The 53,826-nt window shown below is 56.3% G+C and overlaps 3 protein-coding genes across 13 annotated transcripts; 1 reads left to right on the top strand and 2 right to left on the bottom strand.

Annotated features, from left to right (window-relative positions):
- Positions 1 to 15,791: 15,791 nt before the first annotated feature.
- On the bottom strand, positions 15,792 to 32,172 carry LOC100668771 (aquaporin-12A). Of its 2 annotated transcripts, XR_010322196.1 has the most exons (5): positions 30,797 to 32,172; positions 22,228 to 23,193; positions 21,045 to 21,161; positions 20,492 to 20,617; positions 20,165 to 20,273 (listed from the first exon to the last, which is right to left on the bottom strand). XR_010322196.1 is itself a non-coding variant. In XM_064286400.1 (4 exons), exons 2-4 carry the CDS (start codon positions 22,832 to 22,834, stop codon positions 20,071 to 20,073), a joined length of 927 nt encoding a protein of 308 aa, XP_064142470.1. In that variant the 5' UTR covers positions 22,835 to 23,193; positions 30,797 to 32,172; the 3' UTR covers positions 15,792 to 20,070. The 2 variants fall into 2 exon arrangements, 1 of the variants encoding a protein (XP_064142470.1); XM_064286400.1 differs by lacking the exon at positions 20,492 to 20,617 and having other exon boundaries at positions 15,792 to 20,273.
- Positions 32,173 to 32,206: 34 nt separating this feature from the next.
- Positions 32,207 to 43,976, top strand: LOC111748320 (ubiquitin carboxyl-terminal hydrolase 47-like). Of its 8 annotated transcripts, none has more exons than XM_064286390.1 (12): positions 32,207 to 32,456; positions 32,741 to 32,894; positions 33,364 to 33,456; positions 33,875 to 33,996; positions 34,377 to 34,456; positions 35,523 to 35,651; positions 36,099 to 36,194; positions 37,109 to 37,234; positions 39,965 to 40,096; positions 40,998 to 41,023; positions 41,414 to 41,461; positions 43,084 to 43,968. In XM_064286390.1, exons 1-12 carry the CDS (start codon positions 32,207 to 32,209, stop codon positions 43,562 to 43,564), a joined length of 1,737 nt encoding a protein of 578 aa, XP_064142460.1. In that variant the 3' UTR covers positions 43,565 to 43,968. The 8 variants fall into 8 exon arrangements, with proteins under 8 accessions (XP_064142460.1, XP_023396050.2, XP_064142465.1 ...); XM_023540282.2 differs by having other exon boundaries at positions 32,798 to 32,894; positions 43,084 to 43,966; XM_064286395.1 differs by lacking the exon at positions 43,084 to 43,968 and adding an exon at positions 42,067 to 42,202.
- A 285-nt stretch (positions 43,977 to 44,261) lies between these two features.
- On the bottom strand, positions 44,262 to 52,561 carry LOC111748323 (E3 ubiquitin-protein ligase RNF144B-like). 3 transcript variants are annotated; one of them, XM_064286399.1, is made up of 8 exons: positions 52,246 to 52,561; positions 50,760 to 50,878; positions 49,523 to 49,620; positions 48,928 to 49,095; positions 46,141 to 48,755; positions 45,522 to 45,729; positions 45,020 to 45,343; positions 44,262 to 44,456 (listed from the first exon to the last, which is right to left on the bottom strand). In XM_064286399.1, exons 2-5 carry the CDS (start codon positions 50,833 to 50,835, stop codon positions 48,234 to 48,236), a joined length of 864 nt encoding a protein of 287 aa, XP_064142469.1. In that variant the 5' UTR covers positions 50,836 to 50,878; positions 52,246 to 52,561; the 3' UTR covers positions 44,262 to 44,456; positions 45,020 to 45,343; positions 45,522 to 45,729; positions 46,141 to 48,233. The 3 variants fall into 3 exon arrangements, with proteins under 3 accessions (XP_064142469.1, XP_064142466.1, XP_064142468.1); XM_064286396.1 differs by lacking the exon at positions 52,246 to 52,561 and having other exon boundaries at positions 50,760 to 51,759; XM_064286398.1 differs by lacking the exons at positions 48,928 to 49,095; positions 52,246 to 52,561 and having other exon boundaries at positions 50,760 to 51,761.
- Between the last annotated feature and the right edge of the window lie 1,265 nt (positions 52,562 to 53,826).

Genomic DNA, 53,826 nt, shown 5'->3' with positions numbered 1-53,826 from the left:
GAGGACACCCGGTGCCATGTGCTGCAGAGCTTCTACTACGTCAACACCTACATGAGCACCAGCCTCATCGTCGCCATCGCCGCGGACCGCTATGCCGCCCTGCGCTTCCCCTTGTGCGCCCGGGCCTGGCACTGCCCCCGGCAGGCGGCCATCACCTGTGTGGCCCTCTGGCTGCTGGTCATGGGGGCTGTGGCTCTGTCGGCAACCTGGCTGCGCAGCGGGGAGAACTTCTGCTTCGGGGGGGCCAGACACGCGATCCCCGGAGCCTGGTCTTCTCGCTGTTCCTCTTCTTCCTCCCGCTGCTTGTCCTGAGCTTCTGCTCCGTCCAAGTGCTCCAGCACCTGCTCCGCGAGTGGACGCGCGCTCAGCCCCAGGCTGCTGCCACCATCCGCAAAGCCATCTGCGTGGTGGCCGCCAACCTGGCCACCTTTGTGCTCTGCTTTCTACCGCTGCACGTGGCCTTGCTGGCCAAGCTGGTGGCCCAGTGGGTGGACACAACCTGTCACACAATGCAGATGGTGACCACCTGGGTGAAGGTGGCATCCCGGATCGCCAATGCCAACTGCCACCTGGACGCTGTTGGGTACTACTTTGTGGCCAGCGAGTTCCAGGAAGAGGTGGGGGCTGTCCTCACCCTGCCCTGGCCTTTCCAGGGATGGAGCCATGGCAGCTCCCAGGGGCAGCCGGCTGAGGAGAGCCAGGCAGGAAGGGGCTCACCCCAGCCCCTGGAGGAGACTATCCTGTGCACTCCAGGCCTCCCTGGAGGCTTCCTTCCTTCCTTCCTTTCTCCTCACCCAGCAAAGCTGAGCACAGGGCAGGTTTGTGCTTTTGCAGGTGGCTGCTGGGTCCTGGAGACGGGCCGCCTCTCTCAAAGCAGAACATAACCAAACAGTAAAGGATTGCCACCACTGGGAACTCTTTCTCCACGGTCTCTTCTCTGCTGCCATTTCCCTTTGTTGGTGCCCAAGCCCCCAGTCCTCAAGCTCAGGGGCCACCCCCCCTCCATAATGCATCCCCCACCTATTATGATGCTCAGAAAGGGAAGGAGACCACAGTGCCACCCCCTTGGCAAGTACTGGGGCGGGGCATTAAACACCTCATTTTATCCTGTCACCTACAGAATAGGATTAGAAACTGTGATGGTTAAGGTTGTGTGTCAACTTGGCTGGGCCAGATTCTCAGTGGTTTGGCAGTTATGTAATGATGCAGTCATCCTCCATGATACGATCTGATGTGATCAGCCAATCAGTTGAAAGGGAAGCTTCCTCAGGGGCGTGGCCTGCATTCAATAGCTATATGGACATCTGGCAGAAGCCATTTGCTTGCTCTGGGTCCTGCATCCAGCTCACCACCACCTGACCTCCAGTTCTTGGGCCTAGAGCCAGTGGCTTGCATATTACCTGCCGATCTTGGGATTTGACAGCCCTGCAGCCTGTGAACCGTCAGCCAGCCACCTTACCTGCCGATGCTGGGTTCGTCAGCCCCTGAAGCTACGTGAGTCAGGAGAAGCCTCCAGCCTGATGCCTGACCCATGGACTTGGGACTTGCGAGCCTCTACATTCACGCGAGCCATTCCCTTGAGATAAGTCTCTCTCGCAGCACTGGTTTTGCTTCTCTAGAGAACCCAGTCTAAGGCAGAAACCAGTAACTACTGGCAGTTTCAGGGCCTCTGCTCAGGCCTCTGGCGTGCTGGGTGGTGCAAATGGATAAGTGTTCAGCTGCAGACCAAAAGGTTGGAGGTTCAAGTTCACCCAGAGGTGCCTTGGAAGAAAGGCCTGGCGATCTACTTCAGAAAAATCAGCCCTTGGTATCAAACGCTGCCGGGTTCCAGGCACTGGCCTAGGCTCTGGGGACACAGCAGTGAACAAGACAAAATCTGTGCATCAGTGTAAATAGGAGCTTACTGTGGAAAACAATAATAATATAATTTGTGGGATTTTTAACAATAGAAATAAAAACATGACCACAAGACGTGATTAATCTGAGGCAGGAAAGCCAAAAACCAAAAACAGTGCCCGTCAAGCTGCTTCTGACTAGAAGGAGTTAAAATGCTCCCAAGTTCTTGCAATATCCTGAGGAAGCGTAAGTATGTGAAAGAAATTCAGACTTTGATAAGTAGGCGTGTTGTAATTACTAGGATAATGCCTGAAACAATTGAAGGAGAGTGTACAACTTATAAACCTTTACAGAGAAAAAAATAGAATGACTCAATGGCAACAGATAATCCTAAAGAGGGCAAAAAGGAGAGAAAAGGAAGTGAAAAAACAGTAGAACAGATAGCATATTTTCAAATCTTATGTAGTAGTAATTACATTAAATGTAACTGGGCTAAATATTCCAGCTAAAAGACAAAGACTGTCAGATTATTAAAAAAAGAAAAGAAAACCATAGACTGCTACAAGAGAAGATGTAAAGATAGGGTTACAAAATGGTCAGCAGTAAAAGAATAAAAAATATCTGCCATGACACACTACCCCAAGAAACTGGAGAACTTGTGTCAAGCAAAGTGGCCTTTAAGGGAAAGCATACGAGAGAGAAAGCTGTTCATATTTACAAAAGGCTCACTTCCAAGGATATATAACAGTATTAAATTCACACACCCCAAATAACAAGGCTCAAAATATATAAATCCAATAAAGTAAAATAACTAGAAGAAGAAAGAGATAAATCCACAATTGTGGGGGAAATATTTTAATATCATTTTCTAAGAAAATCATAGAACAAGCAGGAAAACCTAGAAAGGACATAAATTTGAACAATAAGAGTAATAAAAATATGCTGCACATATAGTACCCAGTACCCACCAGCTGCGTAATTCGTGTTATTTTTCAAGCACAGAAAAAAATGCACAGAAATAGAGCACATGCTGTTTCACAAAGCAAATCTCCATAAATTTCAAAGGATTGAAATCAGAGCATATTTGCTTAACACAATGCAACTGTGAAAGGTATCAGTAAAAAAATATAGCTAGAATATCTCATATGTTTGGAAATTAAGAAATTCACTTCCAAAGAATCCAGAAGTTAAAACGAGAAGCTATAACGGAAATTATACAATATTTTGAATGGAGTGATGAAGTCAGTATCAAAAAGTGCAGGGTTTGGCTAAAGTAATATATAAGAGGGGAGCTATGGCCTCAAGGTCTTATTTAGTAGAGAAAAAAAAAAGGCTGATAATTATTGGAGTATCCGTATCATAACAAAAAAAGAATAGCAAAATACAGTAAAAAAAAAAAAAAGTAGAAGAAGTGAATCCTGCAGCCCATTTGTGGCTATTATCCTGTTGCCAAAAATTCAAGCTGGTTTCAGAAGAGGACGTGGAACCAGGGATATCATTGCTGATGTCAGATGGATCCTGGCTGAAAGCAGAGAATACCAGAAGGATGTTTCCTTGTGTTTTATTGACTGTGCAAAGGCATTCGACTGTGTGGACCATAACAAATTATGGATAACATTGTGAAGAATGGGAATCCCAGAACACTTAACTGTGCTCATGAGGAACCTGTACATAGATCAAGAGGCAGTTGTTCGGACAGAACAAGGGGATATTGATTGGTTTAAAGTCAGGAAAGGTGTGAGTCAGGGTTGTATACTTTCACCATACCTATTTAATCTGTATGCTGAACAAATAATCTGAGAAGCTGGACTATATGAAGAAGAATGGGGCATCAGGATTGGACGGAGACTCATTAACAACCTGTATTATGCATATAACACAACCTTGCTTGCTGAAAGTGAAGAGGACTTGAAGCACTTACTAATGAAGATCAAAGACCATATCCTTCAGTATGGATTGCACCTCAACATAAAGAAAACAAAAATCTCACAACTGGACCAATAAGCAACATCACAATAAATGGAGAAAAGAACTGAAGTTGTCAAGAATTTCATTTTACTTGGATCCACAATCAACACTCATGGAAGCAGCAGTCAAGAAATCAAAAGATGATCAGATTGGGCCAATCTACTGCAGAAGACCTCTTTAAAGTGCCCCTAGAGCCCTCCCAGGGAGGGCGTGTGGGCCTGTCTTTGTCTGTCCCTGTGTGTCTGTGTGTCCCTGTATGGGTGGGGTCTGCATTGGTCTGGGTTGAGCCTCTGTGCCCTGGCTACCTGTGTCAGCCCACCCCTGGGTATGAGCCCATCATGTGTGCCAGGGTGATGCAAGTGGCAGGGGGAACAGTGCCCACAGGTCTGGAGATGGAGCTGGAGGTAGATGCAGAGAAGCCCCTCCTCACTGCTGAGACCCCAGTTGTGCTCCCAGGAATCCATCTTGTCAGGAAGCCTCCTGTGCTTGGCGCCTCCCCTCCCCACCATTTGCTCTCACCCACGGGTAGGAGCTACAGGACATGAGCCCGCCTTCATTTAGCCCCTGTCTTTCTCAGGGCACCCCAGAATCACCCCCATACCACTCCTCACGGGGTTCCCTCCCCTTGTCTTCCCCATGTGCCTGCAATCCTGGTTCCAAGGCAGGACTCTTCACAGGCTCTGCCCTTGGTAGAACCAAAGACAACACAGCGTCTTCCTCTTCTGCAGCCTCCCAGATACACAGACACATGCATGCACACACCATGGCAGGAGGTGGGAGGGGCAGGACTAGGGGAAGAGCCAGCACTGGAGGCTGGTTCCACCTGGTGGCCTGAGTGTGGAGCAGGCTGGGTCCACCTTGTGCTCTGAGCAGCTGATGAGCAGAATGGGAACTGAGGACAGGCTGTCTCGCATGTTCTCCCAGACTCTGCGGGCACCTGGCCGAGGACAGCAGAGGTTATGAGAACAAGGCAGAGTCCAGGACCACTGTGTCCTCATGTGTCTGGGTGTGGGTGTTTCACTGATGTACTCCCTGTGGGTCCACAGGCTACCCCGTGTTCCTCAAAGCACCCCTACCCCACCACAGCCCAGGACCTCCCGCTGGGAGCTAGCCCGACCTTGTGAAGGTTTGCTGTGTCCTACACCGTCTTCACAACCGCTGTGTGCTTGAGTCCACTGTGTACGAGTGCCTTCCAGCCTAGAGGTTCATCTTCCAGAACTTAGTGGACGATGTTCTGTGGATTCATAGGGCTTTCACTGACTGGTTTTCAGAAATAGATTTCTGGGCCTTTTTCTCCTAGTCTGTCTCAGTCTGGAAGCTCTGCTGAAACCTGTCCACCATGAGTAGCCCTGCTAGTGTGTGAGATACCAGTGGTATTGCTTCCAGCATCACAGCAACACGCAAGCACCACAGTACCACAGACTGACGGACGGGGGTGGAGAGGGAGTTCCAGGGGCTTCTTAGAGGATCTGGACCTGTCTGTGTTTGGTGACAGGGCAGGTTGGAGGCGGCCATGCTCTGGATGCGGCTTGGCAGGAAGTGGGGCAGTCGGCTGGAGGCACCTACTCATCCTTATCTGGAAAATGGGTGGAGCGAAGCAGGCCCAGCATTGCCCCCAGAGCAGCTTGGGGTAAGATTGGTCGGGAGGGGTGACGTGGGAGCATAGTTGCCGACAGAGGTCTTTGTTGTTACCTCCACTCAGGCGTGGTTACGATGGAGTCTACTTTTTCCCTTGTTTCATCACAGGCATGAGGGACACTTGGTGAAACGGTTTACAGCTGGTGGGGAGGAGTGGAGACACCTGCGGGAGGCACCCCTGTAGCCCAGGGCAGGTGAGCACGGTATGGATCGCACATCCCAGAGGGGCAGCTGGGAATGCCGTCTGTGGTTGGACTAGAGTGAGTTCCCCTGTTCCTTCCATTGCATGCTGAGCTGCTGAACCATTCACCCAGACACCTGCAAGACACGAAATGACAGTCAGTCCTGTGTCAGGCCTTGGAGTCAGAGGTCCGATCAGGGGTCTGCAACATTTTTCTACAAAGACCCGGAACTTAAACATTTTCAGCTCTGTGGGCTGTATGGTCCCTTTGCAACTAGTCAACTCCACCACTGCATCGTGAAAGCTGCCACAGACGGCGTGTGAACAAATGGGCAGTGGAGCTGTGTCCTAATAAAACTTTATTTACAAAAACTGGTGGTGGCTGCATTTGGCCGTGGTTTTCTGGCTCCTGGTCCACATGTCCACACCAGCTGCTTCTGCCCTGGAGACTCAGGTGCCTTTTTTTTCTTTTCTTTTTTGTCTGTTCATGGACTGTTCCAATTGGCTCCGGTGCTTATGAAAGTGTAGCAAGGATTTTTTGCTGTGGCGATACTCCCCGCTGGCTAGCTAAGAGGACAGCAGCAGCTATGTGCTGTCCACCGCAGCTCCGGCCAGGGAGTCTGGTCTGGTGTGTTGGGGTCCAGAGCAGATGTAGCAGCCTCTTAGGCAGCAGCACTCCCTCCCCCCGCCCCAGGGGCACCACCTCCATCTCTCTCAAGGACACCCCTGCGTGGAGGATGTGACCCTGTCTCAGTCACCCCTCCACTCACCCTGCTGTGAGCTCCGCAGCCAGGAGCCCTCCAAATGCCATCCCTGGTGCCTTCCCAAGGATTTACTAGAGCTATTTTTTTTTTTTTATTGTGTTCACGTGGAGCCGAGTCCAACTTCTGCAAGGTGGAAGGCTCGAGTGAAAAAACGAGGGAGATTTAAGTACCCAGAACGACGTGATGAAGCATTAATCGTGATCAGCAGGTTCCAGGTACAATCCAAGGCAAGCTCGTAACAGAGCCAGGCGGAGAAGGGAACAGCAAGTGACAGACAGACAGTAACCAGTGTCCTGGTGGAAGCCACCCAGAGGGGACCTGTAGGTGGGTCACTGGGATAGACTGGGGCTGGAGCAGGGTCTTCGGCCTCTGTGCTTGGGGAGTTCTGGGCCCACATGTGTGAGTGACTCCACCAGGGCTTTGGAGCTCGCCTCCTTGCTGGGGGCGACCAAAGCAAGAGAGTTCAGCTTCAAGTCTAGCATGACACAGAGGATAGGGAACCTTGAGCTGTGCTCTCTCACGATCTCATTTATGGTTTTTAAAAGGCTGGTCTGGCTGTGCTGCCCTAAAGGTGAGACAGGGCAGAAGGTAGCAGAACACACGCCAAATGGAACAAGAAGCAGAGGGACTCGGGCAGGACTCTGCCACAGGCGCTGCTGGACTTTACACGGGTGTGGGTCCGGCACCCACGAGCCAGCCTGTTGTGGCTGGTGCATGCTTGCAACACAGGAAAGGAGACACAGACGCAGAGACAGGTGCAGGTGTGAGAGAGGACAGTGGTGGTAAGGGTGCGAGGGAGCCGAGAGGCCCCAGACAGCCCCTGACCCCCATCAGACTCTGCTTCCTCCACAGGGGCTGGCGAGGCCCGCGTCCCCCTCGCTCTCCTGAGCCTCTTTGAGAGCTTACTTGCTCTCAAACCCAGCGACCCCCGGCTCACTCTGCACTCATGCAAGCAGCTCGGCCCTGTGGCGGCGCTGGGCCCCTGGACTCTCACACCTACTGCCACCGCTGCCTCTGCAGGAGGACAGAAGTCAGCCTGCAGTGGCTCTCTGGGCCCAGAGGCGCTGACATCACCACGTGCTGGGGCACAGAACTCCGGGGCGCCTTCTGGGAGTGGAGAACATGCAACGACGTCCTGCTGGAATTTCCTTCTGAGCTTCTGGTGTGAGGCCACAGAGAAGGGGTGGCCACTAGGAGGGCCGTCCGCTGCACGCCAGAACAGGTCTGGTTCCGATCAGATGCAAAGTGTCCCTTTTCATGAGCAGTGCCTTGGGGACCCCCTCCAGGAGGGCTGTGTGTCTCCTTGTGAGCAGGGCGTTGGGGCCCCCTCCAGGAGGTCCGGGTGAAGGCTCACAGGCAGGGCAGCCATATCTTCCAATGCAGAGATCTGCTGCCTGTCCTAGGACCCCTGAGGCGGGTCCTGCGTGCTGCCTGGTGCCCTGGGCCACGTCCCGTAACTGATGAGCTGACCTCACCACCTTAGGCGGCAGTGCTAAGTATCCCTGAATTACAGATGGAGGAAGCCCACATCCCACCTCATTCAGAGGCAACGATGCTGGTAGGATTGTCCAGGTCTCTGGGAGGGCACCCTCCATTCCCCCAGGTGGTGTGGGCTTTTGTCTCTGCTGGGGACGCCCTGACCTGCTCAGACAGAGCTTGATGGAGTCAGGGGGAGCTGGACCTCACAGGCTGTTTAAGTCTTGTGGTCCCCTGCCACAAAGAGAGGAAGCTGAGCCCAACAGAAGTGGTCTTTCCTGGTGCCCCTGCCCGGAAGGAAGACAGAGTTCTAAACCGCCCACGTCATCAGCTCCAACTGTCACTGGCAGTGGCTGGGAGGGGGGTGTCTCCTAGGGAGGGGGCGGTGGTGACAGCTTGGCCTCTGAGGTCCTTTCAGACCCCAAGACCAGACTTGGGAAGAGGAGTGTGTGAAGGACACAGAATCACAGAGGAAGAGGCTCAGGAGTCAGGGGCCCTGAAAAGCCTTTGTCACTGTCACAATTGTGCCCTGGGCAGGACTGGCTTTGACTTGTGAGCTGTGTTCAGGGCCTACCTGGGGCTCCTTCTGGCTTAAGTCAGGTTGTTTCCCCCACAGGATGCCCCAGGGAGACTAGAGACTGTAAAACAAGCTACAGACTGGGAGAAAATACTAGCAAATCATATATCTAACAACTTGTATACAAAATACACAAAAAATTCTTCAAACCCAGCAATAAGGAAGCAATTCAATTATGCAATGGGCAAAAGACCCAAATAGACACCTCCCAACGAAGACGTGCAGAGGGCAAAAACGCAGAGGAGAAGGTGCTCAGCTTGTCACTGTCGTTCGCAGTGGAGTCCATTCTGGCAGAACAGAACTGCCCCACAGGGTTTCCAAGGCTGTAAATCTTTACAGGAGCTGACTGCCACGTCTTTCTCCCCCTGAGCAGGTAGCTGGTGGGTTCCAACCTCGGGCCTTTCAGCTAGTAACCGAGCGCTTAACCACTGTGCCACCAGGGCCCCTTACACATCTACTAAAATGGCTAAACTCCAAAACCCGGACAGCACCAAATGCTGGAGACACATGGAGCTACAGACGTCTCACCCGAGGCTGATGGGAACGCACGGGGTGCAGCCACTGAGGAAGACAGCTCCCCAGTTTCCTAAACAAGGAAATCTCTTACCCTGAAATCCAGCATCAGACTCACAGTTTTTATCCAGCGGATTTGAAAACTCCCCAGGGCCAGGGAGTGGGGGATGGAGCTGGCGGGGGGGGCGGCAAAGAAGCTTGGGGTTGGGGTGGGAGGGGCTGTGGGTGTAGAGCAGGGCTGGGGGCTGTGGAGGGGTCAGAGGGTTTGGGTTTGGGAGTCAGGAGAGGGAAGTGAGGGTGAAGGGTCAGGGTGGGAAGCGTGTAGGGGGCAGAGTGGCCAGGTTTGGGGGTCTGGGGGGTTGAGGGGTGGATTGGAGGACTAGGGGTGCTGGGATCAGGGTCGGGGGAGGTAGCTGCCAGGGCTGGCAGGGGAGGGGGTAGGTCTTCAGGGAAACAGGAGACCGTGGGAGGTCTACTCTGGCCCATAGAGGCAGGGGGCAGAGAGGACGGAACTCTGTGCGATGAGGGGAGCCTGAGGTGGAATGCTTCTAGGAAAGAGTTCTGAAATCTCTGCACCCTCCTAGTCCCCTCAGCCTGGCTCAGGGCCAGGGGTGGGGCGCGCGGGGGGTGGGGGGTGCACAGTGGGGGGAGTCAGCAGACAAAGCAGTTGGCGGGAACAGCCAGTTGAACAAATCTGGGCCTGCTGCGAAGGAGAGCAGCAATGGCGTGCCCAGGTGAGTGGGGGCCATCCCTCTCCCCACGCACCCCCAGTGACTTCACCCTCCCTCCCATCCCTGCGCCCCCAGCTTGGCCCCTGACTGCTGAGGGACGTGAGGCATGGCACCGCCTCTCAGTGCCCCCCTCCTGTTAGGAGATGGCAGAGAAGGTTCCAACGCTGTGCCTGGGAGCCTCAGGAGAGCCCATGTTCCTCCCCAGTTCTGTGAACTCTGCCCTGGGCCCTGCGGCCAGGCTTTGGGTCACCCCTCCCCAGCAGGGCCTCCTATCCTGCAGCCCACCACAGGGGGCCCAGGAGGAGCAGGAGGACTCCTGACATGGTCTTCCATTCAACCCTGCGGCTCTCTGAGGCCTCAGTGTCTCCAGCACTTTCTCATTGCTCTGGTCTCCCAACACAGTTGCCAGAAGAAGAAACTGAGTCTGGAGGACTGGTCAGTGTCCTCAGGAGGAGGCAGAGCCCACGGTCTCAGAGTGACCATTATCATGAAAGCCTCACCTGAGCAGGCAGGTCTCTCCCCGGATGGAGAGCCTAAAGAAGTCCACACCGCAACATTTGCCCAGGTCAGCCAAGCGCTATTTTCCACTTCAAAGCTCAGGCTGGAGATTTCAGGAGGTGGGGAGCCTGTGGGTGGGCATTTTATCTGCCCCCCGACCCCTACCCCGCAGCACTGTGTTAGCTCTCCTGGAGGCCAGCCGGGTCTTGAAGGCACTTGCCCTGTAAATCTCTTTCCCCATCCGTGGTTCTACCATTCAGGATTCGCTCCTTTGACTAGATTACGGATCTCCAAGAGCCCTGGAAAAGATTACACTTTAAGGCGCTGACGCTGGGCAGGTGTGGGCCCCACTGGGGAGGGACAGCCTGCCCAGGTGAGGCTGATACCAAGCTGGGGCCCAGGCTGGGGAGGGACACATCATCAGACTTGGGCTCTGACTTAACATGGGGCTGGACAGGAAGGGACAAAACTGCGGTGGGGGGGCGGCCAATTAGGAGGGTACAGTAATGTGGGGGTGGGGAGGCCTGGGATAGGGACTTGGGAGCAGGATGGTGAGAAGGGACGGGGTGTGGGGGTAGGCAGTGACCTGGAGGATGGAGAGGTGTAATTCTAGGAATGAGAGACTTGGGGTCATGAGGGAGCCAGAGTGCCATCAGGCATCTGGCCTGGGTGCCAGGATGGGGTCCCCTTAGCCGGGCATTAGAGACTTGGGCTGGTGGGCGGCACATGGGGGTCCTGGGCTCAGTTGGGGGATACAGTGTTGGGCCCTGAAACGACAGCCATGGCATGTTAAGGGGGTAGCTGAACATGGGTTCTGGGGCACCGGAGGAATACTAGAGGAACTACGGTGGCTGGCGGAGGTGGGAGCGGGGTGGGGTGAGCCCCCTTGGTCAGTGAGCAGAGAAAGACAGGCAGGGGCACGGGTGCTGCCCAGGCGGGGTGGAGAGGGGGAGTCTGAGCAGTGAGGAGGTGCAACCAGAGGTGGCAGGGGCAGGAATGAGAGGGGCCGGGCAGGGTGGAGTCAACAAGAGGGCCTGCATAGGGCATGGTCAGCAGGGCCTGACTGAGGGCCAGAAGTGGGGTGCACCCATTGCAGCTTCCCAGAGGGTCAGTGGGTGCCTGAGTGGGGCAGTTTCAGGCCCCGTTTCCCAGACTCCCCAAGTTCCCCTTAGTTATTCCTGCACATGGCCTCCTTCCCTTTTGGGACCCCACGGGAGGCCATGCCCTCCAGCCTACCCAGAACACCCCACCCAGAGCCTGTCAAGGCAAACACAGGACCCAGGCTCATGGCAGTGGTGGGGTGGGTGGGGGTCCTCACTCCCATGGCCACCTGCCTTACCTGGCCAAACCTGCCTTCAGCCTTAACAGGGAGGACAGATGGGGCTGCTGGGAGCCGCTCCCGCCCCACTCGGTGCAGGTTCAGGATCCCCCTCCTGTGGGCAGGCCCAGGACTCCCCCTCCTGGGTGTAGGCCCAGGGCCACCCCCCGATCCCAGCTACATGGTCTCCAGAACTTCTCCCCAGGGTCTTGCTTCAAGAATCCCAGCCCCCCAGCTAAGACCAGCAGCTGTTTTAGGTGGTCTAAGGGGGCAGCTGACTGGGTTGGTTTGGACTCTGGGAGCAGGCCAGGTTCCCGGGCTTCCACCTCGGCCCCTCCTGGCCCTTGAGTCCAGGGAAAACACAGCTGTGTTGTTGATCTGCGTGGATGGAGATGACCCCACACTGTGGCTCCATGGAGACAGGCCAGGTCCTTCTGAGCTGCCAGCCAGAGCATGAGGGTGTGTGTGTGCCTGTCGTGGGGGATGTCCTCTCCACGGGGCAGAAGGAGGGCCACCAAGGTCTGGAGGAGGGTGACAGAGAAATGGGAGGGGTGGGGAGGGTGGGTAGGGGTAGAGGGCTGTCCTCTTCAAGGGGTAGAAGGAGGGCCACCCAGGTGTGAGGAGGGCATGTCCTCTCCAAGGGGCAGATGGACAGCTGCCTGGGTGGCAGCTCAGCCAGCACAGGGCTGGAGGGCAGGGGGTGCTGCCTGGGAGCCCAGCCCCTTTCACTGTCTCCACCCCAGTGGGTGGGAGATAGAGGTCCCTGATCTGGGCCTGGCGGCTGAGGGTCTCAGCTCTGGGTGGAAAGATTTGAGGTCTCAGGCACTCTCTCTCCCCTGAAGGGTGTGGCTGGGGCCCCAGCACCCCCTGAGCTGAGTGTGGCTTCTGCCCTCCATGGTCAGCACCCTCTTTGCCACCCTCCAGCTGGTTGGGAACAGCCTCCCCTGGAGGTAGGAGCCTCTTCTGATGCACTTGTTGCCAGGCAGCCCTGGGAGGAAGGCCTGCGGAGGTCAGTCCCAGGAAGGAACTGGTCAGAAACCACCATGTCTGATGCCCGTCCTCTTCACAGAGACCCCAGCTTCTTGGACCAGAGGCTTGGCCCTGGGAAGGCTAGCCTCCTGCTCCTTTGTGTCTCACTTGGGGCATTCCCAGGTCTCAGGAGTTCCTCAAGGGCTCCCCGTCCTCAGGGGAGTTGATGGCTCACCAACACCCCCGGCCCAGGCCTGAGCTGGGCGAGAGAACTGAGGGACAGACACAGCCGGACACTGCCCTTGGGTGCACACACGGTCAGGCTGCGGGCTGGGGGTGCTGTCAGGGCACCAGGCACAAGGGGCAGGCATGGGCACCCAGGGAGGCTTGAGGCTGGAGTAAGGCTTGTCGACTTCAACGCCCGTTTTTACTTAACACTAAGGTGAGCACCTGCATTGAGAGTTTTTATTTCCTTTTTCCGCGTTCTGCACAGCTTTGCGCCTCTGTAAACTTAATTAGGTCAATAACCACACTCAGAGTTTGTTCCTTTTACACTGGACGCACACTCCGGGGCCCTGGGGGTAACATCTGTCCTGTAGCCTCCTCACCTGGCTGTGCCTCAATCCCGGACTCGCGCTTTTTCTTCCAGTTTCTTGAAAACATTGCTCCACTGCTGTCTTGGGTCACCATGGCGTCTGAACCACTTGCTTTTCTCTTCATGAGACCCGGTCTTTAGCCCAGAGGCCCAAAGCAGTCCGTCATCTGTGTCTTACCAGTTTCACTGTTGCTGTGGTGGTGGTGCTTAGACCCCACCCATGAGTGGCTTCAAACCGCCAACCCTAAAGTGGAACACAAACTGTTTGCACCTCCCAGGCTCCTCAGCAGTTTCCCTGGGACAGTTTACCTCTCTCTGTCTCTCTGGGTGTGTCTACCTGGACTTGGGGCTCAGAAGCGGTGGGACAGGCCCCAGCGCAGACACTTCTCAAGTCCGAGCAGGGCCAGCGTGGTGGGCAGGGGAGGCGGCAGTGGCAGCCCAGGGCCATGGGAGGGACCTGAGGGAGGACACCAGAACTAGATTCCCGGACTAACTGCGCCCCCCGCCCCTCCACTAAGGACCAATAAGACAGGTGCTGCCTCATACCCCCTGCAGACACATAGCCCTCCACAGCCCCCTTGGATGCCGGGCCACCCCCCCTGCCCAGATGGTCATGGTCCTACAGGAGGGCCGACTTCTGAGTAGCCCTAGTTTCCTGAGGCTTCAGGAGCTGGTGTGCGGCTGCCCACCTAGGGGAAGGGAAGGAAAGGAAGCCCCTGGTGTTGAGCCCACCTCCGCCTGATCCCAGGTGCAGTGGGTCATGCCCAGGGAAACCTTCCATTTCACCTTCCTTTGCCACCCGGTGCCTCCTCGGGTCAGCCTTCTCTCCTACAAGGCCACGTCACCCTTTGCCACTTCCTGGACCACACTAGCACTTTCTTCAGCCCACTACAGCCTCACAGCCACTATGGCCAGAATCTCATGGCCTTTGACCTGGGCTTCGAGCACCACACACGGCCCATGTGCCGGCTCGTGGCCCAGATGGTGCAAGCCACGGCCACAAGCTTCAACCTGGTCCTTGGTGCTGCTAAGAAACCTACTGTGCTGAGAGCTGGACAATATGGTGGCCTTCTCTGCCAGCCAGTGTGCAGTCTACACCCAAGAGCCTCTGGCCCCTGGCTCCCAGAGCAGGGCCTGTGCCTGGAACAGGCTGGACTGGGCACTCTACCAGCACTTCAGCTGCACCTTGTTGATATGGCTGGGTGCTCTGGGAATGGCGGGAAGCGGTGCTGTGGTGGAGAGGGAGCAGCGGGCTCACACCTGCTTCCCGCAACCAGGGGGCTCCATGTTGGGAACTGGGTCTGACCCACAGCTGGCACTCCTGGACCACGGCCTGGCACCCATCCTGGGCTATGAGCTGAAGCCTAGCCTGGACCTGGCCATGGAGTGTACCTGTTGTGGCCTGGCCACCCATAAGCTGCAATTCGGCCAGCCCCTCTACCTGCACCAGTTCCGAGAAAGCCCTGTGGTTCTCCAGGACTTGGGAGATGACCCCGCAGGAGCAAAGCCCCCGCAGGGGGCAAATGCGTAGTCCTCAGGGTCTAACGCAAGATGGAAACACCTTGTTCAAAAAAGCAGGAAAGGCGCCACTCAAGATACTAGAACAGGAAGCTTTGTCCTTTGAAGATATTTTACGGCTAAGAAAACATACTGGGATGATGAAGATAGAAAAATAACAACACAAACTTAGAAATCACAAAAAAAGATACCATGTCAGGTGTGATAATTTCACAGAATACAATTAACAATAATACTTTGTTAATGATATAACTTGACAAATCAATTTTTGGGCTGCCTTTTCTGCAAAATCATTTACTAGACGTTCAAAATGTATACTTTCAGCAATTAACTTTTGAACCAATGTAATTGAAAGCAATATTGGCTGCTGTTGGCAAATGCGAGATTACAAATAACTTTAAACAACTTTTTTAGCTTTGAGAAGGATCTTTCTGTTGACGCAAGCACGGCTGGAGCTGTTGAGAGTATTTCATAGGCTGTGACGGTGTTCGTATACGTTTCTGATAAATTATTTCAAAGCTTAAGTTTTGGTACAATAGAGCTCGTTATTCTTTTGAAACGATTTTTCTGAAAAGATTGAACTCTTGATATCGATCAGTTTTGTGTTGTTGTTGCTAGGTGCCACTGAGTGGGCTCCGACTCATACTGGCCCTGTGTACGACAAAAACACTGCCTTGTCCTGCATCGCAAGCGTTGTCATGCTTGAGCCCATTGTTGCAGCCTCTGAGTCAGTCCATCTTGTTGAGGGCCTTCCACTTTTTCACTGACCGTGTACTTTACCGAGCATGATGTCCTTCTCCAAGGACTGAGCACACCGGGTAACATGTCTAAAGTATGTGAGACGTAGTCTTGCCACCCTTGCTTCTAAGGAGCGTTCTGGCTCTACTTCTTCCAAAACAGACAATGTCCCGCAGCTATTCAGTTCTGTGTACGTCTGAGTTTAGTTTTAAGTGTAAATTTAATTAAACGTAAATGTAAACTTTAATGTTTCCTCTGACATCCGTTGTACATAGGGTTGCTATGATTCGAAACTGACTCGACGGCACCTAACAATACCAACATCTCCTGTAACTTGTGGAGGTCAGCCACACGAGAAGCTGAAAGAGCCTTCACGACTTGTACATAAGCCAAAACATCTCTTCATACACTTCATTGCGGTATCTTCAACAAGGAAAAATTATTTTTAAATTTGTCTTCCACATTAACAATTGGCTCATTCAAAGCTTCATATTAAAATTGTTTTCCTTTTCTTTGAATGTGACGATTTTGAAATTTAATTTCTGTGGCAAACCTTGTGGATATTTGCTTTGCAGTTTTGCAGCAGTTTTCAAAAGTAGGGATTCTGAACTCTTCGAATTATCCTAGTAACTTCCTGAAATGCTTCAATGCAACATCCATGTGTTTGCTTCTGTTTGGTCGTCACTCACTGATGAAAGTTACTGTCTGAACCTATAAGCTCCTGTCCTGGTGCTCAGGCTGGGGGGCTCCTATCTGTACAGCTGCTGCAGGGATAGGCCATGGGGCTGGATGGGCCAGCTGGCCTCCCACCCTGAGTGCTGACGCTGCCACTGCCCCTGTAACCAAACTAGGGTTCTTGTCCTGTCCTATTAGCTGATCAAAATAAGACAGATGCCACACCACCGGTTGCAAGGGAAAAGCAGAAAGTGGCAATTTGTTGTTTGCACAAACAAGGTGGGGCCTAGCAGCCAAAAGACCATGCGTTCCCCGCTCCAGGGGAGCCTGGAGCTTTTATGCCCTCCAGCCCCCAAGGGGCAGGGACTGGTGCCCAAAACCTGACACCCCAGTCCCTCCCATGTCCATATTTGGAGATCCAGGTGCTGAGTCATGTTGCAAAGGAAGAGATATTTCGCTCTGAAAATGGGCTCAGGTGCAGCTGTGTGCCGGAGAACATCTTTCTCTCTGGCAAAGTTCAGGTCTGGGGTCCAGTTCGGGGCCACAGCTCTTCAGGTCCCACACATGCGTCAAGATCCTGGTTTGTGCATGCGTGGGATTCCGGAGCCAAATGCAAATTGTGGCTAGGGCGGCAGCGTAGTTGGGCCAAGCTATAGTTAGAAACAGTGGCTTGGCAGGCTATGAAGGAGGGGAAACTGCAGTGGACCAGGGAAGCCTCAGCGGTGGCTTCACCCCCTTTGCCACTGCCAATCTGGGCTCTTGATCCCAGTGTCCTACTGTGTGACTAGGGTCACTGCCCATGAAGCCAGCCCTGCCCCTCCTGAAGCATGGGCAAGGGCAGACCCCATAAGCCCTGCCCAGCCCTCCCCCACTCCTCCAGCTCCGAAGTCCTATAGGCCACCAGGGCAGCCTGAGCAGTGGCCCTGACCCGCACCTCGGGGTCACTCAGCTCATTGGGCTCAGGCTCAGCTGCTCATCCGGTCCTTTTCCTGGCCCAGCCCAGCGCCTGTCACTCCTCCAGGCCTGTCCTCACACCCCACCCCCACCGTGCGGCTCTTCACTCTAACACCCTTCCTGGTCCCTCCTTCCCTCTGCCCTCATGAATCTATTCATCCAGCCTTAGAACCTTCCACATCCAGTCCCATTTGCCTCCTTGCAGAGTTCATGCCCACACATCCCTCAAAGGCCACCTCCCCCAGGAAGCCCTCCTGGATGCCCAGGCCAGAACAGTGTCCCCCACAGCCCTCATGGTTCCCGGCTGTGGTCCATGCTCCCTCAGTCCCAGGAAAAATCCAAGGACAACAGCTGTTCACGGTGCTCCTGTGCCATCCTGGGTCTGCAGAGGGAGGGAAGGAGGTGGCTGCTGGGCTCTGCTGTGCCCCCCGAGCCACGTGGAGGGGGTGCTGAGGACCTGAATGAGCGAGTGACCACAAAGAAAGAGCAGGGGCTGCAGAGCCAAGCACCCCTCCCCTCCCGAGGAGGGGGCTTGGCAAGTGTGGCCCTTGGCATCCCAACCCCTCGCCCCAAGGGAGGTTTAGCCCCCGGGGTGGTCAGGCCAAGGAAAAGGGGAGACCAGGGCTCCAGACAAGGCAGCTCCATGCCAGGCTGATGGAGGCTTCTGAGGGGTGGGGGCAGCTACAGGGTTGGGAACAGGAGCTCTTCTCTCTCCCACCAGGGAAGCCGGTGCACGAAGATGTGCCCTGGGCCGGTGCATCCAGGGAGAAGCCCACCAGGGCCTCTCCTCAGCTTTCTCCCCCTCCACCCTATCCCTCGGGGCATCCGGGCCCAGGAGCTGCTCTCAGCCGAGGACTGGGGTGAGGGCCTTGGCGTCAGCCAACCTGCTTCAGGAGACACCAGCTCAGGCGCCTGGGTCCTCTTGGGATGAAGGATTCCAGGTCAGCCTGGTCTCAGGGGAGATGGCTGGGAGACCCGGGTGTGAAGTCAAGCCCCAGCTTTGAGGGAGGTTTACCTGGCTTGCTGGGCCACCTGGGCCCTCTGGAGGGTCAGTGCTGGGGATGGCAGGATTTGGGCCCTGTGCTGCCGTGCCCCCTCACACACACCGACACCACCAGTTCCCCAGTGAGACCTCCTGGGCTGTGGGCACTGAAGCGGGTCCTGTGTCTGCTGTGGCCCTGACCAGGGCAGCCAGGTGCTGCCACAGAACCTTCTAGTACCAGGTGGACTCACCTTGGTCCTTTTCCTCTTTCCTACCATAAGCAAAAAAATCAAACTCTTTGCCAGACGAGTCGATTCTGGCTCATAACAACCTTCTAGGACCGAGCAGAATCGCCCCATAGGGTTTCTGAAGGAAGAAGCCCAAGCTGCACTGAAGGCATTGGTGAAAAACAAGGCTCCAGGAATTGACAGAATACCAACTGGGATGTTTCAACAAATGGATGCAGCGCTGGAAGTATTCACTCGTCTATGCCAAGAAACTTGGAAGACAGCTACCTGGCCAACCGACTTGAAGAATTTCATATTTATGCCTATTCCCAAGAAAGGTGATCCAACCGAATGCGGAAAGTATCAAACCAGATCATTAACATCACACACAAGTAAAATTTTGCTGAAGACCGTTCAAAAGTGGCTACAGCAGTATATCAACCGTAAACTTCCAGAAATTCAGGTAGGATTCGGAAGAGGACGTGGAACCAGGGATATCATTGCTGATGTCAGATGGATCCTGGCTGAAAGCAGAGAATACCAGAAGGATGTTTACCTGTGTTTTATTGACTATGCAAAGCCATTTGACTGTGTGGATCATAACGAATTATGGATAACACTGCAAAAAAGGGGAATTCCAGAACACTTAATTGTGCTCATGAGGAACCTTTACATAGATCAAGAGGCAGTCGTTTGAAGAGAAGGAGAGGATACTGTGTGGTTTAAAGTCAGGAAGGGTGTGTGTCAGGGTTGTCTTCTTTCACCATACCTATTCAATCTGTATGCTGAGCAATAATCCGAGAAGCTGGACTATATGAAGAAGAACGGGGCATCAGGATTGGAGGAAGGCTCATTAACAACCTGCGTTATGCAGATGATACAACCTTCGTTGCTGAAAGTGAAGAGGACTTGAAGCACTTACTAATGAAGATCAAAGACCATATCCTTCAGTATGGACTACACCTCAACATAAAGAAAACAAAAATCTTCACAATTGGACCAATGAGCAACATCATGATAAGCGGAGAAAAGATTGAAGTTGTCAAGGATTTCATTTTACTTGGATCCACAGTCAACACCCATGGGAGCAGCAGTTGAGAAATCAAAAAATGCATTGCATTGGGCAAATCTGCTGCAAAAAAATGAATGAAATGAATAAGGAAGACCAAAGAAGAATTGACACCTTTGAATCGTGGTGTTGGAGAAGAATATTGAATATACCATGGACTGCCTGAAGAACAAACACGTCTGTCTTGGAGGAAGTACAACCGGAATGCTCCTCAGGAGCAAGGATGGTGAGACTACATCTCACATACTTTGGACGTGTTACCAGGAGGGACCAGTTCCTGGAGAAGGACATCATTCTTGGTAAAGTAGAGGGTCAGCGAAAAAGAAGAAGACCCTCAATGAGATGGATTGACACAGGGGCTGCAACGATGGGCTCAAGCACAACAATGATTGTGAGGTTGGCGCAGGACTAGGCAGTGTTTCATTCTGTTGTACACAGGGTAGCTATGAGTCGAAACTGACTGGATGGCACCTAACGACGGCAAAATAGGGTTTCCAAGGAGCAGCTTGTGGATTTGAACTTCGGACGCTTTGGTTAGCAACCGAGCTCTTAACCACTGTGCCACCAGGGCTCCATTCCTCCTAGGTTATATGTTTTATTCTTATTCTCTAAATAAGAGGCCAGAACGAGTCCTGTGGGAAGGAGGAGGGCCCCACCTTGCCTGCCCTTCCCTTGCCCTTATAGAGGCTTCTATGAGGCCCAGGGAGACGGGTGGGTCTTGAAAATGGCTTATTGACAAGTGGTTTATTGACAAAGGGTGTTTGGGGAGAGGGGTCAGTGCCCCCTTGGCACCAGGGTCTCAGGGCCCCAGGTAATGCCCACGTGGTGCCCACAGGCCAGGGGTCAGTTGGGACATAGTGCCTGGCCTGTCCTGCTCTGCCCAGGGTCCCCGCCGCTCCTTCCTTTTGCAGGGGTCTGGAGGTACCCAGGCCCTGGGGCTGGCTTCCCTCTGGGGGTCCGATACTTGCTCTTCTGGCTGTAGAACAGGTTCCTCTGGAAAAGCCGGGGGAGGTTGCCCTGATACAGCAGGACAGCCAGGATCATCCCTGCGAGAGACGGGGTCCCTGAGCTGGCACCGCCGCCCCCACCTAAGCTCTGTCGCCATGAACACAGCCCTCCCGGGTCAGTGGGGCCGCAGACCTGGGCACGGCCTGCCTGACCCTGTCTGGGTATCCCAGCCACGCCTCCCAGGATCTCATCTCAGTGCCAGGGGACTCGCCAGGGGTGGGGGGGACAACCAGGGGGACCCCTGCCTGCTCCTCACCTGCCCTGGGGACGGGTTCCGGGCCCCTGTGCAGACGGTCTGCCCATTCCCGGAGTTAGGGTGGACCTCTCCCAGGCCGCCCCCAGAGGCTGAGGTACCAGCCCAGGGTAGGGGGCTGTGTGCGGGCTGTAGGGGCAGAGGAGAAGGGTGGGTGGGGGCTGGACCTGCTGACCCTCCCCCCCAGCTTGTACCCAGAACTGCAGGAGGCGAGGCCCTGACAGCAGCCTGGTCCTGGGGGCAGCGGGGGACTTGCAGGTGGGCAGGAGAGCCCCTGTTCTCCAGGTTTGGTGGGATCTTTGAGGACCTAATGTGGGATGGGGCCGTGATGGAGGGAATGATCTCTGGTTTAGGAAGCACCAGGGAGTAGCCGTGCTGTCCTCATGGCAATGAACCGGCTTGTTTGGGCAGGGATGGGGGAGGGTGGGCTGAGACTGCATGACGTCTGAGTGGACCCAGGAGCTCTTGCTGGGACCCACCCTGACCCCTCTAGGCCCCCAAGTGGGGACCATCCAGAGGAGTTCTGTGGAGGAACCCCAGAACCTCGCTGTGTTACCTGTCAGAGGACCCAGCCAGTACACCTGGGCATACTCCAGCAAGGTGTGCCCTGAGCAGTGGAAGGTGACTGCAGAGGCCAGCGCAGGGTTGAAGAAGGCACACGATAAGGGCCCAGCTGCAGGGGGAGGCAGGACAGGCCCCATGTAGCACCGCCTTTCAAAACCAGAAACCCGCCCTGCATGCTGCTACGTGGGCCTGGGCTCAGCTCTTGGCGCAGGGCCTGGTCTGCCACCTCCATCCCTGCCTCACTGATGGAGACGTGAAGCCAAGGCAGGTCAGCCAAGGCCAAAGGTCGCAGGGTCTGGGAGCAGCAGGGACAGCATCTCACCAAAGACGCCCGACGCCCATCTTGACCTCTCACCTCCAGGCTGGACTCAGCCCCTACTCAGCCCCTTCTTTTCTCCCAGGCCCCCCCCCCAGGTGGGAGCCTAGGCAGTCTGGCCATGCCCCTGCAAGCTTTGGCCCCCCCTGCCTCAGTTTCCGCATCTGCACAGGGCTCCAGAGACACTCCCTGTGGCCTCTGTGGTCCAGCTGGTCACCACTGTGGCTCACTCAGGGGGCTATGGGGCTGGTTTTCTCTCCCTATTGGCTGAGCCCCTGGCCCACCCCAGAATGAAAGAAGCTTCTAGAAGTCCCGAGCCTCCTTAGCTCCCTTCTTGCTGTATCTCAGCATCTGGGCACATGTGAAGGCTGTACCCCAATGTCTGGCACACATGAGCGCTGTACCCCAGTGTCTGAGCACACGTGAACGCTCCATAATTAGTCCACATCCTCCTAGGAGGTCTGTCCCCAGGGCGCTGGCCAGTGAAGGCTCCACGTCTCTCCCTCCGCAGGGAGACCCTCCTGGTGACACTGTTCTGCCGCCCCATCTGGGAGCAGGAGGAGGCGGGGTACCCAGACCCCAGCAGTCCCCGAAGAAGACACCTGGCACCCACCTGGCCACCTGCCCAGGTAAGAGGTCTCCTTGGAAGGATGGGAGCAGCTCAGAGCTGTGAGGGCACAGCCAGGAAGGATGGTCTGGGCAGGGGCCTTGGCCTCCCTCTATGCCGAGTCCTGCCTGCTGACCCCATCCCACCCACCAGGGTCCCAGTGGTGACCACCCAACCCTCTGGCCAGGAGCGCCCTCCCTGGGTGTCCAAGGGGTGTGCAAGGGAGCCCTGTGGTTTAGAGGGGCAGCTCACCTGTGTAGGCCAGGATAGCGACCAGCAGAGCCACGGCTGGGACCCTGAGGGCAGGAGGGCTGTGCCGGAAGCGGAGCAGGGTCAGGTGGAAGAGGAAGGCACAGACGCCCTCCACCAGGGTGCCGTGGGGCACGGACGTGCGAAGGGCTGAGCTGCATTCTGCGGCCAGAAGGTTCTGAAAGACATGCAGGAAGCTGAGCTCCCAGGACCAGCAGAGCTGGACCAGGGCCCGAGCGGCCACCATGCCCAGTGCCTGGGCGGCCAGCTTCAGCAGCGTGCCAGGCATGGACGCCTCACCCAGGAGGAACTCCTGCAGGGCCCCAGTGGGATTGGCCGAGGCCCCGTCCAGAGATGCCCCGTGCCCCAGGAAAAGCAGGAGAACTGGTGTCAGCAAGAGGTCAGACCCCAGGCCCGCGGTCCACGGCCCCAGCTCCACCAGCACCCTCAGCTCTAGGCAGCAGGCCCCAAGCTGCACTGCACCCACTGCTTCTCGGGCGAAGCTGACGTAGGTGCCTGCTGGGAGCAGGACCCTGCATGCCCTCCTGGCCGCCTCACAGAGGGCGAAGGTGCCAAAGAAGAAGGCCAGGGACGCATTCAGTGTGGCCATCTGGCCAGAGGAGCTGTGCTGGGCAGGAACCCAGGGCTGCGGCCAGCCTGACGGCTCCCAACAGCCCTGATGTCAGAGCACCCGTGGGAGCATCCACCTGGGCTGTGGCACCTGGGAAGCGACAGGTGGACCCTCACCTGCGGCCACGCAGAGGTCCCGCCCTCCAGGACGTGGTGTGCTCCTGGGTTGGAGACAAGTCACCCTCTTCAAAGCACTCCCTGAGGCCCATGACTCACAGGCAGCTGGCTGGGCTCCTAGCTCCCGGGCCTCAGCTAGCATCCCTGCACCTGAGCTGTGTCCCCCCAGGGCGGGGGGAGTGGCCACTCCACCAGTTGCTCCAGCCCCTCCAGATGCCAGACCTGCAGAGAGAACCCCAAACAGAAGTGTGTTTCTAAGATGGCCATGAATCGTCCTGAGCACAGAGAAGCAGGAAGGGCACGTGCTCCCTCCAGACCCAGGATAAGGTGCACATGGAAGAGAGGACAGTAACCATCAGGAGTGACCATTCCCTGTGGCGGCCCCGCTCTGCCCCCACACCGGCCCCTTCCTGAGGACGAACAGCTGGCTGGGTGCTCCAGCTTCCCAAGAGATGGTTTGCGTCAGACTTTACCCAAAGCCGGCCCATCTGGCTGCAAGGACAGTGCCCCGTTCTGGGGTCATGGTCTCAGAGGCACCGGCCATCAGCACCCCACAGTGACCCATGACCTCAAGGAGATTGCATGGGGCCAGGGCAGCAGCCATGGGGGTGGTCCTGCTTCCTGGCACCAACAGGTAGGACCCCCAAGGGGGCACAGGTGACGCCCCCATCCTGGCTCCCCCACCCAGCTTGCAGCTCCACCAACACAGCCCCTGTCACTTCCCCCTCCACCCCCTCCCTGCCCCCTGCCCCTCAGGAGAAGGCAGGACCACCCTTCAAAGTTCCCTCCCTCCATGCCTCCCTCCTTCTTGGTAGGCAGTTCTCAGACATGGAAAAAATCTGACATTGAAGCTAGTTCAGATCACTTCAAGGGGGTGTCAGGGACCCGGCCCTAGGTGGGAAAGGGGCTGATCCAACAGCCACCGGGCCAACCTCGGGGCTGCCGGGTCCTGGCACCTGAGGGGCAATAGCACCAGTCCTGCCTCTCCCCTGTGTCATCAGCCTCTGGACATGCAGCATCTCCAGTCCCTCTCCCTAGACACCTCATCATGTTGGGGCACTTTTCACGTGGACTTGGAGCCAGTGGAGGCGGAGTCCTCCCACCAGAACCGATTCTGGCAGGTTCCAGCAGGCAGGAGGCCTCAATCCTTCCCTCCCCCACGGCCTGCCTCCCCACCAGGTGGTTTGCTTCTATCTCTCTACCCAAAGTGGACCCCACTGGCCTCCCCTGTGAAAACAGGAGACTGAGGCCCAGGGAGGGAGGAGGGAGGGGCTGGCGAGTGCAGGAACCTGCAGCTCAGAAAAGGAGCTGACTTGTCTTCGGTCCTCCCAGCACACAAGGGGAGGGGGTGGAGGAGAGGAAGGAGGGGAGCCCCTAGTCCATAACCCCAGCAGGAAACCCACCTTGAGGAGTCTTGCAGGACCCCCACCCAATGCCCCTGCTTTGGGCCTCACACTGGGAGGCCAAGAGCCTATCCAGCCCCCATCCAGTGTGGGGTCTGGTCAGTCCTTTCCTCCACGAGGCCCCCTGCCCCTCAAGGAGAGGAAGAATGCTCTGAACGCATAGAGGCCAGCAGGCTGGGCAGGGAGCAGCCGGGTTCCCTCAGGGGACCCTGCAGACAATGAGTTCAGGCAGATGCCTCCAATGCAGACCCAGCACCTCCTGTGTGACACCCTCCCCAGCTATGAGAACCTGGTCTGGGACCTTGATGCATCTGCTGTCACGAATCAGGGTACACGTGGAGGGGTCCACGCAGAGGGGTCCACGTGGAGGGTTCAAGTGGAGGGTCCACGTGGAGGGTGCAAGTGGAGGGTCCATGTGGAGGATGCAAGTGGAAGGTCCACGTGGAGGGCTTTCAGAACTGATGGCCTGGGCCACTGTGAACTCCACACCAGACAGACTTCAATAACTGTTCACTACATTTTTTTTTTAATAAATCTTAAATAAATTGAAATGTGCCATAAATGTAAATTTCCTTGCCTTTTGACAAACACATAAGCCTATGTTACCCACCCCGTTATCAACAAATAGAACATTTTTGCAAGGAAGAATGAAGGAAACGAAAGATACAAGGAAAAGATTAGCCCAAATGGACCACATCTACTGTGGCCTCCACCAGACTGAGTCCAGTACAATGAGATGGTGTCCGGTTACTACCACTGACTGCTCTGACAGGGATCACAATAGAGGGTCCCAGGCAGAGCTGGAGAAAAATGTAGAACAAAATTCTAACTCAAAAAGAAAGACCAGACTTGCTGGCCTGCCAGTGGCTGGAGAAACCCTGAGAGTATGGGCCCTGGACACCCTTTTAGCTCAGTAACAAAGTCACTCCTGAGGATCCCCCTTCAGCCAAAGATGGACAGGCCCATAAAACAAAACGAGACTAAAGGGGCACACCAGCCCAGGGGCAAGGACTAGAAGGCAGGAGGGAACAGGAAAGTTGGTAATAGGAAACCCAAGGTTGAGAAGGGAGAGTGTTGACATGCCGTGGGGCTTTGCCTATGAACACTGCCCCGCATCTGAATCCCCTGGCCCCAGAGGACCCTCTACCCTGACTTTTCTTTTTAGTATTTCTGACTAGGTAAACACTTTAGTCTGTCATGTTAAGCAGAACGGGGCTTTCTTCCTTCCTGAAGAGTTGAACCTAAGGTAACCAGGTAGAAGAAGGGAGTCGCACCTAAGCAGGTGGATGGTGGCGGAGGAGCCCAGTGCAAACAGGTGAGGAGGGGTCCACACAGGGGGCTGCGGCTGGGGCTGGGGCAGGGCAAGTTTGGGCACTGGGTACAGACGGCAAGTTTGCTCATTATGTAAACACCCAGGTACAGGGGCTCCTTCCTGGTGCCTGACTGCCTCTTTCCTAGGAAATGTGTGCCCAGACGCTTGTAGGAGCTTCGCAGGTCTCAGCAAACAACATCGGCAACAAAAACTCTAAAGACAAAGCAATGTCTATCACTAGCGAACGGATCGATGAGTCTCGGTGTATTTACATGGTGGAATTCGACACAGCGGTGAAACCGTAGCTTTACACGTTAAACTCGGTGAGTCCAAGAAACACGAAACAATGTGCCTCTATAGGACGAAGGGGACTGTTATGGATTGAATTGTGTTCCCCCAAAACGTGTGTCAACTTGGCTAGGCCATGATTCCCAGTATTGTGTGGTTGTCCTCCATTTTGTGATCTGATGTGATTATCCTATGTGTTGTAAATGCTCTATGATGTTAATGAGGCGGGACTCAGTCTACAGGGTTCGGTTGTATCTTGAGTCAATCTCTTTTGTGATATAAAAGAGAGAAGTGAGCAGAGAGGAGAAAGCCCTCATTACCACCAAGCAAGAAGAACCAGGAGCAGAGAGCATCCTTTGGTCCCTGTGCTGAGAAGCTCATAGACCAGGGAAGATGGATGACAAGGGCCTTCCTCCAACACTGACAGAGAGAGAATGCCTTCCCTTGGAGCTGGCACCCTGAATTCTGACTTCTAGCCTCCTAAGCTGTGAGAGAATAATTTTCTCTTTGTTAAAGCTATCCACTTGTGGTATTTCTATTATAGCAGCACTAGATGACTAAGACAGGGACCCTGAAGTACAACGAACAGAGAATAGACTTTTCAATAAACCGCGCTGTGTCAACTGGGTATTCGTATGGAAAAAAATGAATCTCCATCCCGCCTCACATCATACATAAAACCCCAACTTCAGAGAGATTAGAAATGTGCAAGATATATAGAAGAAGAAGAAGAAGAAATAAACTCACTGCCGCCTAAGCTTCTCGTCTAACCTTTCGAGCGGTGCCCTAAGTTTCCTGGTACTTCTTCTACTGGAGTGTCTTGGAAGCGAGACTTTTAAATCTACTCCCACTGTGAGCAGACTTCCCTGTACTCACACACTCATGCGGACAGCTCCACCTCTGTCTCACTGACCCCTGACCCTTCTGGCGGCTGTGGTCCCAGCACCTGTCCTGCACCTCTGCCCAGGCTTCTCCTCCAAGGTCTTCCTCCTGGGGTCGGCTCCACTGTGCACCCGGGGCTGTCCCAGTCCCTGCCCAGACCCACGTCTGCTGGAGTTCAACATCCCCTTCTTCCCTCTGGCCTGCAAGGGCCAGGGTCTCTAGCTCCAGCGGATGTCCAAGCCTGCTGGCCTGCCCAGGACCACTCTGGGACCTCAAGAGAACCTTCATCGGGAAGTCGCCGCATTTGCCCGGGAGGTGGCGCTGTGGAGACAGGCAGGAGGAGCTGGGGAGGGGGGTGTTTGGCCTCTGTCATCCTCAAAACACCTACCCACAGGGAGAGGGAGAGCAGGACTCAAAAATCGATCTTTTCCATGACTTAAAGCCTCCTCTTAATACTTTGGTATATAACGCATGCTGACAGTTTTAAATAAAACTGCCACGCCACTCTTTTAGGTGGACCGAAACCCAAGCCAAACCAGTTGCCATCGAGTCCACCCCAACTCGTGTCGATCTTGTATGTGGCAGACTAGAATTGTGCTCCGTAGAGTTTTCATTGGCTAATTTTTCTGAAGTAGACTGCCAGGCCTTTCTTCCAAGGTGTGTCTAGGTGGGCTTGAACCTCCAACCTTGCAGTTAGCAGTTAATCATTTGCACCACCCAGAGACTCCCTGGATGAAGGATTGGTAGTTGGGAAATATGGCCTTAGTGATAGAAATGATGCCAGAGATCGCATGATAGAATTTTGCAAGACCAATGACTTCTTCATTGCAAATACCTTTTTTCACCAACATAAACGGCAACTATATGGACCTCACCAGATGGAACACACAGGAATCAAATTGACTACATCTGTGGAAAGAGACCATAGAAAAGCTCAGTATCATCAGAACAAGGCCGGGGGCCAACCATGGAACAGACCATCAATGGCTCGTATGCAAGTTCAAGTTGAAGCTGAAGAAAATTAGAACAAGTCCACAAGAGCCAAAGTACAACCTTGAGTATATCCCACTTGAATTTAGAGACCATCTTAAGAATAGATTTGACACATTGAACACTAATGGCCAAAGACCAGACGAGCTGTGGAATGACAGCAAGGACATCATCCATGAAGAAAGCAAGAGGTCACTGAAAAGACAGGAAAGAAAGAAAAGACCAAGATGGAGGTCAGAGGAGACTCTGACACTTGTTCTCAAACACTGAACAGCTAAAGCAAAAGGAAGAAATGATGAAGTAAAAGAACTGAAGATTTCTAAGGGGAGCTCAAGAAGACAAAGTATTATAATGACATGTGCAAAGACCTAGAGGTAGAAAACCAAAAGGGAAAACCACACTTGGCATTTCTCAAGCTGAAAGAACCCAAGAAAAACTTTAAGCCTTGGGTTGCAATATTGAAGGATTCTACGGAGAAAATATTGAATGATACAGGAAGCATCAAAAGAAGATGGCAGGAACACACAGAGCCATTATATCAAAAAGAACTAGTTGATGTTCAACCATTTCAAGAGGTGGCGTATGATCAGGAACCAATGGTACTGAAGGAAGCAGTCCAAGCTGCTCTGAGGGCATTGGCGAAAAACAAGGCTCCAGGAATTGATGGAATATCAATCGTGATGTTTCAACAAACAGATGCAGCGCTGGAGGTGCTCACTCGTCTATGCCAAGAAATATGGAAGACAGCTTCCTGGCCAACCGACTGAAAGCGATCCATATTTATGCCTATTCCCAAGAAAGGTGATCCAACCGAATGCAGAAATTATCAAACAATATCATTAATATCACACGCATGTAAAATTTTGCTGAAGATCATTCAAAAGCAGCTGTAGCAGTGTATCGACAGGGAGCTGCCAGAGGTTCAAGCTGGATTCAGAAGAGGAACCAGGGATATCATTGCTGATGTCAGGTGAATCCTGTCTGAAAGCAGAGAATACCAGAAGGATGTTCACCTCTGTTTTAGTGACTGTGCAAAAGCATTCGACTGTGTGGATCATAACAAGTTGTGGATAACATTGCGAAGAATGGGAATTCCAGAACATTTAATTGTGTTCACGAGGAACTTGTACACAGATCAAGAGGCAGTCACTGTTCAAAGAGAACAAGGGGATACAGCATGGTTTAAAGTCAGGGAAGATGTGCGTCAGGGTTGTATCCTTTCACCATACCTATTTAATCTGTCTGCTGAACAAATAATCCGAGAAGCTGGACTATATGAAGAAGAATGGGGCATCAGGATTGGAGGAAGACTCATTAACAACCTGCGTTATGCAGATGACACAACCTTGCTTGCTGAAGGTGAAGAGGACTTGAAGCACTTACTGATGAAGATGAAAGACCACAGTCTTCAGTATGGATTACACCTCAACATAAAGAAAACAAAAATCCTCACAACTGGACCAGTGAGCATCATCATGATAAACAGAGAAAAGATTGAAGTTGTCAAGGATTTCATTTTACCAGGATCCACAATCAACGCCCATGGAAGCAGCAGTCAAAAAATCGAAAGACACATTGCATGGGGCAAATCAGCTGCAAAAGTCCTCTAAAATATTGAAAAACAAACATGTCACCTTGAAGACTAAGGTGCACTTGACCCGTGCCACGGTGTTTTCAGTTGCCGCATATGCACGTGAAAACTGGAGGATGAATAAGGAAGACTGAAGAACAACTGATGCCCTTGAATCGTGGTGTTGGAGAAGAATATTGAATATACCATGGACTGTGAAAACAATGAACACATCTGTCTTGGAAAAAGTACAACCAGAATGCTCCTTAGAAGCAAGGATGGCGAGACTACGTCTCACAATATTTTGGACCTGTTACCAGGAGGGATCAGACCCTGGAGAAGGACATCATGCTTGGTAAAGTAGAGGGACAGTGAAAAAGAGGAAGACCGCTGACAAGATGGACTGACACAGTGGCTGCCACAATGGGCTGAAGTGTAACAACGATTGTGAGGATGGTGCAGGACCAGGCAGTGTTTTGTTCTGTTGTGCACAGGGTCGCTGTGAGTCGGAACGGACTCGACAGTACCTAACAACAACAGAGACTCCTTTTGGTATACCAAGGCAATTAAATGGCATAGCTCTTTGATAACCACCCTCATCAGTCTGTAAAAACAAAACAGTAAAAGAACAATATCTTGCTTAATTGTTCAAAATTTTACTTTGTTCCCTTTCTGTTTGTGATTCGTATTTCTTCTATTCTACTTTCCCCAAAGAATTTTATAATTTTGTCCTAATGTAATATATCATTGCTCTTAAAAGATGTTTGATCGCTCCATAATTCTCTAATATACATATTGATATTTAAACCAAAACAAACAAAAAACCAAACTTGATGCTGTGGAGTCAATTCCGACTCATAGCGACCCTGCAGGGCAGGGTGGAAGTGCCCCCCAAGGAGCACCTGGTGGATTTGAGCTGCTGAGCTGTTATTCTGGTTAGGAGCCAGAGCACTTAACCACTACACCACCAGGGTTTTATGTATACACATATACACATTTTAAAGTTTTTTCTTGTGGTCACAGGACTCCATGTGTTGAAAATTCTCTTCCAGATGGAATTATCATTTTCTTTAACAATACTAGAAATTAGGATAATTATTAGACGCACAAAGGAGAGTGCCGTTGGAAGAGCTCTTCCTAATGGAAATAATGGGGCTACAGGTTGCATCCACTCATCTGTCTGCAGTTACTGCAAAAAGGAAGCCCCATGCTGCACCCTATTTCTGTCTTTTAATTTCTATTTTTCATTCTTTGGCCACAGATGCTGAGAAGCCTTGTTCACATAAGTAAGTGGGGGGGGGGTGGGGGGAGGTGGAAGGAGTCTGGTCAATTTCAGGATTAGACGCCAACAGTCACCCGTGACCTGGCACCCAGCCTTACTTCTGATGGTCATTGATGACTTCTCTTGTCTCTGCTGGGAGCCTGGCTTGACAAAGGGCTAGGCTGAGCAGGTTCTCCAGGGGGAAGAGGGACAGGCCCCTGTGAGGGATGGGGAAGGAGAGCCGCTGGCCCTTCTCAGGTGGGCCAGTGGGGAAGGCAGTCCTGGGGCTGCAGGTGGACATGGACTCCCCCCGTTCTGTGCCCCCACCCCCCAGGCATTGGTGCCCCAGCCCGCCTCCTCCACCCGCAAGCTCCGTTGGCCAGCTCTGTCCCACCCGGGCTCCAGCACCCAGGCCCTCAGCCCTGTATTTGTGGCTGTCCCCTGGCAGGCCACCCCTGCCCACAGGTTTTTAATATCCCACCCATCTCTAGAACCCCTGGTCGCTGTGTGGTTTTGTGGTGTGGGAGGGGTGGAAATCCACCCATTAGCCCTCAGGCAGTTCTTCAGACACTAAACAGCCCAGCTGGCCCCAGGCTCACACACTGGACTGAGGAGATGGTCAACCTGCAGGGAGCTAACTAGGCAGCCCAGGCCTTGGGCCTCTCGGTCTGACCAGCTCCATCTCAGGGCTTCATGGCGGACTGGCAGGCACCAAGGGAGCATGCTGCTGCCCCAGGTGGGCTGCACCAGCTGGCAAACAGTTATGAGGTGCCTGCTGTATGCACCACCCTTTGCATACAAAAGCTGCGCACAACACAGAAGGGGGTGGGCTGCCCCCCCCAGGGAGACCTATGGGTAAACTGAGGCATCAGGCCTGGCAAGGCAGCACTGGGCTGGGCGTTCAGGTGTGGCTCTAGGGGACCCTGCTCTTCGCTCTGGGGCAGCAGGAGGGTGGGTGGGTGTGGAAAAGCAGCTGGAGGCCCCCTTTGCTAATCTGACCCCCACCACTATCTGGAGACTTTGGCTTTGTCCTGAGGGTGGTGGGCCCCCTGAGCCTCTTCCTCCAGCCAGGTGAGGGTGGGGAGGCTGGGGGGGGGGCATCTGGCTGTCATGGCCCCTCCCCCGCCGCCCCCAGTCCACTCCCAGACCCCACACCCTAGGGCCAAGGAGGAAGAGACAGCGCCTCGAGGGCCTGCCCCCTCCCCAGCCACACCCTTCCTCAAAGGGAAACCGAAAGCAGGCGGCCACTGCAGGCTGGCTGGCGCCCAAGGTCGAGTCCATGGAGAGTCCTGGTGATGGCCTCGAGCGCTCTCTACTCCCAGCCGGGGAGTGGGGGGGGGGGGTCTCATGGGGCCAGCTGGGCGCCTGCTTGCAATGGCTGCTTGACTGGGGCAAACGCCTGAAGCACCCTTTCATCTTTTTGTTTCCCAGCTGGTTCCAGGGAAAGGGCGCGCCCGGCACCTGGAAGCGTAAGTGGCCAGGGAGGGCGGGGCAGGCCAGCCAATCCCGCCCGCTCGCCCGCCCACACTATGGGTCCTGGCCGCCTTGCCCGCTCCGGTTCTGAGATGGGGCGAACCTCGAGCTGCCCGTGCATTACCAAGTCCGCCGCGGGGCTGGAGCCAGACCGCTGCAAGTCCCAGAACAAGAAGCCCTTCGCAGCTACGAAGTGGGCCCGGACCTGGCCTCAAGGGACCCCAAGGCTGCGGGGCGCCTCCAAGCCCGGCAGCTCCGGCTCTCTGTGCTCAGCCCCAGGGCATGAGCTCAGGCCGAGGAAGGGAGGTAGAGCTCTCTGCCCCCGGACCCCATCACCTGCCCCGCTGCCTGTGCCCCCAGCCTCCTTCCCCGGACACTCTGCCTCCATCCCCAGGCTCCCATCACCTGGACATCTGCCCCTGCCCCCATGGCCCTCTGACCACCCCCCTCCCACCAACATCTGGCCTTTGCTCTAGCCCCTGAGTTCATGTCACCTGGTTGGCCCCTGGACCCCACTACCCAACCATCCAGATCCCGACCACATCACCTGACCGTCAGCCCTGTCCCCTGCCATCTGCCCTGTGCCTCAGCTCCTGCCATCTGCCCTGGGCAACCAGCTGATTCCTCTTCTCTGGACTCCCCCTCAGCACCAGTAGGTCTGGTCAACCAGGGTGCTACCTGCTACCTGAACAGTGTCCTGCAGTGCTTGTTCTTCACACCCGAGCTCCGCGAAGCTGTCCTCAGGTGCGACCAGGTGGGGGGCGAGGGCCAAGCCAACCTTGGGCTAGAGGTGCCTGCTGCCCAGCCAGCCCTGTGAGTGACCCTGAATGGTTGTGGGGGCTGCTGCCCAAGGCCAAGCCTCCAGAGAGGACTGGGATGGAGGAGTAACCCCGCTGGCTCCAGCCTCCAGCCCCACCTGCCACATCTGCTTTAGGGGTCTTGGAGAGGGCGGGCAGAGCCCTGGTGATGCAGTGGTTAAGCTCTTGGCTGCTAACTGAAAGGTTGGTAGTTTGAACCCACCAGCTGATCCGAGGGAGAAAGATGTGGCAGTTTGCTTCAGTAAAGATTATAACCTTGGAAGCCCTATGGGGCAGTTCTGCTCTGTCCTATAGGGTCACCATAAGCTGGAATCGACTTGATGGCTGTAGGTTTGGTTTGCGGTTTGGTCTTGGGGACCAGGTCAGAAATCTGCTGCTCTTTCTCTACAACTCAGGCCTCTCCAGTCCTGGGAGGGAGCAGTGGTCTGGGGCCAAGCAGAGTTGCTGGGAGTGAGCCTGGGGTCCGGAGAGGGGCTGACCCTGGAGCTGTGAGTGGGATGGTTGTTATGTGTGCCTGGCCCCCAGGCCAGAGGTCTCCAAACCCTCACCTCCCTGGAGGGGCTAGCCTGGAGGAACAGCCCAGACTGCCCTTCCTCCCCCCACCCCCCCAGCTCCTTCCCGGTCTGCTCTGGGGCATGGGGCGGTTGCTGTAATCCCCTGCCCAGCGGCTCCTTCCTGCTCTTCTCTGGGTGGGACATGGGGGGTGCTGCAGACCCCCTCCGCCCTGGAGGAGGACGGGGCCCTTTGCTGTCTGATTGCCACTGTGTGGCCTGGGCCCTGAGGGTCAGAGGCAGAGGCCGGGCCTTACTTGGTTTGGGGGGCACAGGTCAGCTGGCGGCAGAGCCTGCAGGGGCTCTCAAGCCCCAGCTCTCAATGGCTTCTCTTTCTCTTTCTGGAACCCTGTAGATGCGAGGACTGTGAGGAGTCCAGTCTGGTCACACAGTTGCGGAGGATCTTTCTGGCCCTGCAGACTGCCCAGGAACCTGTGACCACCACCGCCGTCACCCACTGCCTGGGGCTGAGAAACAGTGAGAGCCCGACTGGGAGGGGGCCGGGACCCCAGTGGTGGGGCTGCTACCCCATGACCCTGGCCCCTGCCCGGCCTACCCTCCTCACCCCTGTGCTCCAGCATTGCCAGTCTTCGGGATCCTCCAGGAGCAGGAGCCCCAGGCAACAGGGCTGAGAGTTCCATCCCCGACCCACCTCGCTGGGGAGGGGAATCCAGGGGAGATGGGTCATCTTTGGCCTCTCTCCCTCTTCCTTTCCCCACCTCCCTGTGTCCCCTTCTCCCTTGCTGGACTGAGGGGCAGGAGCATGGGGTGGTGGGAGACAGGGGCGACAGGGCTTAGAGCTCGGGGGTCTCAGCCAGGACCACATCCCCGCTTCTCTCCCCACGCCCCCTGCACAGTACACAAACAGCGTGATGTCCTGGAGTGCTTCCAGACCCTGCTGGCCAAGATGGCTGCAGAGAGAGCGCAGCTCCTCCAGGTGAGATGCCCCTGAGAGTGGGGGGCCCTGCTGCTCAGCCGCACTCAGCCTCACCATCCCTTCACTCCAGGACCACAAGCACTGAGAGCCCCTTGGTTTTACTCTCTGAGGAAACAGGCCCAGGAAAATGTATCCCATGGGGGCTGGAGTGCCCAGTGCCCTGGAGGGAAAGGACTCCAAAGGAGGGCCTATGCCTATGGAGGTGGGAGGTGGGTGGAGCGGGTGGCCCTCACCTGTGGGGGTAGGCAGGGTAGAGCAGAGTGATCTTACCTGTGGAATGGGGGACAGGGTGGAATGGGGCAGTCCCCACCTGTTGGGGAGAGGCAGGCTGGTCTACCTGTGGTGGGTAGGAGCCTAGAACAGGTAAGATACAGCGTTCCTTGGTCAAAGGGCAAGCATGAAGGGGGGGCATGCAACAGCCATGGGGGACTCTGGGCTAGGTGGGGGTGCCAGGTGAAGTGGGGGAGCTAGGTGCCCCGGGACAGCATACACAAAAGGAGAGGATGGGAGCCCAGAGGACTGGCCCAGGTTCCTGCCTAGAACACAGGGAGTGATCTCCCTGCCTGGACATAGAGGCTCTGAGGCAGGACCTGGGGGACAGAGCTGCACGTGGGGGGAGAGGCAGCAGGGGCAGTCAGCCAGAGGCCCCCACCCAGGTGGGCAGGGAGAGGCACTGAAGGACACTGTGCTGGGGGCTGACCATCGATGCCCCTTCTACAAGGACCATTGTGTGGCAGTGAGGAGGGAGAGGGGGCCATTGCCTGGGTGAGATGTGGGAGGGGGGCTGTGGCCCAGCAGTGAGGTGGGAGGGAGGCCATTGCCCAGCAGCGTGGGAGGACACTGCCTGAGGCCAGGAGCAAAGCCCTACTTAGACCCAGGCAGGAACCTCTGCAGGGGTTTAAGAGGGAGGGGCTGGCTGACAGGCCCGAAGTCTGGGGGGAGTCAGGTGACCCAGAGGAACCGGGGAGACGGTGCCCTCTCCCCGTGGCCCTGGACCCACCACACCCACTCAAGGTGTGGCCACAGCTGGCTGCTGCCCCCAGACTCAGGTGGACGCATTTTCCAGCCATTCCAAATGACCACGGAGCGTGTCATCAAGTGTCTGGTCTGTGAGAATGAGACACGGCTGGAGGAGGTGCATTTGTTCCTCATGGTGACCGTGCTGCCAGGCCCCGGCGAGGCCCCACGCTCCGTGGTAAGGCCGCCCCTCCCGCTCCCGGATACCTCTCTTCCTGTGCTGAGAGCTCCCACAGGTGGTATAGCCTGGTGGGGATGCTGCCACAGACAGAAGCCTTGCAAGGGGACACAGGCCCTCCCTGTGGAATGCCAGCCCCCCTGGGGAGCCTATAACTCCAGGTCCAGCCTCAGCTGGGCCTTTAGCCTCAGCCCTGAGGTCCTGCCAGCCTCCCTGGGGGAGGTCCTTTCCAGCCCCCACAGGGGAGGTGCATCTACAGTCTTCTGCTGATCTGGGGAGCACAGAAAGAGCCCCCGGGGTAAAGTTGTGGCCCATAGGGCCTTGGGAGGCACCCACACTGTACCTGCAGCCCCTTGGCTGCCAGGCTCCCTGGGCCTGCCTTACTGAGGGTGGGCGGGTGGTGCAGGCCCAGCCCCCACTGGGAGCTACCCTGACTTTACCCTGCAGGATGAGGCGGTGCAGGCGCTCTTCCGGAAGGAGCATGTCACTGGTGACAACCAGTACTTCTGTGAGAAGTGTGACTGCAAACAGGACACCAGCTCGGTGAGTGAGGGCCGGCCGCTGGGCAGAGCTGTAAACGTGCAGACACCCCAATGCAGATTCAGTAGGTGCCCAGGGTGTGTCCAGAAGTCGCTGGTGGCAGACACCCATGTGAGCCTAGAGCGCTGCGCACAGCCAGCGCCGGCCCAACAGACAAGGCCCCGCGATGCTTCCACGGGCCTTGAGGAGAAGCTGGCTGGAGCCCCAGCTGGCCTGGGTCGGCTCCCTCTCCCATCCTGGGAGCTGAGCTTTCCTGAAGGCTGGGGTCAGGGGTGCACTCTGGCCAGCTGCTAGAGGCTCTCAGGCACTGCGTACAGAATGTTGGGGCTGTATCTGGCCCCAGGAAGAGCCCGTAGTTGATGTGATGGACTCTTGTTGCCTGTCACGAGTGTGTGGGGGGAGGTGGCATCAGCCCCCAGGTGCCCTCGGCCGCCAGGTGCCCTCATGCCCCAGGCCAAAGCCTCAGCTCTGCCCGAACCCCCTCTCCTCTGTGCCTTCTCTGTCAGTCACTCATCAAACACGCCCACAGGCCCTGCTCTGGGCCCAGGTGTGGAGAGCCGATGTTTAACTGGGAGGGACAGGCAAACAGAGGGCTGCGCTGCTGGGGGACAGCCTGTGGAAACCTGGAGCAGATGGCCGGGTTGAGGGACAGTCCTCCTCAGGGATGGATGTGCTCTGAAGCCAAGGGGTATCTTGGCCACCCCCAATCAGGAAGCATGTTCATGAGATGGGCAGTCCTTGTAGGCATTCCTGAAGCAAGAAAGCCCCAGGTGGCCCGCACCCAGGATGGAAGAGCTCAGCTTCTCATGCCTGCCCCCTGTGGACAGGCCGGCAAGGCCCCAGGTGCAGCAGGACGGGAGGACCAGGGGTTCTAAGGTGGGGGCCGGGTGTGCAGACTTGCTTTGCTGCCTTTGCAGGAACTCTGCCTGCGAGCCCTGCCCCCCGTGCTGGTCATCTTACTGGAGAGGTTCGCCTACCATGAGGCCTTCCACAAGCTGGAAGACTGCGTGGCTGTGTCGGCAACGCTGAGCCTGCCGTCTCCAGTGAGACTCCGTCCCCTGGACCTCGTGCTGTTCCTCCATCTGGTTACCCTCCTGGCCAGAGCCCTAGGGGCCAGCGTCTGCCCACCAACCCAGGACCAGAGCTGGCCTGGTGTCTTCTTTGCTCTGTGTGGCTGCTGGCCTCTCTGGAGGGGCAGAGGGCTGCCTCTTCCTCCATAGGCACAAAGGGGTCTCGACAACAATTTGTCTTATATCCAGAAAGGCCTGTCCCACCCAATAAAGGCCAGGCACCGATGAGGGCCAGCCCCCTAGTTCTGGTCTCAGGGACAGCAGGGAGGAGACAGGAGGGTCCCTGGACTGCCCAGCGGTGCCTGATGTCCCTGTGCTGAGCTCAAGAGCTGACCTTGCTTAGCTGGGTTCTGTTGCAACAAAACTAGTAACAGGCACCCCTTCTCAGGTCAGCCCTCACCACCCCCCAGCAGCTCCCCAACCTCCCATTCTAACTGCTGCTTGTCTGGGGCTGAGCCTTAGGTAGGAGCAGATTATTAAGGGCAAGACAGGGCTCCCCAGGGAGGACAGTCTCACCACCCAGACGTGGGATGGAGGTCTCAGCTGGAACCCCAGTTCGGTCCCCCAGGCTCTCAGCTCAGGGACCTCCTGCCTGAGAGCCCAGGGGGTAGGGTTCCCATACAACCCCTGGCCCTGCTCAGGTAGGGGCTGAGGCCCTGGAGCCCTGAGTATCAACCTTGACTCTTTCCTTTCCTTGACTAAGGGGTTCCTTCCTCTGCATTCATTCATTTGTTCATGAATCCATTCATTCAACAAACATCACTGAGCACCCCTGTGCCCCAGGCACTTGTCCCAGGTGCCGAGAACACGGGTGTGAACAAGTGGAAAGTATCTGTCCCACCTCATGGAGTTCATGTCTAGTGGTGGGTGATGATAGTGGTCAACAGATAGATGATTTTGAAAGTGCTCAGTGCTGCAAGGAGATAAGAGGGCAGTGGGAACAGCCTGTTGACAATGGTTGGTCCACACTCCCCAGGATGGCCTCCCTGGCCGTCTCAGCAGGTGACATTTGAGCCAAAACCTGAGGAAAGAGATGGAGCCAGCCACACAGAGAGCCTGGGGGAAGCAGCACAGGGAGGGACCCAGAGACCTCCTGGGACTAAGGGGAGGAACTGAGGAGGGGAGTGGCTGGAGTTGAGTAGCAAGGCAGGCTACAGCCAAACCCTCAGGGCTTTGTGGGCAATGGAGAAGGGTCTGGGTTTCCCCAGGTGCCATGGGAAGCCATTGGAGAAGGTGAGCAGGTGGGTATTATGGCTGGATTTACAATTTTGTGTGAAGAGTGAATGGTGGGGGGACAGGAGGGAGATGGCAGAGCAGTTAGGAGGCTGTTGCTGTGTCCAGTGTAAGATTCTCCTCCACTCTCCAGCACCAGACTCTTCTTACCAGAGATCTGCAGAGAAAACTCTGGTCTTGTAGTTGACTCATGGTGTCTTGTAGTTGACTCACAGTGTCTTGTATTTGGCTCACGGTGTCTTGTAGTTGGCTCACGGTGTCTTGTAGTTGACTCACGGTGTCTTGTAGTTGGCTCACGGTGTCTTGTAGTTGGCTCACGGTGTCTTGTAGTTGGCTCACGGTGTCTTGTAGTTGACTCACGGTGTCTTGTAGTTGGCTCACGGTGTCTTGTAGTTGACTCACGGTGTCTTGTAGTTGGCTCACGGTGTCTTGTAGTTGGCTCACGGTGTCTTGTAGTTGGCTCACGGTGTCTTGTAGTTGACTCACGGTGTCTTGTAGTTGGCTCACGGTGTCTTGTAGTTGACTCACGGTGTCTTGTAGTTGGCTCACGGTGTCTTGTAGTTGGCTCACGGTGTCTTGTAGTTGGCTCACGGTGTCTTGTAGTTGACTCACGGTGTCTTGTAGTTGGCTCACGGTGTCTTGTAGTTGGCTCACGGTGTCTTGTAGTTGGCTCACGGTGTCTTGTAGTTGGCTCACGGTGTCTTGTAGTTGACTCACGGTGTCTTGTAGTCTAGTCGGCTCACGGTGTCTTGTAGTCGGCTCACGGTGTCTTGTAGTCGGCTCACGGTGTCTTGTAGTCGGCTCACGGTGTCTTGTAGTCGGCTCACGGTGTCTTGTAGTCGGCTCACGGTGTCTTGTAGTCGGCTCACGGTGTCTTGTAGTCGGCTCACGGTGTCTTGTAGTCGGCTCACGGTGTCTTGTAGTCGGCTCACGGTGTCTTGTAGTCGGCTCACGGTGTCTTGTAGTCGGCTCACGGTGTCTTGTAGTCGGCTCACGGTGTCTTGTAGTCGACTCACGGTGTCTTGTAGTTGGCTCACGGTGTCTTGTAGTTGGCTCACGGTGTCTTGTAGTCTAGTCGGCTCACGGTGTCTTGTAGTTGGCTCACGGTGTCTTGTTACAGTGGGAGCTGTGGTTTTTCCTGCCTTCTGCAGGCTCAGCAAAAGCAGGCATCCCTTGCACGTATTAACAAATGGGGGTAGCAGCTGATTGAGGTGAAGCTGTCTAAGAAGCCTATGAGCTACCCTGTGATGATTAGCTGACCCTGTTGCTCCCTCAGGGGCAGACTTTGAATTGTCATCCTGAAGGTACTGAAGTAGGAGCTGCAATTTTGGGTGCAGGGCAGGCAGACTGTGGGGCTGGGAAGGGTATATTATGCTGCAAGGCAGTGATGTCCCTGGGTTTGCTGGGATGGGGTAGGCAGCCCCTCTGGAGCCCCTGGGCTCAGACCTTGCTGGGTGTATCTCTCTCTAGGACAAGAACTCTTATGATCTCTTCGCAGTGTGTCACCATGTTGGTGACCTCACTGGTGGACATTACGTGGCAGACATAAAGTCCTTTGAGAAGCCTTGCTGGTACAAGTTCTCAGACAGCCGTGTGCAGGAGGTAAGTTGAAACTATGCCTTTGTCTGACCAGGACCTCAGCGGTCCACACCTGGGCATGGTGGGAAACTCACAAATATCTCTCTAAGGCATCCCTATTCTATGACCCTGAGAGGCTGTGAGCTGAAAGCCACAGTAGCAGTGCCACAGTTCCTGGGTTTAGATCCTGGCTCTGCCCTCAGCTGGCAAGTCCTGTAGACTCTGGGTTCCTCATCTGGAAGAGGGGTTACAGTAGCGCCCAGCTTCAGGGTGCTGTGCGGATCATGAGCTGATGCACGTAGACCTCGCACAAGATGGGGGCTCGGGGAGCTCAACATGCCTGGCACTTGGTGGCGTTCCTCAGAAAGAGCCTCTGGAGTGACCCCACCACACGGAGGCAGGAGTAGGGAGGCCCAGGAGGAATTTGAGACCTAGAATGACACTCTGAGTGCTGGAGAACACGGGCTCGTGAGACACTCGTAAACATTGCTCCACACGCGGGGTCTCCTGGTGCCACGTTTCACTCTTCATTCTAATCCACCGTGGTCAGCACCCAGCTTCCCCTGAAGCTGGTGAGGAAGCTAGCACTGGTCCTTATTGGGGTCTCTGCAGGGATGTGCACAGGTCTCGGGGTCTGTCTGCAACACACCCAGAAGAGGGGAGGGGGCTCCATCTTTCCAGTGGGGGCCTGAGCAGCGTGGTGCAGGTCCCCTGCCTCTCAGCCGATCCTGTCTTGGGTAGTCCCCAAGCCCTTCCGCCTCCAGGATCTCGGTCTGACCTAGGAAAGGGCCATCTTCTGCAAAGACCCTCAATAGTCCCCGTTTGATGGGCTCTTCCAACCTTGAAGCTGGCCCTCATTCTTGGGGCAAGAGGAGATGTGAACCCCAATCTTTCTTACTGAACCCCTGTTCCTCTTTTGTTCCAGCTCCAGGCAGGGCCATCTGAGAGCAGGTACTGTCCAGCCCTGTGTTCCCGGGTGGTGGTGAGAGGCCAAGATGCTCCTTGTCAGGGGGAGGCTGGGGTCTGGGATGTGCAGAGCCAGGGCCTGAGCGAGGACGTCCTGGGAGGAAGGGTCCTCTGAGTTATAGAAGTGGGAGGGTGGCGGGAATCAGGCTGAGATGCAGCCAGCCCCAGACAGGTGCAGTAACAGAAGTCTGCCCAGGTGAGGACCCCTCAGAGGACGGGTGCTTCACCTCTGATGTCGGGGTGCCCTCATTTGGGGCAAGACTTCAGCCAAGCTAGCCTAGGGCTGAGGACACTATCCTGCATGTCCCCAACATGCCCAGGGCCCTTTAGTCAATTGCCTGTAACCCCCACACTGTTTCCTCGTGGCCTCTGCAGAACTGCCTACCTGCTGATGTACCGTCAGAGATCGCAGGGCCCCACCAGGTGAGAAACGGGCCCTCCTGGACCTGGTTGCCCCTAAACTGCCAAGTGTCATGTGCACCCGGGACCCTTGCTGGCGTTGCCCTATGTCCAAGCGTGTGGTAGAGGGTGGCTGGAGTTAGGGCCGCCGAGGGCCCAGCTTCCCTTTATGGTTAGAGGGGGGCCCCACCTGGCCAGCTCAGCCTCCCTGAAGCTCAGCCCTGCAGGTGCCCAGAGCAAGCATAGCTGTGAAGGCACCGAGGGTGAGCTTGGTACTTCCCTGGAGCCTTTCCCCAATTCAAAGATTTGATTGTTTTTTCTGATTATGAAAGTAACACCTATTCACTGAAGAAAAGAGATGCTACAAAAACATAAAGAAGAAAGTAACAATGGGGTCATGCTGAGCTTCAGCCAGGTTCAGCTCCTGCAAGACCCAACATCAAGTCTCAGTTCTGTGGTCTCCCCAGACGCCCCTCCCAGCAGCCCTACCCTCCTCCCCTGGACACTGCCCAAGGGAGGGGCCTATCCAAGGGCAGCAGGGTAACCTAGGAGCCCTCCTACTTGGGATCACGTGTCAGAGGCCCCATGTCCCCAGGGGTTCCTGGCTAGGCCTTCGTTCTGTGCTTCAGGGTGTGAGTCTGCTGCGTCCAGGCCCAGGAGGACATGAGGGCCACCGGGCGAGGCCAGCCCCCACCTTCCGCCCAGCTCTGCGCAGCTACATGGGAGCATGATTGGGTGCTAGGGGCGTGGAGTCTCATCAGTCACCAACCCAGGAGAGCCCCAGTGGAAGCCCCACCTTTGTTTCTGGAAATCCCCTGAACTTTCTCTCGGGAACCCTTTTCCTTTGATTCTTCCAATAAAAACCCAGCAAACCAAGGCAGCCTCTCTCTGGGCCCTGCCCCACCCAGGGCCCTGAGCACACAGTAGGGGGAGTTCTGCGATCTGGCCGCTGGCTCTGGGACAGAAGAAAGACAGATGCTAATGGGAGTAGTGAGTCCCAAGATGTGGGCCGCCCCAGTAAAGGCGGGAAAGGACCCCCTCTGGAGGAGAGTGTCAGAGGGTCCCCGAGCCCCTGCAGGGGGTCACAGCCAGGTATCCCTGGCCTGATCTCCAGGGGTCGGAGGGGCCACATCCAGGGCTCTCCACAGGGACCCTGCAGCGGCCTTCTGGTGCCCTGAGCTTGGAGGCTGCCGCAGGACAGAAAAAGAGTGAGGCCAGGCCTGGGCCCAGGTCTGAGAGCCCCTTCAGAAGTGGTTCCAGGACCAGGGGACTCAGGAGTGCAGAGGGTCTCAGAACACTGCACCCTGAGCTGGTGTTCCTGCACAAGGCCCGCAGCTGAGAACTGAGCAGGGACATCCCAGGAGGGGGCGTCATAGGAGAGGGCAACCCAGAGGGGGTGCCCCAGGAGGGGGTGTCCTGGGAGGAGGTTGCCCCAGAGGGGCATCGTGAGAGGGTGTGGCCTGAAAGGGGTGGGCCCCTGCTGAGGACACAGACTTCGGCCTCTGCGTGGCCACCACGAAAGGTTTCCTGGAATTGAGCCACCCTGAGAAGTGAAACCTAACCAGTCCAAGCAAAGCTGCCATGGAGTGGGTGGGGTGGGTAGCAGCTCTGGAAAGAAGCCAACTCTGTCTTGTTTTCATTGTCAGAGCTTTTTCCTGCCCTGAGGACAAAGGATGGGGTTATGGTGGACGGAAGCAAGTGCTAGCGAGACTACCCTGCTCCCACCACGCTGGACGGGGTCAGGAAGGTGCCCCGTGCCTTCCATTTGCCTCTGTCCTGGGGCTGACGCCTCACGTGGACAGAAACAGGCCTCGCCTCCACATCCAGGATCTCACGGAGCTGACTGGAGGGCCGTCCAAGCCCCCTGAGATCACTGACCTCAGGGGTCTGGTGGGGCCTGGGTGGCCCGTCTTGCCTGGACTCCATTTAAGGGCCTACCACAGTGACCTGCTCAGTGGATCAGTGGATTCTGCTGCAGGACAGCCTCACAATGACCACCCATGGGGACACCTGAGTTCTTCCTCTGTGCAGCCTGATACAATCTCCACCAGGGTTGGCTGCAGACCTCTGTCTGCCTGTCTGTTTGTCTGTCACACAAGTCCTCCCCAGACAAAGGACCAGCTCTGAATCCCTGCACAGATGGGGCGGGGGGAGGGCTGCTCTGTCAGCAAGCCCTGCTCCCACTGCAGGAGAGTGGGATCTGGAGAGACTGGGGGGGCTGTGGCACAGGGAGCTGGGCCCTGAGGCTCAGGGCACTGGGTGCCCCAGGTGCTGGGAGATGCCCACATCTGGCTCACAGATTCCGGGGCCTGCTGCCCAGCCTCATGCTGGGGCCCCCGCAGGCCCACCCCATTCTTACAGTAGACTCCAGGGGTTCAGACCCCACTCTCAGTTCTGAGGACAGCCCAAGACCAGGATTCACAGGGGCTTCGGCGCTTTCCACAGGATGTAGGCAGAGTTGGGGGTCAGCGGGGATCTGCTCCATTCCTGCCCCCTGTCCAGCAGAGCCCTCGGAGAGGCTGACTGCCTGTGCCGGGAGAGGCCTGGTGTGCTTGGGGCGGCGGGCGGGCGGCGGGGGGAGGCAGCTCTGAGAGTCCTGGATAGCCTGGGGCCAAAGGTCCAACCTGAGCCAGGGCCAAGGACAGAATCCCTCCCTGTTCCCCCTGGACCTCAGATCCAGAACCTGGGGGCCTGTGGTGGGTCCCCAGAGGATACTACACTGGGGTACTGCTGGGCTGTGAGGAGGCAGCGAGCAGGCTAGGGCCCCCACCTAACAGGCTTTGCTGGTGCCCCCCCTCCTCAGATAAAGGGGCTCAGCCAGGTGTGACTCTGACCATTTATTGCCCAGCCCCATCTAGACACCAGAGAGCGAGAGGCTCAGAGCTGCCCGGCTCTCCGGCCCCTCCGGGCAGCTGCACGATGATGAGGAGACAGGACTTGTTTCTGATGGAGTAGTCCTGCAGCGTCTTTGCTGGGTCCAGGCGTTCACTTGCAAATAACAGAGTGAATTCCTCAGACTCTGGAGCAGAATGGAGGGGAGTCAGCCTCAGTGCCCGGAGCCTGGGAAGGGGCTACTTGTTGGGTTGAGGGGTGAGTGCCAAGCATATTCCCCGGGAGAATTGAGGGGTCACAGGCTTTCTGGGGTTCTGCACCCTTCAGGCCTTCCTTGGGGCATCTCACAGCCCCCCTGCAGCCTGCACCCTGCCTTTCTCTGAGGGCAGAGAAGACAATGGAGGAGAGGGGGAGGAAGGCCATGCCCCCGGCATGGTTCCAGGAACCCCATTCCCAGGTCCCCAGTGATGGGGCCTCCAGCCCAGGCAGGAACGTCCAGGGAGGGCTGGGCTGGGCTACACCCCTGCCCCCCTCTGGAGGGGGCAGACACTCAGCCCCAGGACAGATCCATGAAGGAGCCTCCTGCCCCAGACCGAGGGGCCCCAGGGGTGAGGACTCCCCGCTCCCAGGGGCCCTAAGTCCACCAAGACCCTGGCTGCAGACCCGGGACCAGCCCTCTTCAGCCATTGTAGGGAGCTCCGGGGGCCCCAGGGCTCCTCCCCTGGGAGCATGAGTGCCCTCCCTGCTCACCTTTGTGCAGCATCTTTTCTGACACCAACACCATCAGCTGCTTCACGGTGGTCTGCTTGAATGCTTCCTCAGAAGTGGCCACGTCCACCACCGTGTCCCTGCCTTTCAGCCCGTGCACCACCACCTGGAAGAGCATCTTCTCCTGGGACGGAGGGACGGACCCAGGGACAGACGAACTGACCAGAGCTGAGGCTGCTCTGGGGCAGGGAGCAGCCACTGCTCGTCTCAGGCTGGGGCTGGGCTGGTGAGCAGCTGGCAGGGTGGGGCTGAGGCTGCCTTCTGGGTCCTTTCACTTTCGATGAGCTGCTCCCCTGAGAGCCCTGCCTGGGAGGGTGTGTGGGCCTGTGTCCTTGTCCCTGTGTTTCTGTATGTCCCTGGATGGGTGGGGCCTGCCTTGGTCTGGGTCGAGCCTCTGTGCCTTGGCTACCCATGTCAGCCCACCCCTGGGTGTGAGCCTGCGTGTGTGCCAGGGTGATGTGGTTGGCAGGGGGATGGTGCCCACCTGCCTCCACCTCCCTCTGGAGCAGGTCTGGAGATGGAGCTGGAGGTGGATGCAGAGAAGCCCCTCCTCACTGCTGAGACCCCAGATATGCTCCCAGGAATCCACCTTGGCAGGAAGCCTCCTGTGCTTGGCACCTCCCCTCCCCCACAGCAGCAGACTTCCGGGTGTCGCTGTCAAACCTCTGGGCCATCTTGATTCCATACACAGCCTTGCAGACAGTGGACATTTCATGTGAGCTCAGACTCACCTGGAGCCTGCTCATCCCTGCCCTCGACATGCCCAAAGGGGAGGGAGCCACCGCCCACCAGGTGCTCTCACCCATGGGTGGGAGCTACAGGACACGTGCCCGTCTTCTGGGCGACCCTGTCTCTCTCAGGGGACCCCAGAATCACCCCATACCGCTCTTCACAGGGTTTCCTCCCTTCGTCACCCCCGTGCGCCCGTGATCCTGGTTCCAGAGATCACCTCCAAACACAGGACTTAACACAGGCTCCGTCCTCGGTGGAACCAAAGGCGACACCACGTCTTCCCCTCCCCAGACTCCCAGATACACACACAAGTGCATGCGCACACATAGGCACACACAGACGCACACTCCCACACATCCACACACACATACACAATGGCAGGAGGCTCACTGGTGGCAGGAACAGGAAGGAGGGAGGCCAGCTGGGGTTGACGGGTTTTATTGTGACAAAGACATGCCCACACAGCGCCCTGAAGGACTCTTGCCCAGTTAGGCCCATTTGGGGCGGGGATACCCAGCTGAGGGAGGGGCCCGGCTCAGACCCTTCTCCCCCCACCAAGGGCTCCTCAGAGATGACAGGAAGAGCCAAGGACAGGCTGTTTTTTGGTCCCCAAAGGGTGGGCTGTAGGGGGAGGGGTACACGGCAGGACGATGTCTGAACCCCTACTCAGGACTACGTGATCGACTGGGGTGGGGCACAGGATGAACAGGGCCTGCAGGGGCGGATGTGGGGTGGGCGATAGGGTGCTCCACCCCACTCAGGTCCCACCCTGCAGGGCAGCTGCCCTGTGGTTTCAGTTCTGTTTCTCTGGAGTTTCTGAGAAGGGCTCTCAGGATGTGGGGGCTGGGCTGGCCAGAAGGAGGACCCCAGGGAGGAGCTGGGGCAGGGTGGGAGAGTGCCATTATGGCCACCTGAGGAGGGCAGAGCCAGGGTCTTGTCAGAGCTGTCTAGGGGTCTCCTGTCCAGGCCAGAGCCTTTGTTCCAGAGGCTGGGGGTCCTCATTTCTTGGTCAGCCAGGCCTTAGGGGTGCTTCGTAGCCACCCAGAGTTCAATGCCCTGTCCTGGGCCGAGTGTCCCCCATCCCGTCCATCACCCAAGTCCAGCTGGGGTCCACAGAAGCCACAGGCAGGAAGGGGAGGAGCTGGGCGTGCCCCATGGGTTTGGACGCTGGGCACTGGCCTGAGTTCTCCCGGGTGAGCAGATCAGGGCTCCCCACAAAGTGTCCTTCACCCCTGGGGAGAAGTCATGGCAGACAGACCCTGGCTTTGCCCTGGAGCTGCTTGGGTCCAATTCGGTCACCAGCTCTTCCCCTCCACCACCCAGGAGCCTCCACACCTCAGGGCCCTGAGCCAGGACCGAGAGGGTTCTGACACGGGTACATCTGACTCTGCCCAGGAGTGCCACAAGGACACGGGATTAATTCTGATGAGAGACTGGGGGGTGTGGGGGCCCGGAGAGGCAGGTGCAGGACATGACACCTTGTGGCTGTGGGACAAGCAGGTCCGGGGCCGAGCAGCTGGGAGGCCCTGGTGCCAGCCCCAGAGTCTGGACCTGATCACGCCGCTGTGAGGACATGGCAGCCTGGGGGGCCCATGTGCTTCCCAGCTCTGGGCTCTGCTCCTGCCCCCCCACCACCACTGCCATCTCTCCATGCTCAGCCCTCCCTGTGGGCTCTGGGGTCCCACCTGAAGAACCTCATGAGCAAGAGCCCAGGACCAGTTTCAGAACCCAAGATTCACTGCACTGGGACCCCTTTTCACCTGATGCTCCTCCTATAGGTGATGGTACCTAGGTGAGCTCAGGTGGATCTCAGCAACGACATGGAGCTCTGCGATCATGTGAGTAGGTCTGTTTACCTGCACGTGGGTCTGGGATCAGTCCTAGTGCTTTTCTGTGCATCCGAATGTAATTTCTATCTATTGATCTGTGATCTAGCTGTCTGTGTATCTGTCTCTTATCTATCTATATCTCTATCATCTATATCTATTTACCTATCATCTATCTATATCTCTTTTTGTCATCTGTCATCTACCCATCCATCTGTCCGTCTATTCGTCCATCCAAATATTTGTCTCTATCATCTGTTTATCTATGTATCTATATAGCTCTCTATATATCTATGTAACTATGTGTCTATGTAACTATGTAGCTATCTATATATCTATGTAACTATGTATCTATGTAGCTATCTATATATCTATGTATCTATATAGCTATCTATATATCTATGTAACTATGTATCTATCTATGTATCTATGTAGGTGTCTGTCTGCCTATCATCTATCCATCCATCCATCCATTTATATCTCTCTCATCTATTTCTATCATCTATCAGTTTATCATCTATATCTCTACCATTTATCAGCCTGTCTGTTTATATATCTGTCTATGTATCCTCTGTCACCACTCACGTAATCATATAACTCGGGTTATTCTCCTGGGGTAAACTTGTCCTTCTTACTTGTCACACTGTTGGAGTGTGGCTTTGCTCCCTGTGACCGGTGTTGACTTCGTCACCCCACAGCCCACCACCTTGTCGGCTCCACACAGGGATGTGGGTTTGCCGCGGGGCCAGGGGCTTTGCACAACACTTAAACCAGGCGCCTGCTTTGGTGGCCTGGCAGGCCCGAGCCAGCTCCAGGCAGGCGAAGCAGAACTCCACCTGGCACCGTGAGCACACCACGTACTTGCACTTCTCCTTGTGCTCAATGAGCAGCCCGCACGTGGGGCAGGCCCGGATTGAAGGGCAGGCACAGATCTCACTGCCGGGGAGGTCCTTGGTGGTGCAGGAGGCCAGGACCTCCAGGTTGGGGTCCTTGCAACCCACGTTGGCACAGTGGTCAGAGGGCGTCCCAGCCCCCTTCCAGGCCCGCAGGCACTGCCAGCAGAACTCGTAGGTGGCCCTCAGCGTGGAGGTGCAGACCGTGCAGAGAACGCGGATGGTGGTCAACTCCTTCCTCTCCACCAGGCTTTTGCAGCTCGGACACTGTGGGACGGATGGAGGGCAGTGGGCACTCATGATGACCAGCAGGACGAGACGTCCAGCCCAGCTCAGCAGAGTGAGGAGGCGGCAGGAAGCTAAGGTCCCCTTCCCTAGGACCTGAGTGGCCAGGGCAGGGCCTGTGGCCTGGGCCCCTCTCCAGGGCAGCCCCACCCACCTCTTTAAAATCACAGTAGCTTCTTGCTGCCAGCAGGGCCAGTTTCTGCTCAAATTGGTACTGCTCAGTGTCATTCAGCACTGCGCACTGGCGGACCTCTGGGTAGGGCCACTGGGCCCCGCATTTCTCCCCATTGATGTCAGCTGGGCAGCATAGCTTGAAGTGGCCCTGGGAAGACAGGGGAAGGCACCAGCTGTCCATGGTGCTGAGGCCGAAGTGTTGCAGTCTCTAGCCTGTTGGCCCTAGCCTCGGCCCCCAGTCCCGTCCACTCGCATCCCATCACTATGGCTGTTAGTACGTCCCCGTCAGGCCCCAACCACAGCCAGCTGCCTCCCCTTGGGGGTACTCTGGGGGCTGCACCATGAGTCTGTACTATGGCCCCAAGCAGGTTTTCCCAGGGATCCCCCAGCACACTCTCACCCGAGGACAGAGATGGACTACTTGGATTGGACCCTGAGGTGCTGCTCCCCCGGCCCAGTGGAGCCAGAACCCGCTTCCACTGAAGAAGACAGGAGAACCTTTGCCTCCCTTCCGGATGTGGAATGAGAGTCTCCCCCACCCCTCGTGGTGGCCATGGCTGTGGTGCCTGCCCTACCTGGTCCATCAGGCTTCGGCACCAGGCTGTCAGGCTCCCCGGGTCCACAGCGTGGCCACAGCTCATCTCCACCCGCAGCTGGCCGTCATATTCGTCCCCTGTCAGGGACAAGGGGCACATCAAGGGCTGCAGGGCCCACCACCCACACTGCACGTGTGTCTGGGGGCAGTTGGGGTGCAATGGCCCTTCAGCCCTTTGTCCTCACTCTCTCCTCACCCCCCAGAACTCTTCCCCGGCCGAAACACACAGCCTTACCATCTCCACTGGGCAGATAAGGAAACTGATATCCTGGAAGGGACAGCCCCTTGTCCAACTAAGCGACGTCACCTTTACAGGGTGGGGCCCTGTGCCCCCTCTTGGAGGCTGCACCCATTGCTGAGCAGGCCCTGTGCCTTTTCGTCCTCCCTCCCACCCCCACTTAATCGCCCAGCCTCTTCCCGTGATGGCCATAGGCACGTCCTCCTCTGGAATCCCTGCCTGGTCCCTGCAGGGGCACTGAAGTCTGAGGGGACAACGGAGCCCTGGCCTCCTGCCATCCAGCGTGGAGGCCCAGCCCAGGCTGTGGGCCACCCATCCGCCTCACAGGGCCCCTGCACCCACCCCCTCACTGCGGTGGGCCATGGAGCTGACCCCTCATAGGGTGTCCCTGTCCTTCAGTCCAGATAGCCACCTCAACGGGAGAGGACAGGGTCACCTGCCCCCTGCAAGGGTGGCTGCAGTCAGGACTGAGTGACAGCAAGACAGCACAGCCCCTTCCTTCTACCTTCCCTTGCTATCAAGGCACTTCTGTGGCCCTTTGCTTGGGCCCAAACCTTTAGGGTCCGCTAGGACTCCTCTCCCTACACCCCGCCCCTGTCCAGAGACGCCTTCAGTCTGCTGGATTCCTGCAGCCCTCGTCCCCAAGCAGAGTGACACCACTGCCTGTCCTCGAGCCCTCAGGGACAGCACAGCAACCCCTCCAGAGTCGCCCCACAACCCCCACACTTCACTGACCCCCTCTCCCACCTCCCTCTTCCTGGCCCAAGTTCCAGAAACCACCAAGTTCCTGCCCTAGTCCTTTACCCTGCCAGTGTAGGCAGCTGTGGCAGGAAGCTCTCAGACCTCGGGACTGCTTTTCATGTTTAAGAACTTGTGTGGTGGGTGGATCTCCTCTGATGCCACCTTCGGATCCAAACAGAAGTCCCAACGCAGTCCTGGCCTCTGTGATCCATGCAGAGCCCAGACGCCCCGCACTCACCGGTTATTTCGTCTTTGCGCAGCACGAATTTGAGCGGACGCTGGTTGTGGAAATCCTCTGTCTTGGAGTGGCTCATCGTGGACGCGCGGGTCTGCGCGAGTCTCCACACTGCAGCGGCCCTTTGTCCACCCAGAGCAAGGGCATGAGAAGACCTTCGGGTCCACGGGCAGGGCACGTCCGGGCGCCCCCGGGTCCGCCCCGCCCCCGGGTCCGCCCCGCCCCCGGGTCCGCCCCATCCCCGTTGTCTGTCCGGAACCTGCAGCCACGCCCCCAGCTCCCTGCCCAGGTCGAGGCCCCAGGGTGGGTCACCCCGGTGCAACTCAGGGCTCATCGCCTCCGCCCCAAAGCCACAGGTGGGCACAGGCGCGCAGAAAGAAGCCAGCGTGGTCCCTCTGCCCACGGCAAAGGTGGGCAAACTGAGGCCGAAAAGGTGCGCCCAAATGGGCGGAGCTGGTCTTGCCCCTTGGGGCCGACCCCCGCCTGCCCCTGGCTGCTCTGAAGGAGTCTCCCGGGTCCTGTCCTAGCATCATGTCGCCCTGCTAGCAGTGGGGTGATGCTGGCCATTGCTCTGAATCGCCCCGAGTTTCAGCCTCCCCACTTGTAAGATGAGTCAGGGTCGGGTGACGGCTAGCTCAGCTATTGGAGGGGACCAGGGTCTGCTCTGGTGGGCGGGTCCCCAAACAGCAACAACCCAGTGGGGTGGACTGGACATGAGCCAGCAGGAGCCAAGTGAAGTAGTAAAAATGCATTGTCTTTAGTGTTTTAATATTAGAGGGAATATATTTTCTGATTTGTTTTAGTATAGCTGTATAAACTGTGATTAACCTTGGAAAATGGGTCAGGCTCTGTTCAAAATATAGCTGAGCGGCCTGTTCCGCTCTTAAAACGTAATAGACACCCTAATACCTTACAACAGGTTTTCCCCTATTCAAAATAGGTGACCGAGAGCTTGACATGACTAACGCCATAAGGATGCTCTAAGTAACCTCTAAACATTTTTTATCGCACCAGCTGCACCCGTCTCTTCTAAAGGGGTGCAGAGCTCTCTCAGCTCCTGTGGCCTCGGTCTTCTTTTTTGTCCTCTTGAGAAATGGCCCTCAGCCTGCAAACCGACAGGAAGGCTCTCTGGCATTTTTAATCTGCAACGTCCCTTCTTGCTCCCTATCTCAGCCGCAGTGGACTTGGCAAAACAGCTCCACTAGCAGGGAGATTCTTATGTGAGTTTTTCAGCCTGTTACAAATATACTGATTAGAGTCCGGATACCTGATATGCAGATATCTTTAGTTTAATAAAGAGTGTTTTGTAGTTGTTTTGTGACGTATAAGACCATCGGTGGACTACGTGCTCAAAACATTAGGTAACCCTGATCTTCCCCATATAAAACCCTCCCATCAACCCTTTAGGGTAGACAGAATTTGGGAGAAATTTAACTCCCTCTGTCTCTTGGGTACCGGTATTCAAGAGGTAAGCCCTCTTACTGCTTACCTCCTCCTGTCTCAGTATTGGCTTTGCGGCAGGCAGCTCGAAGCCGCGATTTGCGACAACACCCGGGCAGCACCAGTGTTCTCAAAGACGCTTCTTGTCCTTGGTGATCGATTACCAGCCAGTGGCTGGGTGCCCTGTCATTGTGACTGGTGCCATTTCTTTTCCTCGAGAGTGCCAGTGAGTCTGCCAGGCCGAGGTTGCGGCTCTTTGTCTGCAGCCCAGTGGCCACCGCAGGGACCCTGTGGGCTCCACACAGGGACAGCAGGATCCACGCTGGTGCCAGCTCCTCAGGGTGGGCGGGGGGCCTGGGGGGGAGGGAGAATTGGGGTGGGGATGTGGGTCGAGTGCTGCTCCTTCAGGGCTTCCTCCTCCAGGAATTTTCCCTCCCTGCCCCTGTCACGTGACCTGCAGCTACAAGTTCTCAAATGCCTCCGAAGAGAAACAAAACTGAAACAGAGTTTCAAACACTGACCCTCCCCCATTCCTTGCCCTGGCTGTGGAAGGGGCCCAGGCCCTGGCCTGAGGAGCCGTAGCGGGTCCAGTGCCAGCTGAGCATCCAGAACCTTCCTTGGAGGCCAGCAAGGAGGGTGTTGTGCCCTGGGGGCAGGGCAGTCTCTCACACTCCCAGGTCCCACATCCCTGCGCCCTTGGGCACATTAGTAACCCTCTCTGAGCCTCCGTTTTCCCACCTCTCAGCTGGGGGTGCTGCTGGGAGTGACCTGGCCCCTGGCTGGGAAGGGTGGTTTAAAAGAAAAAAAAAAAACAAAAACCTGTTGCCTTTGAGTCAATTCTGACTCATAGCGACCCTATAGGACAGAGACCCTATAGGACCGAGTAGAACTGCCCCATCGGGTTTCCAAGGAGCGCCTGGTGGATTTGAACTGCTGACCTTTTGGCTAGCAGCTATAGCTCTTAACCACTAGGCCACCAGGGTTTCCACAGGGTGGTTGGGTTCCTACGATTCCCTTGCCCTTTCTAAAGCTGGGGCCAGCTCCTCCTGGCTACTTGCGTAGGGTGTCCGGGAGGGTCCCGCCAGGGGTTTTGCCCAGCGTCCCTCCCCAGGCACTGCGACCTAACCCTCAGGAGATGGCGAGTAGGCTCCAGCACCCTCGCACCTTGTTCCCCAGAGTGGAGCGCAGGACATGGGACCCCCACCTGGGATTCCTGGAGTCTCGGGGTCCTGCAGTCACGAGAGCCACAGTGGGCACCAGGAGCTGGAAGGCGGGCGCAGGGTGGGAAGCGGGGCTCCTGCCCCCAGGGCAGTGCTGAGCCGAGTGCTTGTGGGACTGGACCTTGGAACCCTGCTCACCTCCCCACCAATGCTGCAGCCTGCCATCAAGGCTTCTGGGGAGTTCTCCGGAAAGGAGAAGCTGGCCGGCTGTGTTTTATGCCCAGACTGTCGAATTCCGGACTTGTTATTCATTCCTGATTCTTCCGTTGGCCTGGTAAAATTTCTACCTTTTTTCTCCTTATGTTGTCTCTTTGTTTGAATGTACGGGAAAGGTGTGGGACGGGATAACGGTGTGTACCTCCATTCAACTACTCTGCCCTCTCTGGTCCCCACCTTACGTTGATGCCATC

This window comes from Loxodonta africana, chromosome 6 (assembly GCF_030014295.1).
Source record: "Loxodonta africana isolate mLoxAfr1 chromosome 6, mLoxAfr1.hap2, whole genome shotgun sequence".
Classification (NCBI taxonomy): domain Eukaryota; kingdom Metazoa; phylum Chordata; class Mammalia; order Proboscidea; family Elephantidae; genus Loxodonta; species Loxodonta africana.
Note: the sequence above shows the minus strand (reverse complement) of the source record. Positions and strands in the feature narration are given on the sequence as shown.

What these genes read in the sequence shown, in the direction of transcription:
- LOC100668771 (XM_064286400.1), bottom strand. Translation starts at nt 22,834, where the DNA reads ATGGCCACACTGAATGCGTCCCTGGCCTTCTTCTTTGGCACCTTCGCC. An exon ending in CGCTATCCTGGCCTACACAG is followed by an intron (nt 21,162 to 22,227) that starts GTGAGCTGCCCC and finishes CTCCCCCTGCAG; the next exon opens with CTGGGCCCTTATCGTGTGCC. An exon ending in CTGGCTGGGTCCTCTGACAG is followed by an intron (nt 20,274 to 21,044) that starts GTAACACAGCGA and finishes CGTCTCTCGCAG; the next exon opens with GGATGATCCTGGCTGTCCTG.
- LOC111748320 (XM_064286390.1), top strand. Translation starts at nt 32,207, where the DNA reads ATGGGTCCTGGCCGCCTTGCCCGCTCCGGTTCTGAGATGGGGCGAACC. An exon ending in CTCCGCGAAGCTGTCCTCAG is followed by an intron (nt 32,895 to 33,363) that starts GTGCGACCAGGT and finishes TCTACAACTCAG; the next exon opens with GCCTCTCCAGTCCTGGGAGG. An exon ending in GAGGGGCTGACCCTGGAGCT is followed by an intron (nt 33,457 to 33,874) that starts GTGAGTGGGATG and finishes GGAACCCTGTAG; the next exon opens with ATGCGAGGACTGTGAGGAGT.
- LOC111748323 (XM_064286396.1), bottom strand. Translation starts at nt 51,090, where the DNA reads ATGAGCCCTGAGTTGCACCGGGGTGACCCACCCTGGGGCCTCGACCTG. An exon ending in GCGCAAAGACGAAATAACCG is followed by an intron (nt 49,621 to 50,759) that starts GTGAGTGCGGGG and finishes TGTCCCTGACAG; the next exon opens with GGGACGAATATGACGGCCAG. An exon ending in GCCGAAGCCTGATGGACCAG is followed by an intron (nt 49,096 to 49,522) that starts GTAGGGCAGGCA and finishes CTGTCTTCCCAG; the next exon opens with GGCCACTTCAAGCTATGCTG.